The sequence below is a fragment of the Bombina bombina genome, chromosome 11, assembly GCF_027579735.1.
Source record: "Bombina bombina isolate aBomBom1 chromosome 11, aBomBom1.pri, whole genome shotgun sequence".
In the NCBI taxonomy this organism is placed as follows: domain Eukaryota; kingdom Metazoa; phylum Chordata; class Amphibia; order Anura; family Bombinatoridae; genus Bombina; species Bombina bombina.
In genome coordinates, this window is record NC_069509.1 from 38467853 (window position 1) to 38539941 (window position 72089).

General features: G+C 40.0%; 2 protein-coding genes across 6 annotated transcripts in view; both read left to right on the top strand.

The window, feature by feature from the left end:
- The first annotated feature begins 3860 nt into the window (after positions 1-3860).
- LOC128642535 (sulfotransferase 1C1) lies at positions 3861-50871 on the top strand. 5 transcript variants are annotated; one of them, XM_053695316.1, is made up of 9 exons: positions 3861-3918; positions 18349-18498; positions 32887-33067; positions 35276-35404; positions 35479-35576; positions 38269-38395; positions 48984-49078; positions 49155-49335; positions 50101-50871. In XM_053695316.1, the coding sequence occupies exons 3-9, from the start codon at positions 32887-32889 to the stop codon at positions 50211-50213; spliced, it is 924 nt and encodes a 307-aa protein (XP_053551291.1). In that variant the 5' UTR covers positions 3861-3918; positions 18349-18498; the 3' UTR covers positions 50214-50871. The 5 variants fall into 5 exon arrangements, with proteins under 5 accessions (XP_053551291.1, XP_053551294.1, XP_053551292.1 ...); XM_053695319.1 differs by lacking the exons at positions 3861-3918; positions 18349-18498 and adding exons at positions 9054-9175; positions 9303-9422; XM_053695317.1 differs by lacking the exon at positions 3861-3918 and adding an exon at positions 9081-9175 and having other exon boundaries at positions 18401-18498.
- A 17654-nt stretch (positions 50872-68525) lies between these two features.
- Positions 68526-72089, top strand: part of LOC128642206 (phosphatidylinositol transfer protein beta isoform) — an 18240-nt gene continuing 14676 nt past the window's right edge. The window contains exon 1 of the mRNA XM_053694901.1: positions 68526-68667. Coding sequence (XP_053550876.1) covers positions 68648-68667 — 20 coding nt within the window. The 5' untranslated portion in view covers positions 68526-68647. The remainder of the gene's footprint in view (positions 68668-72089) is intronic.

Sequence of the window (72089 nt, forward strand, 5' to 3'; positions counted from 1 at the left end):
CGACAGGATGAAGAGAGCGATTGGATGTGGGGTATGAAGGACAGATTGTAGTCCAGTGTAACTCCTAGGCAGCGGACTTGGGGTGATGGGGAGATAGTGGTGTCACCAACAGTGATAGTAAAGTTAGAAACCGGAGTAGAATTAGATGGGGGGATTAGAAGAAGCTCAGTCTTGGACATGTTGATTTTTAGGTGGTGAGAGGCCATCCAGGAAGAAATGCCAGATAAGCAGTCGCTGATGTGGGAAAGGACAGAAGGAGAGAGTGCAGGGGTGGATAGGTAGATCTGAGAATCATCAGCATAAAGGTGATAGTTGAAGCCATAGCTACTAATATGTTTACCCAGTAAGTATAAATAGAGAAGAGTAGAGGGCCTAGAACAGAGCCTTGAGGTACTCCAACAGAAGAGGAGTCGCCAGCAAATGAGACAGAAAAGGACCTATTAGAGAGATAAGAGTGGATCCAGGAGAGGGCAAGGGAATAAGTCAGGGAGGCCCTATGGTTGACTAGGTGGTTTGGGGACATAAGCAAGTATAAAGTGGCAGTGGCAGACATGGTGAATCCTCAACTTACTACTCCGCCCAACCAGGAAACAGAGGTGCAAAGCAAAAGTTTTTGTTGCTAACCTAAGAACAGCTGCTTATGAGACTGAGAGACGGATAGAATGTAAAAGCATTATGTAGGTAAGAGCTATCATGGGTAATAGATGTGGAAATATTACAGGGACTGTAAAGTCAAAATTTAAAGGGACAATAAACTGCTGTGCACAACAACAAAATAATAGTAACTACTCACTTTTGCATTTCATCCTTGTACCGCAGCTCTTTTCAAATCAGTTTCCCTGTTTTAAAAGCTTAAAGGTGCCAGATACTGAAGCTCCGCCTCTTCATATTGGACGCTGCCATCTTGGAGTTCAGGTACTCTCACTTCCTGTGACAGAAGCAGTGCACACTCAGATCAGTAATATTGTTTACTTTTTACAGCTGCATACTGTTCTTCAGGTTAGTGTGCATGATATATCATGTGAGCTTTACATCTTTGCATTTTTATTTACCCAGTTTTGCAGTTACACAAAATATAATTAAAAAAGTACTCAACAATAATTTATAGCAATGAATCAGCTACAAAATGTACAGCTCCTGTTTCGTATCATGCACTCTAACCTGAAGCACTTACAGTTGTCAAAACGTTGACAACCTCATTGATATGTAAATGAAAACTGCTTCTGTCACAGGTTATGACAATACCTGAGCTCCAAGATGGCGGCGCCCAGATTGAGGAGGCAGGGCTTCGGTATCTGGAACATTTAAAGGGACATTATACACTAGATTTTTCTTTGCATAAATGTTTTGTAGATGATCTATTTAAATAGCCCATCTGGGTGTGTTTTTGTAAAATGTATAAATGTATAGTTTTGTTTATTTTTAAATAACATTTTGCTGATTTTAAGACTCCTAACCAAGCCCCAAAGTTTTAGATGTATACTGATATATACATACTTCAGACTGCTTCTGTTTGTATAATGGGTCTATTCATATGCAGGAGAGGGGCCATTATCTGCTCTCAGTCCCTATCAGTGGGTGTCCCAGTCTAATATCACCAACAGTACTAAATTGGGAGCTTCTAAGTAAGTTTTTAAAAGGTTTTATACTGTATTTTTAGATCAGTATCTGTGCATATTATTCTTTATACTAGTAGTGTCTATTACATGCAGTTAAATAAGAATTGGTGTATACTGCCCCTTTAAGCTATTAAAACAGGAAAACTGATTTAAAAAGAGCTACAGAAAGGATGAAATGCAATAACTTAGTGAGTAGTTGTTTAAAATTGCACGCTCTATCTGAATGATGAGAGAACATTTTTGGGCTTCAAGTCCCTTTAAGAGAATTCATGTGGATGAAAGCAGAATAAGGAACAAAAGCTAATTTTACAGTGAGGTTTTACTGACATGCTGGTATAGTAAACATTGTAGGCGCAGTGTTACATTGTCATGTGTGTTTATTTTTCCTTTTAAATTCTCACACGTATTAGGTTACACACAAGATTTATTAAATTGCTATATTATGTGTATTCTTTTCTAAGTGGTTGATAGACACAGACTGAAGAAATCCTAAACTAAGCTGAATGACTTTGTACATTGCACCTGCACATCAAGATCTCAGTGTAGTAGGACCTTATATAATCAGGTCAGCCATTAAAGGTACACTAACATAAAAAAAAACATTCATGATTCAGAAAGATTATGAAGTTTAAACCCCCACCTAACAACTTCCAATTTACTTCCATTTTAAAAATGTGCACAATCTTTTTATGTGCACTTACTGAGTCACTAGCACATACTGGGCATGTGCAAGAGTTTACAATGTACACGTCAGTCTGTGATTGGTTGATGGCTGTCACATGATACAGTAAGGAAATTTTAAAATTTACAAGAAAACAAAGATCGACTGCTAATTTGAAATGATTACATTATCTTTTCATTTATCTTTTCTTTTTTTTTATGCAATTCCACTTTTAAACACTGGTGCCCCTAGGACCAGGTTAAATAGTTTTTTAAACCACATGCGCCCATCAATATCCCCATTTACCATTTCACTCACTATTGTTTTATCACATGACTTTCCAGGAAGGAGCCTCACTTACAGGAAGTGTCCCTGGGTAATTTCCTACAAATTATTTCAGACCACTGTCCTCGTTATCATTCACATATTTGTCAAAGCTTACCTTATCTTTTTAAAATCTTGATTATTGGAAGCATTTTGTTTGGGTTTTCAGCAGGGGTGGTACGAGACCTTAACATTTGGAGGGGCAAAAATAAATAAATATCAGGGTGCAAGGGGTACAGGTAAGGACCTCATTTTCTGCAACCTATTTCTATCTTTAAATGGACAGCCTACTCCAGAATTTTTATTGTTTATAAAGATAGATAATCCCTTTATTACCTATTGCCCAGTTTTGCATAACCAACACAGTTATATTAATACATTTTTTACTTCTGTGATTACCTTGAATCTAAGCTTCTGCAGACTGCCCCCTTATTTCAGTTCTTTTGTCAAACAGGCAGTTTAGCCAATCAGTGCTCACATAAATAACTCCACGGGAGTGAGCACAATTTTATCTATATGGCATACATAAACTACCACTGTCTAGCCGTCAAAAACTGTCAAAATGCAGATAAGAGGCGGCCTTCAAGGGCTTAGAAACGATCATATCACCTACCTAGGTTTAGCTTTCAACAACAAATACCAAGAGAACAAAGCACATTTGATGATAAAAGTAAATTGGAAAGTTGTATAAAATGACGTGCCCTATCTGAATCATGAAAGTCTCTCTCCCTTTCCCTCTCTCCTTGTTCTGCATAGAGCACTGGGCTTGTATGTAAGGCACTAGCTTTTAAATCCAGTGTAGCTGACACCTATGAGGTTTGGGGGTGCTACAATAATTAATGAAATGTGTAGCATCCTACAGACCCCCTTTCTAGAACCATCACTGTATCTCACCCATACAACTTGGTCATAGGATGACAAATATATGCCTAATCCTCCAGCATTAATAGTAAATAATAGTATTGGGGGGTGACACTCCCTAGGTGTCAGCAGTTTTTGGGAACACAATCATAGTTACAATATCACTAAGCCCTTGATGTTGCAGGCAGATATCTGATGTAGGCAAAAATCTTGTTTGCTCAGTGCAGGAATGTTGTGGATTTAAGGACTGGGGAATGGTTAGTGTTAACCTTATCATTGGAGACAAGTCGGTATCTGTGTTTAGGGAGCGCGCTTCTCACAGCTCAGTGACGATGACGCTTGAGGGGGTGGAGATCCCGGTTCTCAATGCCGGCTCAATGGAGAATGGGTGTACGATAGTTCAAACAGCTATCTTGCTATGCAGCCCAAGATAAGTCTGCCAACAAATCCTCAGTAAGTGCAAATTCCTCCAGGGTCTCTCTCCCCCCTCTCTTTTGCTCTCTCTCTCCCCCCTCTCTTTTGCTCTCTCTGTCTCCCCCCTCTCTTTTGCTCTCTCTCTCCCCCCTCACTTTTGCTCTCTCTCTCCCCCCTCTCTTTTGCTCTCTCTCCCCCTCTTTTGATGTCTCTCTCCCTCTCTTTTGCTCTCTCTCTCCCCCTTTTGATGTCTCTCTCCCTCTCGTTTGCTCTCTCTCTCTCCTCTCGTTTGCTCTCTCTCTCCTCTCGTTTGCGCTCTCTATCCTCTCTTTTGCTGTCTCTCTCCCTCTCTTTTGCTCTCTCTCCCCCTCTCTTTTGTGCTCTCTCTCCCTCTCTTTTGTGCACTCTCCCCCTCTCTTTTGCGCAATCTCCCCCCTCTCTTTTGCGCACTCTCCCCCCTCTCTTTTGCGCACTCTCCCCCCTCTCTTTTGCGCACTCTCCCCCCTCTCTTTTGCGCAATCTCCCCCCTCTCTTTTGCGCACTCTCCCCCCTCTCTTTTGCGCACTCTCCCCCCTCTCTTTTGCGCACTCTCCCCCTCTCTTTTGCTGTCTCTCCCCCCTCTTTTTTGCTATCTCTCTCCCACCTCTCTTTTGCCTTCTCTCTCCCACCTCTCTTTTGCCATCTCTCTCCCCCCTCTCTTTTGCCGTCTCTCTCCCACCTCTCTTTTGCCGTCTCTCTCCCAGCTCTATTCTATTTTATATGCATCACAGATTTTTTATTTATATGTATTGTCCCGTTAATTTAAAGTTACTATCAGTTGCCTCGTGCAATTAACACTATAATTATTTATAAAGTGCAACATTGTATACAGTGCTTCAGAAATAGCTACACATTTTATAAAATATAAAAATGTACCGGGAATATTATACAGAATGAAAATAAAATCAGTTGGTCCTTATGAGTGTTTCTATTTAATTATCCCTCTGTACCAGACCCATGAAGTGTGTGACTGTCTGTGTGTGCGTATTTATTATATGTGAGTTAAGTGTGCTAGAATGTGTGACTGTATAAGTGTGTGTGAGTATTTATTAGGTGTGAGCTAGTATGTGTGTACAAGTGTGTGACTATGTCTGTGTGTGCGTATTTATTATTTGTGAGTTATGTATGCTACAATGTGTGACTGTATAAGTGTGTGGGAGTATTAATCAGTTGTTAACTAGTATGTGTGTACAAGTGTGTGACAATGTCTGTGTGTATTTATCAGGTGTGAGTTAGTTTGTGTGTACAAGTGTGTGACTATGTCTGTGTGTGTGTATTTATTAGGTGTGAGCTAGTATGTGTGTAAAAGTGTGTGACTATGCCTGTGTGTGCGTATATTATTTGTGAGTTATGTATGCTACAATGTGTGACTGTATAAGTGTGTGGGAGTATTAATCAGGTGTGAGTTAGTATGTGTGTACAAGTGTGTGACAATGTCTGTGTGTGAGTATTTATCAGGTGTAAGTTAGTATGTGTGTACAAGTGTGTGACTATGTCTGTGTGTGTGTATTTATTATTAGTGAGCTTTGTGTGCTAGAATGTGTGACTGTATAAGTGTGTGGGTGTATTAATCAGGTGTGAGCTTGTATGTGTGTACAAGTGTGTGACAATGTCTGTGTGTGAGTATTTATCAGGTGTGAGTTAGTATGTGTGTACAAGTGTGTGTGAGTAGGTATTATGTTGTTCTTTAAAAGAAGATTCTGATGAGGAAATTGCATGCTCTTATATTTAAAGAGAGTGTAATTTTTGTGTTACTGATCCTAGATAATTATGTGATTAATCGCCATAGAGATATAAGGTGCAGTAAAAGCCCAGCTCAGCAGCTGCAAGCATTGTTTTTGTGTGTGAGAGAGTATTAAGTAAGATATACAAAGTCTTCACACCCTTACATCCCAGAAAGCCAATAAAGCTCATCATACAAGGAACACCATGCCGACTTTAGAGAATGGTGGTGGTAGCATGATGCTTTGGGGCTGTTTCTCTTCAGCTGGGTCAGGAGCTCTTGTCAAGATAGATGGGATAATGAATAGTTCCAAATATCAAGATATTTTGGCACAAAACCAGCTGACCTCTGTCAGAAAACTGAAGATGAAGAGGAGTTTCACATTCCAACATGACAATGACCCAAAGCTCACATCCAAGTCGACCAAGGCAAGATTCAGAAAAGGAAAATAAAGTCTTGGAATGGCCCAGTCAGAGCCCAGAAATCCCATTGAAACTAGGCATGGGCATTTGGATTATTCATTATTATCCAAATGCGGAAGGAGGCGACCACTTGCATCATTCAGCTTCTTTCAGATTACAAGTGGAGTGCTAAATATCACTTACATGAAAGGAATATTTGCGCTCCACTAAGTAACGCCAGCGCACACTAATGTGCAGTGGTATTACAAGTTGTCAGCAATGCAAACGCAAGCTCACGTTCATAATTCTAGGAAGCATTGCCCTCATGAGCGAGCTTCCATAGGCTTCAATGGGAGCCTCGTTCTGATGCGGTCATAGACGGCATCAGAACCTAAGCGCAGCAAATGGGGTAAGTCGTGCAGCGATAACAGCAAATATAAAAATATATGCTGATATACAGTATCTCACAAAATTAAGTACACTCCTCACATTTTTGTAAATATTTTATTATATCTTTTCATGTGACAACACTGAAGAAATGACACTTTGCTACAATGTAAAGTAGTGAGTGTACAGCCTGTATAACAGTGTAAATTTGCTGTCCCCTCAAAATAACTCAACACACAGCCATTAATGTCTAAACCATTGGCAACAAAAGTCAGTACACCCCTAAGTGGAAATGTCCAAATTGGGCCCAAAGTGTCAATATTTTGTGGCCACCATTATTTTCCAGCACTGCCTTAACCCTCTTGGGCATGGAGTTCACCAGAGCTTCACAAGTTGCCACTGGAGTCTTCTTCCACTCCTCCATGACGACATCACAGAGCTGGTGGATGTTAGAGACCTTGCGCTCCCTCACCTTCCGTTTGAGGATGCCCCACAGATGCTCAATAGAGTTCAGGTCTGGAGACATGCTTGGCCAGTCCATCACCTTTACACTCAGCTTCTTTAGTAAGGCAGTGGTCGTCTTGGAGGGGTGTTTGGGGTTGTTATCATGTTGGAATACTGCCCTGCAACCAAGTCTCCAAAGGGAGGGGATCATGCTATGCTTCAGTATGTCACGGTACATGTTGGCATTCATGGTTCCCTTAATGAACTGTACCTCCCCAGTGCTTTCAGCACTCATGCAGGCCCAGAGCATAACACTCCCACCACCATGCTTGACTGTAGGCAAGACAGACTTTTCTTTGTACTCCTCACCTGGTTGCTGTCAAACACGCTTGACACTATCTGAACCAAATAAGTTTATCTTGGTCTCATCGGATCACAGAACATGGTTCAAGTAATCCATGCCCTTAGTCTGCTTGTGTTCAGCAAACTGTTTGCAGGCTTTCTTGTGCATCATCTTTAGAAGAGGCTTCCTTCTGGGATGACAGTCATGCAGACCAATTTGATGCAGTGTGCGACGTATGGTCTGAGCACTGACAGGCTGACCCCCTCTCCCACCCCTTCAACCTCTGCAGCAATGCTGGCAGCACACATACGTCTATTTCCCAAAGACAACCTCTGGATATGACGCTGAGCATGTGCACTCAACTTTTTTGGTCGACCATGGCAAGGCCTGTTCTGAGTGGAACCTGTCCTGTGAAACCGCTGTTTGGTCTTGTCCACTGTGCTGCAGCTTAGTTTCAGGGTATTGGCAATCTTCTTATAGCTTAGGCCATCTTTATGTAGAGCAACGATTCTTTTTTTTCAGATCCTCAGAGAGTTCTTTGCCATGAGGTGCCATGTTGAACTTCCAGTGACCAGTATGAGAGAGTGTGAGAGCGATAACACAAAATTTAACACACCTGCTCCCCATTCACACCTGAGACCTTGTAACACTAACAAGTCACATCCCACTGGGGAGGGAAAATGGCTAATTGAGCCCAATTTGGGCATTAACACTTAGGGGTGTACTCACTTTTGTTGCCAACGGTTTAGACATTAATGGCTGTGTGTTGAGTTATTTTGAGGGGACAGCAAATTTACACTGTTATACAGGCTGTACACTCACTACTTTACATTGTAGCAAAGTGCCATTTCTTCAGTGTTGTCACATGAAAAGATATAATAAAATATTTGGAAAAATATGTGAGGGGTGTACTCACTTTTGTGAGATACTGTGCAGATATATTTAATGTGTTAGTATGTGTATTTACACATATTAACACATAAATATATATGTATATAAGCATATACATATATATATATATATATATACTGGGACCACACTTTTCAGTGCCGTTTAGTTTCCAACACCCCACACCTGCCAACTTTAGACCCCAAAATATTGCCTAGTGCAGTAATTTTATTAAAAAAATAAAATACACTACACTGTATTTTTGGAACATTTGGGACATATTTATAAAATTAACCAGAGATCTGATCTCTGGTTAATTTTATAAGCACTAATTGCTTCCGCTTGTAATGGCTGGTTATTTATCGTGCACCCGCTCCTGCATGCAATCATGGTGTTGTATTTTTTTTTTTAATTTAAAACGTTCCTAATAATTAACTTTTTGATGGTTTTTTTTTATGTTTCTGTTTTTTGTTTGTTAGAAGATCCATTTTCAGGTAGAACAAGTCTGATATTTACTTTTTGTTATTTTTATCTTTACATTTCAAAAAACAGCAATGTCATTAGGGTGTGTAGACTTTATATCCACTGTATGTCTGAGTTACTGTGTGTATGAGAGTTTGATAAAGAATAACACAGAGATGTAACTGCAGTAAGAATCGCACTAAACTTTAATATAACAGAAACAAATCACACTCACAATATGAACTCTCAAATAAATATGAGGTCTGCTAAGGCAACAAATACAGGTAACTGCAATCCATAAAGGGCAAGTCTTACTCCACAGTCCTGGTCCACTGTTCGTGTAATTGATTGTCACCTTCAGTCTCTAAGGGGTATAGTCCAGATTTACTGTTGTATCGGCTTACAATGGTCACGCCCATTATTCATGTGTAGTAAACTTGGTGATCCTTTTAGCCGGCATCAGGGAAGTCTTTATATCATATGTGTACTACAGAGTGATGTCATAAACTGTGTGGTGACACAGGCCGATACAGCAGTGAATCCGGAGTATTCTTTGTAGAGACTTAAGGCGACATCTGATCAACACGGACAGTGGACCAGGACTGTGGCGTAAGACTTGCATTTTATTTGGATTGCGATACCTGCGTGTGTTACCTTTTAACGTACCTCATACTTGTTTTAGAGATCAAATTGTGTTTCTTTTTTGTTAGATTAAAGTTTACTGTTTCTTTCCTAGTGAATTTGCTAGCAGTCTTGCAAGTAGCGTTGCCAGGTGTCCGGTATTCAATCAGACAAACCAGTGTTTTAGCAGGCTGTCCAGTAAAATCCTCACTTAAAGGGACATTAAAGGGCCACTGTAAGTAAATATTTTCTATGCCCAACTAACTACCCCAAATACGCTTTTTATCAATAGCATTTCATTAACATATCTCTACCGTATATCAGAAATCTTGTCTGCAAATTTAATTGTTTTCCAAACCCACTCCGTGGGTATCCTTTGCTCTGTACCAATCCGTTTACAATACCTAGGTTTCAAAATGGCGGTTTAAACACAAAGTTATTGGTTTAAGTATTTTGAACACTCAGTGCTGAAAATAGTGGGCCGGATAACGTGACATCATCGGCGAATAAAAGATATAACTTTTAGAACGTTATGAAACTTCGTTTTGGAGAAAATATAGGTCAGTAGGTTATAATTAATGTTTATTAACTTTAATATGTTAGTTGTTTAGCTTAAAAATTATAACAGGAAGTAATCCTTTAAGCCCAACATTTTTCTTTCACGATTCAAAAAAAATATGCAATTTTAAAAAAAACTTTCTGATTTACTTCTATTATTAATTTTTATTCCTTCTGTTGGTATCTTTTGTTGAAAAGCAGGGATGTCAGCTCAGGAGCGTGCACGTGTCTGGAGCACTATGTGGCAGCAGTTTTACAAGCATGTTATCCATTCATGAAAGCACTAGATGACAGCACTATTTCCTGCCATTTAGTGCTTCAGATACCTACATCGATATCCCTTCAACAAAGAATACCATGGGAACAAAGCCAATTTTGTATCAGAAGTAAATTGGATTTTTTTTTCTTAATTCTCTGTAAAATGCCTAAAAACATTACAAACATGGAGCAGAAAGAAGCGAGGGGCAGTCAAGAGTGTACAATCAATCATTTGTGTGTTACTGGCAGCTAAAGAGGTCAAATTATAGACTGCATGTTACTGGCAGCTAAAGAGGTCACATTATAGACTGCATGTTACTGGCAGCTAAAGAGGTCAAATTATAGACTGCATGTTACTGGCAGCTAAAGAGGTCACATTATAGACTGCATGTTACTGGCAGCTAAAGAGGTCAAATTATAGACTGCATGTTACTGGCAGCTAAAGAGGTCACATTATAGACTGCATGTTACTGGCAGCTAAAGAGGTCAAATTATAGACTGCATGTTACTGGCAGCTAAAGAGGTCACATTATAGACTGCATGTTACTGGCAGCTAAAGAGGTCACATTATAGACTGCATGTTACTGGCAGCTAAAGAGGTCACATTATAGACTGCATGTTACTGGCAGCTAAAGAGGTCACATTATAGACTGCATGTTACTGGCAGCTAAAGAGGTCAAATTATAGACTGCATGTTACTGGCAGCTAAAGAGGTCACATTATAGACTGCATGTTACTGGCAGCTAAAGAGGTCAAATTATAGACTGCATGTTACTGGCAGCTAAAGAGGTCACATTATAGACTGCATGTTACTGGCAGCTAAAGAGGTCACATTATAGACTGCATGTTACTGGCAGCTAAAGAGGTCAAATTATAGACTGCATGTTACTGGCAGCTAAAGAGGTCACATTATAGACTGAATGTTACTGGCAGCTAAAGAGGTCACATTATAGACTGCATGTTACTGGCAGCTAAAGAGGTCACATTATAGACTGCATGTTACTGGCAGCTAAAGAGGTCACATTATAGACTGCATGTTACTGGCAGCTAAAGAGGTCACATTATAGACTGCATGTTACTGGCAGCTAAAGAGGTCACATTATAGACTGAATGTTACTGGCAGCTAAAGAGGTCACATTATAGACTGCATGTTACTGGCAGCTAAAGAGGTCACATTATAGACTGAATGTTACTGGCAGCTAAAGAGGTCACATTATAGACTGCATGTTACTGGCAGCTAAAGAGGTCACATTATAGACTGCATGTTACTGGCAGCTAAAGAGGTCACATTATAGACTGCATGTTACTGGCAGCTAAAGAGGTCACATTATAGACTGCATGTTACTGGCAGCTAAAGAGGTCAAATTATAGACTGCATGTTACTGGCAGCTAAAGAGGTCACATTATAGACTGCATGTTACTGGCAGCTAAAGAGGTCAAATTATAGACTGCATGTTACTGGCAGCTAAAGAGGTCAAATTATAGACTGCATGTTACTGGCAGCTAAAGAGGTCACATTATAGACTGAATGTTACTGGCAGCTAAAGAGGTCACATTATAGACTGCATGTTACTGGCAGCTAAAGAGGTCACATTATAGACTGCATGTTACTGGCAGCTAAAGAGGTCACATTATAGACTGCATGTTACTGGCAGCTAAAGAGGTCACATTATAGACTGCATGTTACTGGCAGCTAAAGAGGTCAAATTATAGACTGCATGTTACTGGCAGCTAAAGAGGTCACATTATAGACTGCATGTTACTGGCAGCTAAAGAGGTCAAATTATAGACTGCATGTTACTGGCAGCTAAAGAGGTCACATTATAGACTGAATGTTACTGGCAGCTAAAGAGGTCACATTATAGACTGCATGTTACTGGCAGCTAAAGAGGTCAAATTATAGACTGCATGTTACTGGCAGCTAAAGAGGTCACATTATAGACTGCATGTTACTGGCAGCTAAAGAGGTCACATTATAGACTGCATGTTACTGGCAGCTAAAGAGGTCACATTATAGACTGCATGTTACTGGCAGCTAAAGAGGTCACATTATAGACTGAATGTTACTGGCAACTAAAGAGGTCACATTATAGACTGCATGTTACTGGCAGCTAAAGAGGTCACATTATAGACTGCATGTTACTGGCAGCTAAAGAGGTCACATTATAGACTGCATGTTACTGGCAGCTAAAGAGGTCACATTATAGACTGCATGTTACTGGCAGCTAAAGAGGTCAAATTATAGACTGCATGTTACTGGCAGCTAAAGAGGTCACATTATAGACTGCATGTTACTGGCAGCTAAAGAGGTCAAATTATAGACTGCATGTTACTGGCAGCTAAAGAGGTCAAATTATAGACTGCATGTTACTGGCAGCTAAAGAGGTCACATTATAGACTGCATGTTACTGGCAGCTAAAGAGGTCACATTATAGACTGCATGTTACTGGCAGCTAAAGAGGTCACATTATAGACTGCATGTTACTGGCAGCTAAAGAGGTCACATTATAGACTGCATGTTACTGGCAGCTAAAGAGGTCACATTATAGACTGCATGTTACTGGCAGCTAAAGAGGTCACATTATAGACTGCATGTTACTGGCAGCTAAAGAGGTCACATTATAGACTGCATGTTACTGGCAGCTAAAGAGGTCACATTATAGACTGCATGTTACTGGCAGCTAAAGAGGTCACATTATAGACTGAATGTTACTGGCAGCTAAAGAGGTCACATTATAGACTGCATGTTACTGGCAGATAAAGAGGTCACATTATAGACTGCATGTTACTGGCAGCTAAAGAGGTCACATTATAGACTGCATGTTACTGGCAGCTAAAGAGGTCACATTATAGACTGCATGTTACTGGCAGCTAAAGAGGTCACATTATAGACTGCATGTTACTGGCAGCTAAAGAGGTCACATTATAGACTGCATGTTACTGGCAGCTAAAGAGGTCACATTATAGACTGAATGTTACTGGCAGCTAAAGAGGTCACATTATAGACTGCATGTTACTGGCAGCTAAAGAGGTCACATTATAGACTGCATGTTACTGGCAGCTAAAGAGGTCAAATTATAGACTGCATGTTACTGGCAGCTAAAGAGGTCACATTATAGACTGCATGTTACTGGCAGCTAAAGAGGTCACATTATAGACTGCATGTTACTGGCAGCTAAAGAGGTCACATTATAGACTGCATGTTACTGGCAGCTAAAGAGGTCACATTATAGACTGCATGTTACTGGCAGCTAAAGAGGTCACATTATAGACTGCATGTTACTGGCAGCTAAAGAGGTCACATTATAGACTGCATGTTACTGGCAGCTAAAGAGGTCACATTATAGACTGCATGTTACTGGCAGCTAAAGAGGTCACATTATAGACTGCATGTTACTGGCAGCTAAAGAGGTCAAATTATAGACTGCATGTTACTGGCAGCTAAAGAGGTCAAATTATAGACTGCATGTTACTGGCAGCTAAAGAGGTCAAATTATAGACTGCATGTTACTGGCAGCTAAAGAGGTCACATTATAGACTGCATGTTACTGGCAGCTAAAGAGGTCACATTATAGACTGCATGTTACTGGCAGCTAAAGAGGTCACATTATAGACTGCATGTTACTGGCAGCTAAAGAGGTCACATTATAGACTGCATGTTACTGGCAGCTAAAGAGGTCACATTATAGACTGCATGTTACTGGCAGCTAAAGAGGTCACATTATAGACTGCATGTTACTGGCAGCTAAAGAGGTCAAATTATAGACTGCATGTTACTGGCAGCTAAAGAGGTCACATTATAGACTGCATGTTACTGGCAGCTAAAGAGGTCACATTATAGACTGCATGTTACTGGCAGCTAAAGAGGTCAAATTATAGACTGCATGTTACTGGCAGCTAAAGAGGTCACATTATAGACTGAATGTTACTGGCAGCTAAAGAGGTCACATTATAGACTGCATGTTACTGGCAGCTAAAGAGGTCAAATTATAGACTGCATGTTACTGGCAGCTAAAGAGGTCACATTATAGACTGCATGTTACTGGCAGCTAAAGAGGTCACATTATAGACTGCATGTTACTGGCAGCTAAAGAGGTCACATTATAGACTGCATGTTACTGGCAGCTAAAGAGGTCACATTATAGACTGAATGTTACTGGCAGCTAAAGAGGTCACATTATAGACTGCATGTTACTGGCAGCTAAAGAGGTCACATTATAGACTGCATGTTACTGGCAGCTAAAGAGGTCACATTATAGACTGCATGTTACTGGCAGCTAAAGAGGTCACATTATAGACTGCATGTTACTGGCAGCTAAAGAGGTCAAATTATAGACTGCATGTTACTGGCAGCTAAAGAGGTCACATTATAGACTGCATGTTACTGGCAGCTAAAGAGGTCAAATTATAGACTGCATGTTACTGGCAGCTAAAGAGGTCAAATTATAGACTGCATGTTACTGGCAGCTAAAGAGGTCACATTATAGACTGCATGTTACTGGCAGCTAAAGAGGTCACATTATAGACTGCATGTTACTGGCAGCTAAAGAGGTCACATTATAGACTGCATGTTACTGGCAGCTAAAGAGGTCACATTATAGACTGCATGTTACTGGCAGCTAAAGAGGTCACATTATAGACTGCATGTTACTGGCAGCTAAAGAGGTCAAATTATAGACTGCATGTTACTGGCAGCTAAAGAGGTCACATTATAGACTGCATGTTACTGGCAGCTAAAGAGGTCAAATTATAGACTGCATGTTACTGGCAGCTAAAGAGGTCACATTATAGACTGAATGTTACTGGCAGCTAAAGAGGTCACATTATAGACTGCATGTTACTGGCAGCTAAAGAGGTCAAATTATAGACTGCATGTTACTGGCAGCTAAAGAGGTCACATTATAGACTGCATGTTACTGGCAGCTAAAGAGGTCACATTATAGACTGCATGTTACTGGCAGCTAAAGAGGTCACATTATAGACTGCATGTTACTGGCAGCTAAAGAGGTCACATTATAGACTGAATGTTACTGGCAACTAAAGAGGTCACATTATAGACTGCATGTTACTGGCAGCTAAAGAGGTCACATTATAGACTGCATGTTACTGGCAGCTAAAGAGGTCACATTATAGACTGCATGTTACTGGCAGCTAAAGAGGTCACATTATAGACTGCATGTTACTGGCAGCTAAAGAGGTCAAATTATAGACTGCATGTTACTGGCAGCTAAAGAGGTCACATTATAGACTGCATGTTACTGGCAGCTAAAGAGGTCAAATTAGAGACTGCATGTTACTGGCAGCTAAAGAGGTCAAATTATAGACTGCATGTTACTGGCAGCTAAAGAGGTCACATTATAGACTGCATGTTACTGGCAGCTAAAGAGGTCACATTATAGACTGCATGTTACTGGCAGCTAAAGAGGTCACATTATAGACTGCATGTTACTGGCAGCTAAAGAGGTCACATTATAGACTGCATGTTACTGGCAGCTAAAGAGGTCACATTATAGACTGCATGTTACTGGCAGCTAAAGAGGTCACATTATAGACTGCATGTTACTGGCAGCTAAAGAGGTCACATTATAGACTGCATGTTACTGGCAGCTAAAGAGGTCAAATTATAGACTGCATGTTACTGGCAGCTAAAGAGGTCACATTATAGACTGAATGTTACTGGCAGCTAAAGAGGTCACATTATAGACTGCATGTTACTGGCAGCTAAAGAGGTCACATTATAGACTGCATGTTACTGGCAGCTAAAGAGGTCACATTATAGACTGCATGTTACTGGCAGCTAAAGAGGTCACATTATAGACTGCATGTTACTGGCAGCTAAAGAGGTCACATTATAGACTGCATGTTACTGGCAGCTAAAGAGGTCACATTATAGACTGCATGTTACTGGCAGCTAAAGAGGTCACATTATAGACTGCATGTTACTGGCAGCTAAAGAGGTCAAATTATAGACTGCATGTTACTGGCAGCTAAAGAGGTCACATTATAGACTGCATGTTACTGGCAGCTAAAGAGGTCACATTATAGACTGCATGTTACTGGCAGCTAAAGAGGTCAAATTATAGACTGCATGTTACTGGCAGCTAAAGAGGTCACATTATAGACTGCATGTTACTGGCAGCTAAAGAGGTCACATTATAGACTGCATGTTACTGGCAGCTAAAGAGGTCAAATTATAGACTGCATGTTACTGGCAGCTAAAGAGGTCACATTATAGACTGCATGTTACTGGCAGCTAAAGAGGTCACATTATAGACTGCATGTTACTGGCAGCTAAAGAGGTCACATTATAGACTGCATGTTACTGGCAGCTAAAGAGGTCACATTATAGACTGCATGTTACTGGCAGCTAAAGAGGTCACATTATAGACTGCATGTTACTGGCAGCTAAAGAGGTCACATTATAGACTGCATGTTACTGGCAGCTAAAGAGGTCACATTATAGACTGCATGTTACTGGCAGCTAAAGAGGACAAATTATAGACTGCATGTTACTGGCAGCTAAAGAAGACAAATTATAGACTGCATGTTACTGGCAGCTAAAGAGGTCACATTATAGACTGCATGTTACTGGCAGCTAAAGAGGTCATATTATAGACTGCATGTTACTGGCAGCTAAAGAGGTCACATTATAGACTGCATGTTACTGGCAGCTAAAGAGGTCAAATTATAGACTGCATGTTACTGGCAGCTAAAGAGGTCAAATTATAGACTGCATGTTACTGGCAGCTAAAGAGGTCAAATTATAGACTGCATGTTACTGGCAGCTAAAGAGGTCAAATTATAGACTGCATGTTACTGGCAGCTAAAGAGGTCACATTATAGACTGAATGTTACTGGCAGCTAAAGAGGTCACATTATAGACTGCATGTTACTGGCAGCTAAAGAGGTCACATTATAGACTGCATGTTACTGGCAGCTAAAGAGGTCACATTATAGACTGCATGTTACTGGCAGCTAAAGAGGTCACATTATAGACTGCATGTTACTGGCAGCTAAAGAGGTCAAATTATAGACTGCATGTTACTGGCAGCTAAAGAGGTCACATTATAGACTGCATGTTACTGGCAGCTAAAGAGGTCATATTATAGACTGCATGTTACTGACAGCTAAATAGGTCACATTATAGACTGCATGTTACTGGCAGCTAAAGAGGACAAATTATAGACTGCATGTTACTGGCAGCTAAAGAGGTCACATTATAGACTGCATGTTACTGGCAGCTAAAGAGGACAAATTATAGACTGCATGTTACTGGCAGCTAAAGAGGTCACATTAAAGACTGCATGTTACTGGCAGCTAAAGAGGACAATTATAGACTGCATGTTACTGGCAGCTAAAGAGGTCACATTATAGACTGCATGTTACTGGCAGCTAAAGAGGTCACATTATAGACTGCATGTTACTGGCAGCTAAAGAGGTCACATTATAGACTGCATGTTACTGGCAGCTAAAGAGGACAAATTATAGACTGCATGTTACCAGCAGCTAAAGAGGTCAAATTATAGACTGCATGTTATTGGCAGCTAAAGAGGTCACATGATAGACTGCATGTTACTGGCAGCTAAAGAGGTCAAATGATAGACTGCATGTTACTGGCAGCTAAAGAGGTCAAATTATAGACTGCATGTTACTGGCAGCTAAAGAGGTCAAATTATAGACTGCATGTTACTGGCAGCTAAAGAGGTCAAATTATAGACTGCATGTTACTGGCAGCTAAAGAGGTCAAATTATAGACTGCATGTTACTGGCAGCTAAAGAGGTCACATTATAGACTGCATGTTACTGGCAGCTAAAGAGGTCACATTATAGACTGCATGTTACTGGCAGCTAAAGAGGTCAAATTATAGACTGCATGTTACTGGCAGCTAAAGAGGTCACATTATAGACTGCATGTTACTGGCAGCTAAAGAGGTCACATTATAGACTGCATGTTACTGGCAGTCAAGGGGTAAAATAACGGCTTAGTTACATTGTGGGTTCAAGAGTAGGGCCTGACATTGAGCTTTAGGGGGCAGTGTGTGATCCCCATTGATCATACCCAGTAACTGACAAATTGTCTAGCATTTTTGTGGGACAGCCGGCAACCTTACTTGCAAGTTTTTGTCACAAAGCAGCAAAGACTTTAAGTTGCAGATGAAGTTTTCAGGAGCTTTTTACTAACATGGTTTTGTGTGTAAAATAAATGATTGTATGTTACATGTTCACAAATGATATTTATTGATATACCTATTACTGGCACTGCTGCATGTGGTGTTTGCTAGTATCTGCGTGTACTCTGTCTCTAGGTCTAATTTGACTCTGCCCTCTGTGTCTTTCTCCCATAGGGAACCCCTCCTCTGACGTATTTTATACCTTATTTATATTTAATTTGGACAGTCTCTTCCTTTCCAATCTCTGACTGGACATAAGGCGGAGTGGGAAGAGAGAACAAGGGAGACGGCAGGGGAAAAACCAGTTCTACAGTGGGAAACAATGTAAGTGCTTCTAACAATAAGGGTAAGAACGGTGTTTTGTAGAATATGTATTAGAGCTATGCACAGGGACCTTGCCTTGGGGACACAATTAGCAGAGCTAGATAGCAAGTTACTAGAGCAGTGGTAGCATTTTATGTACAAATCACTAACCTTTGTTAACTGTAGCACTGTGTGATTGCTGGCTGATGGGGTATAGAGCAGTGGTAGCATTGTATGCACACAACACTAACCTTTGTTAACTCTAGCACGGTGTGATTGCTGGCTGATGGGGTATAGAGCAGGGATAGCACCAGAGATTCTACTTAGAGCAGCACAATAGTGTATGTAGGTAGAAGGTGAGGTCTGGGTGTGGAGGAATGCGGTTGGTACAACTGGCATCTCAACACTTCTTGCAGAGAATCCAGTTAGAGTGGGACATGCAAGTCAAAATGAAACGTTCAGATGAAGCATGCAATATGAAATACTTTCACTTTGCTTCCTTTATCAAATTTGTTCTCTTGGTGTCCTCTGTTGAAAAGCAAACCTAGCTGGTGATTGGTGGCTACACACACACACATTTTTATATATATATATATATATATATTGATTTATTGTCATTGGTTCCCAATTGTGCATTGCTGCTTTGGGGATGACCCTTTGCAAGAGTTACACATATGTTGGCAAGATACCCCAAACCGTATGTCTCTGCACCCTCAACCTGTAGACTGTAAGCTCTCCGGAGCAGGGCCCTCTTCCTCCTGTCCCAGATTTGTTTAGTCTGTTATGTTTTTGTACCTTATCACAAATCCTTGACATTGTAAACCCTCTCTGTACCCAGCGCTGCAAAATTTTGTGGGACGCTATACAAATAAATGATAATAATATTTATTATAATAATATGCAAGCAATAGTGTAATAAATTATCCATTCTAATACAGTAGAGCCTTTTCTTTTTGCATGTCGCTTTAACAATTCTTGTATAGAATCCAGTTAGAGTGGAAGCTGTATTACAGGATACTGATCACAGGGAAATAAATCTGTGTTCCAGCATTTACCTTTGATAAGTTAAGCAAACATAAAAACAAAGACTAAATATATTCCTGAGGCTATGAATATCTAAAAGTGCACATGTGATCCAGTGAATGGAGATTATATGATTTTCATTTGTCTCTGGAAGACAAGGAGTTAATCCTATTAAAGGGAAATTTCTGCATGCAAGTAGGTGTGCTAGATAAGGTTGGAGAAATCATCAAAGCTGAAAGGCAGACCAGGTATTAACAAGATATGGGAAACCAGAGAGTAGTAAGATATACATGTAAGTTTAACAATCATTATGCTATATAATAATATGATTACAGGGAGTGCAGAATTATTAGGCAAATGAGTATTTTGACCACATCATCCTCTTTATGCATGTTGTCTTACTCCAAGCTGTATAGGCTCGAAAGCCTACTACCAATTAAGCATATTAGGTGATGTGCATCTCTGTAATGAGAAGGGGTGTGGTCTAATGACATCAACACTCTATATCAGGTGTGCATAATTATTAGGCAACTTCCTTTCCTTTGGCAAAATGGGTCAAAAGAAGGACTTGACAGGCTCAGAAAAGTCAAAAATAGTGAGATATCTTGCAGAGGGATGCAGCACTCTTAAAATTGCAAAGCTTCTGAAGCGTGATCATCGAACAATCAAGCGTTTCATTCAAAATAGTCAACAGGGTCGCAAGAAGCGTGTGGAAAAACCAAGGCGCAAAATAACTGCCCATGAACTGAGAAAAGTCAAGCGTGCAGCTGCCAAGATGCCACTTGCCACCAGTTTGGCCATATTTCAGAGCTGCAACATCACTGGAGTGCCCAAAAGCACAAGGTGTGCAATACTCAGAGACATGGCCAAGGTAAGAAAGGCTGAAAGACGACCACCACTGAACAAGACACACAAGCTGAAACGTCAAGACTGGGCCAAGAAATATCTCAAGACTGATTTTTCTAAGGTTTTATGGACTGATGAAATGAGAGTGAGTCTTGATGGGCCAGATGGATGGGCCCGTGGCTGGATTGGTAAAGGGCAGAGAGCTCCAGTCCGACTCAGACGCCAGCAAGGTGGAGGTGGAGTACTGGTTTGGGCTAGTATCATCAAAGATGAGCTTGTGGGGCCTTTTCGGGTTGAGGATGGAGTCAAGCTCAACTCCCAGTCCTACTGCCAGTTTCTGGAAGACACCTTCTTCAAGCAGTGGTACAGGAAGAAGTCTGCATCCTTCAAGAAAAACATGATTTTCATGCAGGACAATGCTCCATCACACGCGTCCAAGTACTCCACAGCGTGGCTGGCAAGAAAGGGTATAAAAGAAGAAAATCTAATGACATGGCCTCCTTGTTCACCTGATCTGAACCCCATTGAGAACCTGTGGTCCATCATCAAATGTGAGATTTACAAGGAGGGAAAACAGTACACCTCTCTGAACAGTGTCTGGGAGGCTGTGGTTGCTGCTGCACGCAATGTTGATGGTGAACAGATCAAAACACTGACAGAATCCATGGATGGCAGGCTTTTGAGTGTCCTTGCAAAGAAAGGTGGCTATATTGGTCACTGATTTGTTTTTGTTTTGTTTTTGAATGTCAGAAATGTATATTTGTGAATGTTGAGATGTTATATTGGTTTCACTGGTAAAAATAAATAATTGAAATGGGTATATATTTGTTTTTTGTTAAGTTGCCTAATAATTATGCACAGTAATAGTCACCTGCACACACAGATATCCCCCTAAAATAGCTATAACTAAAAACAAACTAAAAACTACTTCCAAAACTATTCAGCTTTGATATTGAGTTTTTTTGGGTTCATTGAGAACATGGTTGTTGTTCAATAATAAAATTAATCCTCAAAAATACAACTTGCCTAATAATTCTGCACTCCCTGTATGTATGCTGAGGGTATGGTGTAGGTGTGTAGAAAACCGGGGATATTTTTAGGTGACATTCATGAGATTGGGGAAAAGTTAAGAAAGACCTGCCAGTGTTGGGTCGTAGAGAGACACAGAAATATGGTATTTAGTGGCATGACTAAGTACACGGGCAGTTTTATGTAGGTCCTATACTCCCAATAATTATGGTAACACCCTTTATTCTCAAATATATCAGCAACCATAGATTTGCACATAATTTCTTTATTTACATATCTTTGTCAACTGTCCTGATTTTCCTGGGTAGCCCAGATTTTTGGCCTTTATGGCCAGACATGAGGTTTTTTGTTTATTAAAGGGACACTGAACCCAATTTTTTTCTTTTGTGATTCAGATAGAACATGCAATTTTAAGCAAATTTCTAATTTACTCCTATTATCAAATTTTCTTCATTCTCTTTATATCTTTAATTGAAAAGCAAGAATGTAAGTTTAGATGCCGGCCCATTGGGTTGTTCTTGCTGATTGGTGGATTGATTTAACCGACCAATAAACAAATGCTGAACCAAAACAATAACTTAGATGCACATAAAGATAGCAAGAGAATGAAGAAAAATTGATAATAACAGTAAATTAGAAAGTTGCTTAAAATGGCATACTCTATCTGAATCACAAAAGAAAAAAATTGGGTTCAGTTTCCCTTTAAGTCTCCTGCTCTTTAGAGCAGCAGATTACCAAAATAATATAGCTAATTTGGAGAACTGGGATGAGTGAATCCCTCACATTTTTACATCTTAGATTAAGTAATTTAATATTTTATGCACATTGTGTGCAATATGTATTGGTTGTTTTAGGGTGGAAATAGACAGTAATTGTGGTCTATATTACTGCTTACTCAATGGCTTACTTTATATAGGTTAAATGCTTAGTACATTTGTAGTAAAGTAAAATGCACTAGAATATCCCTTTAAGATGTACCAGATTATCTTAATGCTCAGTAGAACCCCAGCAATATATGTGGTAGGCGAATTAGCAAGGGTGAGTGTGTGATTACTTATAGAGTAGATCAGTTGTCACTTTCTTAAAACTCTATAGTTTTGGCTTCAGTTGGGACAGAAACATAGTGCAGCTGGTCAAACACAGTCAATAGGAATTCAGAGAATGCTCCATTGAGACAATTATTTCATTTCTTTGTTTATGCTTTGGAACTGATTTAATATAATTCAATTATTGAAATATTATTGTTTCTAATAATTTGCTTCAGCTCTTCTTTACAGAAAAAGTGGTTGATGTATAGAATGAATTCCCAGCAGAGGCGGTAGTGACACATAGAGCGAGGGGCATGAAGACTGATGCATTAGTGTTGTATGAGATATTACGGGTAGCAAGAAGAGACGGCTCCCTATGCAATACTGGGGACCCTTGTACTGCTACTGACAGACCAGCCCTATGGGTTCTGATGGGGCTCATATTACAGGAAAATATCTGCTACAGCAAAACATATTCTGTAACCTAAGTGACAATTGTTACTATGTAGATGTAAAATTGCCTTTTCACATGTAACATAGTAGATGAGGTTGAAAAAAGACCGAAGTCCATCGAGTTCAACCTATACAAATCTAAAATATATACAAAAAGCTCCAGTTAAGCTTAAATAATCCCACTAAAAGGTGACCCATTTAATACTAGCAATCATATCCATGAATTTTGTTTATAGACAGAAATGTATCCAAATAATTTTTAAATGTATCTAGGGTATTGGCATTCACTACCTCCTTTGGTAATGAGTTACACAATTTTATTGCTCTTACAGTGAAAAAAAGTTTCCGTTGCAGGAGATTAAATCTCCTTTCCTCCAACCTTAAATTGTGACCTCTGGTCACAAACAATTTTCTTGGAATAAACAGAGCTTCTGCCATCTCTGTATATGGGCCTTGAATATATTTATATAAAGTAATCATGTCACCTCTTAAGCGCCTTTTTTCTAAAGAAAATAGACCCAGTTTGGCTAGCCTCTCCTCATAGGTTAAATTCTCCAATCCCCTTATTAGCTTTGTGGCCCTTCTCTGAACTTTTTCTAGTTCTGCAATATCTTTTTTTGCGATTGGCCCCCAGAACTGCACTCCATACTCAAGGTGAGGTCTTACCAGGGCTTTATATAGTGACAGAATTATGCTTTCCTCCCTTGCGTCAATGCCTCTTTTAATACATGCTAGTATCTTATTAGCCTTTGAAGCTGCTGCCCTGCATTGTGCACCCATCTTTAGCTTGTTATCTATTACTACCCCCAAATCCCTTTCCTCCTGTGTTTGGCTAAGTCTTGTCCCATTTAAATAATACGTTGCCTGCTTATTTTTACTTCCAAAATGTAGAACCTTGCATTTTCCCGTATTAAATCTCATTTTCCATTTACCTGCCCATACTTCTAGTTTTTGCAGGTCCCTTTGTAACGAAAGTTCATCCTGCGCTGACCTAATGACCTTACTTAACTTAGTATCATCTGCAAAAATAGAGATGTCGCTATTTAATCCTAGCTCCAAGTCATTTATAAAAATATTAAAAAGAATAGGGCCCAGCCCTGATCCCACTGATGTGACATACTTAGAGACATATAACTGTCACCTTTCATATTTCTACTACCAGGGATTGTTTAGGGGTCAGAGCATCACTTTGCTCTGAACTATCCTGTAGGTAGGTGCTTCATTCTGCTGTTCTCTGTGTTCTATCAATGACTTTTAAACTCTGCCCTAAAACTGTCACTAAACAAACCAGCCATGCCTATATACCACCCCTACACTGCCCAGCTATGCTCACAGACTACCCATAAAATGCCCCGCTATGCTCACACACCACAGCTACACTGCCCAGACATGCCCACAGACCAGCCTTAAAATGCCCAGCTATGCCTACAGACCACACCTACACTGCCCAGACATGCCCACAGACCAGCCTTAAAATGCCAAGCTATGCCTACAGACCACACCTACACTGCCCAGACACGCCCACAGACCAGCCTTAAAATGCCCAGCTATGCTTACACACCACACCTACACTGCCCAGACATACCCACAGACCAGCCTTAAAATGCCCAGCTATGCCTACAGACCACACCTACACTGCCCAGACATGCACAGACTACCCATAAAATGCCCAGCTATGCCTACAGACCACACCTACACTGCACAGACATGCCCACAGACCAGCCTTAAAATGCCTAGCTATGCCTACAGACCACACCTACACTGCCCAGACATGCCCACAGACCAGCCTTAAAATGCCTAGCTATGCCTACAGACCACACCTACACTGCCCAGACATGCCCACAGACCAGCCTTAAAATGCACAGCTATGCCTACAGACCACACCTACACTGCCCAGACACGTCCACAGACCAGCCTTAAAATGCCTAGCTATGCTTACACACCACACCTACACTGCCCAGACATGCCCACAGACCAGCCTTAAAATGCCTAGCTATGCTTACACACCACACCTACACTGCCCAGACATGCCCACAGACCAGCCTTAAAATGCCTAGCTATGCCTACAGACCACACCTACACTGCCCAGACATGCCCACAGACCAGCCTTAAAATGCCTAGCTATGCTTACACACCACACCTACAATGCCCAGAAATGCCAACAGACCAGCCTTAAAATGCCCAGCTATGCCTACAGACCACACCTACACTGCCCAGACATGCCCACAGACCAGCCTTAAAATGCCTAGCTATGCTTACACACCACACCTACAATGCCCAGAAATGCCCACAGACCAGCCTTAAAATGCCCAGCTATGCCTACAGACCACACCTACACTGCCCAGACATGCCCACAGACCAGCCTTAAAATGCCAAGCTATGCCTACAGACCACACCTACACTGCCCAGACATGCCCACAGACCAGCCTTAAAATGCCAAGCTATGCCTACAGACCACACCTACACTGCCCAGACACGTCCACAGACCAGCCTTAAAATGCCCGGCTATGCCTACAGACCACACCTACACTGCCCAGACACGTCCACAGACCAGCCTTAAAATGCCTAGCTATGCTCACACACATACACTGCCCAGAAATGCCCACAGACCAGCCTTAAAATGCCTAGCTATGCTTACACACCTACACTGCCCAGAAATGCCCACAGACCAGCCTTAAAACGCCCGGCTATGCCTACAGACCACACCTACACTGCACAGACATGCCTGCAGATTAAACCTACAATGCCCAGACATGCCCACAGACCAGCCTTAAAACGCCCAGCTATGCCTACAGACCACACCTACACTGCCCAGACATGCCTGCAGACTAAACCTACACTGCCCAAACATGCCCACAGACCAGCCTTAAAATGCACAGCTATGCCTACAGACCACACGTACACTGCCCAGACACGTCCATCCACAGACCCCATCCACACTGCCCAGACATGCCCACAGACCACACGTACACTGCCCAGACACGTCCACAGACCCCATCCACACTGCCCAGACATGCCCACAGACCACACGTACACTGCCCAGACACGTCCACAGACCCCATACACACTACCCAGACATGCCCACAGACCACATCTACACTGCCCACACATGCCCATATATCACCCCTAAACTGCCAAGACATGTTCACAGACTACCCCTTAACTACCCAACTATGCCCTTAGACCATCACTGTACTACCGAGCCATGCCCATAGACCACCTTTAAGCCACTCAGCTACACCTACATATCACTCCTGAACTGCCCAGCTACATCCCCTGATACAACCCCCAGACGATCCAGTAACACTTCCATAGTGTGGAAATAATTTTTCAGATGCAAAGTAATTGGCCACAATACCGATATGATAATGTCACTTACACGTTAGCTACTTAGGTTGCATAACATGATTTCACCAACCAGAACATGACATTTTTGCATCAGAATATCCCATTAACGACAGTGAGCTCAGTGATAAGAAGTAAAGCCTGGGTCTGAGAGTTTCACGTCGGCTCTGTGAAACTGCAGGACACAGGAGTGGGAGGAAGTGGGTGTGACCCAGTCAGAGGCCCTTAGCGTATTGTTCTCATCTCATGTACAACTGCCCTTAGTAACCCTTGTGACCATTTAACTGTTAAAGGGACATTAAACACTTTTAGATGGTAATATAAAATGGTAAATCACACACACACATATATATATATATAAAAACTCTGCAATATATTTTCATTATTTATTTGATCCCCTTCACCTGTAATTATATTCTGAAATTGTGAGCTTTTCAGTTCCTGTTAGAAATGGAAGTGCAGAACACTGTTATATTCTACACAACCATTGGCTGCACACTCTAGTGACCTATTTATACCTGTCCCCGATTGGCCACAGCTGAGAAGGTAACCTAAGTTACAACATGGCAGCTCCCAATGTTTTATAGTCACTAGACACTTATTTTGTCAATATTTAACCAGTTAACGAAACTTAAAAAAAAAAAAAAAACATCTACATGATATTCTCAGACTGATATTTTCTTTGAATGCATCCTTCTATCTAGCATTTATTTAGTCTCTATTGTCCCTTTTATTATTATTATTATCGGTTATTTGTAGAGCGCCAACAGATTCCGCCGCGCTTTAATCTGCCAAGTGCCATATAATGCAACGTGTTAAATACATTTTCTAGTTTGTTAAACCAAGTTCTGCATTATTTGACCCTAACTTGCTATGGTCTAGTTCCCATTGCTGTTGTAAACTGTGCAAACTGTTAGTAACAAGTACCTCTATTAAAGGGACAGTAAACATCTTGTAATTACTAGACATTTCTGTTGTGTTGCTATAGAATAACATATCAGCCAAAATCCACCAGCCATTTGCCTTATTTGAAGGAGACAATCTGGGCTTTAGTCTGCAGACAACAAGGCTAGTCACTGTCATAAAGTTAGTATAAAATGCATTGTTTTTTCAGTTTTTAACTGATAAAGCAAGTTATGGACAGATATGTAGCGAAGTTAGGCTGCAGAAGTCAGCAGGTGCATTTCAAGTTCTGAGAATTACAAAACCCAAAATAAATAATGAAAATAAGTTTTTTTTATTGTACATAACTAAACATTGTGGGCCAGATTACAAGTGGAGCGCTATTTAACAGTCCCACTCGAAAGTTAACTGCAATAGACGTAAGCTATTTTGCATGCGTCGGGTTTTGCTCAATTTATGAGTTGAAAGTAAATTGTTTTTGTTGCGCGCAAATGTTAGCACTCCACTCGTAATCTGGCCCTGTGTGTGTGTGTGTGTATGTATGTATGTATATATATATATATATATATATATATATATATATATATATACATATAACAAATATAGCCCAGAAAGGAGTAAAACTATGCAAGTACTGCTCTTTATATTACTGGCAGCCAAGGAGGGGGTTAAACACTGCTCTGTAAAGCACCAAGGTAACATATGTGCTCTGTATTTTACAGTCAGCAAAGGGAATGTAAAAACACTGATCTGTGTGTGTTACTGGCAGTCAAGGGGGTGGGTCAAATCACTGTTGTGTTTGTTACTGGCAGTCAAGGGGGTGGGTCAAATCACTGCTGTGTGTGTTGCCGGCAGTTAAGGGGGTGGGTCAAATCACTGCTGTGTGTGCTACGGACAGTTAATGAGGTGTCAAATCACTGTTGTGTGTGTTACTGGTAGTTAAGGGGGTGGGTCAAATCACTGTTGTGTGTGTTACTGGCAGTTAAGGGGGTGGTTCAAATCACTGTTGTGTGTGTGCTACAGACAGTCAAGGGGTGTCAAATCACTGCTGTGTGTGCTACTGGCAACCAATTGGATACATTCGCTGCTGTGTGTGTGTGTTACTGGTAGTTAAAGCGGTAAAATTAATTATTTGTTGCTGGCATCAAAGGGGATACAATCACGGCTCAGTTGTGAAAAATTTACATAATTGTGACTGAAGGGAGGACTTTGGGCGTAATCATTTAGTTATATCACATCTATCACCTGTGTGACCAAAGGACAGTCTACTGACAATCCAAATGATTAGCCAAACAGCAGCAAATGTTAAACACATACACAGGATCAGTAATACAAAAATGATGTGCTGATAAATTAGCCCATGTTATTTTCACATAAGAATGATCCTTTTAATTGCCAAATCAAACTGATTTGTCATAAACCCATTCTTAACCAAAACAACCAGTTACATCAGGTTGTTAAACAGGCAATGCAAAATGTTTACCTGGGACAAAAGTGAATTTTTACATCAGCACTCAACAGAACCTCTTATAAAATATTAATGACATAATATGTATTTCAACATGCACTGCAGACATTATTTATTTTCCCTGTTTGTTCTTAAAGTGAAAGGCAACCATAGCGTTTTTGAAATGCTAGGGTTGACTCTTGAAACAAATAAAAGGGCACTTTCATTCATATAGTATAAGATACTTCATGCAGAAAGTGCCTTTATTCGTTTTAACCGTTCGCCGTTCTTAGCTGCTACGGCAGCCCACTGGCAAAAAAGTTTTTGCTAAGAGGTGACGTTTTCACCTCTTAGCCAATAGCCGTGAGGTATATCCGGTTTGGCGCCCAGTCTACCATAGCATTTCAAAAACGCTATGGTTGACTTTCACTTTAAAGGGATTGGAAACAGCTAAATTTTCTTTCATTGGTTTGGATAGAACATACGATTTTAAACAGCTTTCCAATTTACTTCTATTTTCACATTTGCTTCATTCTCTTGTTATCCTTTGATGAAGGAACAGCTTTGCACTGCTGGCAGTTAGCTGAACACATACCAGTAAGCTAATCACAAGAGACAAATGTGTGCAGGCACCAATCAGCAGCCAGCTCCCACTAGTGTAGGAAATGTGCGTATTATTTTTCAACAAGGGATGACAAGAGAACAAAGCAAGTTCGAAAATAGAATTGAATTTAAAGTGTCTTAAAATGACATGCTCTATCTGAATCATACACATTTAATTTTGAATTTCCTATCCCTTCAAATACTTCTGAAAATAATCTTTGTTTTACACCCCTAGAGGGGCTCACTTACACTGGGTATAGAACCTGCCACTGATCACATGGAAGGGTAAACTAGACTAGATCCACTGAGCCACATTGACAAAGTGACTCTTGAACTGGAGTTTGGACAGTAGGACTAATGAGACAGCGATTCTTTTCAGTAGCTATCTGAGTGATGTTTAGCAGATTATATTGTTATTAGACATGAATAAATTAGTTTACAAATTTTCGAATCCATTATTCCTATTCAGAATTTTTCATTGTTCCTAAACCGCAGTTCCCCGGCACCGACACTAACTCTAAAATAAAGGTATTAACCCCTAAACCACCGTTCCCCAACACTAACTAAACCTATTAACACCTAAACCGCCGTCCCGAAACATTGCCGACACAAACTCAACTTTGTAACCCCTTAACTGCATGCCCCCCACATCGCCGACATGAGCTAAACCTATTAACCCCTAAACCGCACCCCCCACATCGCCAACACTAACTAAACCTATTAACCCCTAAACCGCCGTCCCGAAACATCGCCGACGCGAACTAAACCTATTTACCCCTAAACCGTATTAAACTATATTAACCCCTAACTTTTAAACCTAACCCTAAACCTAACACCCCCTAACTTTAACATAATTTAAATAGACCTAAATTAAAGTTTAAATTATTAACTAAATAATATAATACCTATTTAAAACTAAACACATACTTTACTTACCTGTGAAATAAAACCTAAGCTAGCTACAATATAGGGGATATTAATATAGTTTAATTTAGCTTATTGCAATGTGGGGGCTGGCGGTTTAGGGGCTAATTAATAGGTTTAGCTAGTGGTGGGGATGTGGTTTAGGGGTTAATAGGTTTAGTTAGTGTCGGCGATGTTTGGGAACTGCGGTTTAGGGGTTAATAGGTTTAGTGTCGGCAATTTCGGGGTTAATAACTATTTTGTAATTTAGTTAGCGGCGGCGATGTGGGGGACAGCGGTTAAGGTGGTGTTAGTGATGTGGGGGGACGGAAATTTAGGGGTTAATAGCTTTATTTAGTGGCAGCGGCTTAACATAATTGCCGGAACATTAGTTAGAAATAACGATTCGGTCCGTAATAAATATTCGGTCCGACATTAATAATAATTCTGTAACGGTTTTGAATGCATCCGAATTTCAAAATTCGGAATGACACGAATAAATTTTGAAACCGAATTACCGACACATACCGAATTATTACGAATGTCTCAAACCGAATTTTTTTACGACCCAAATCGGAACGAAGCAAATCTAATTTTTTCGATTGAGCACAAGTCTAATTGTTATATTATATTGTTTTTATCCATTTTAATACATATTTTTAAGCCTAGATTTGTTCTTTAGTAGCAAACGTTTCCTTTCACTTCCCTTGTATCATGTGACAGCTGTTAACACACTCATATGTATACAGCAATACCTCGTTTTAGTGCACTTTGCTTTATTGCGCTTGCATATATTTACAAATTGAAGGTTTGTGGCACTGTGTCAAGCAGTCTGTCGGTGCTGAATAAAGATATATGCACATATAAAAACATACATTAACATATAAAACACATACACATGAATAAACATATATACACATAAACATATAAAAACACATATAAACACATACACATGAATAAACATATATACACATAAATAAACATATAAACACATACACATGAATAAACATATATACACATAAATAAACATATAAAAACACATATAAACACATACACATGAATAAACATATATACACATAAACATATAAAAACACATATAAACACATACACATGAATAAACATATATACACATAAACATATAAAAACACATAAACACATACACATGAATAAACATAAACATATAAAAACACATATAAACACATACACATGAATAAACATATATACACATAAACATATAAAAACACATATAAACACATACACATGAATAAACATATATACACATAAACATATAAAAACACATATAAACACATACACATGAATAAACATATATACACATAAATAAACATATAAAAACACATAAACACATACACATGAATAAACATATATACACATAAATACATATGAATAAACATATATACACATTAACCTTTTAAAGCCGTTATGCCGTTCCATTCCGTCATAATTAGACTGGGCTTTAAAGCCGTTATGACGGAATGGAACGTCATAACTAACGGCTGTCCTGAAGCCTTCTGTGCTTCAGGGATTTAATCGCGGTCTGGAGGGCGTTCCTAGGATTGTAGGGACGCCCCCCAGATGCGATCCAATAATTGAAATCTCGCGATCGTATGCACGATCGCGTAGTTTCAATTTGTCTACATCGGAACAGTTGTTCCGATGTAGGCACTTTAACCCTGTCACGAAAGGGTTAATGCACATGAATAAACATAAACACATAAACACACATGAATACACATGAATAAACACATTAATAAACATATATAAACACATAAATACACATGAATAAACATATAAACACATTAATAAACATACAGTATATACACATGAATAAACATATATACACATAAATACACATGTTTAAACATATACACACACCTATATACAGTCATGGCCAAAAATATTGGCACCCCTGCATTTCTGTCAGTTAATGCACCACTTCGCCCAGAAAATTGTTGCAATTACAAATGTTTAGGCATTCTCAAGTTTATTTATTTTGTTTGTATTTGTATGACACAAAAAAGTGGAGGAAAAAAAGCCAGACTTTTATCAGACTATGCGTTTCAGGGTCCCGCCCCTTCATTATTCTATCTGAACCTTGAAATTTAATTTTTTACATTAATGTAATTTTAACTCTGGATTGTGAATTGGAAAATCGTGGAACTAGTGGCATAAACATCTCTTCGCCTATTTTAAACTGCCTCTAAGCACAGACGTGCAGTCATAATTTACCTGTAAACTTAAAGGGACATGACACCCACATTTTTTCTTTCATGATTTAGAAAGAGAATGCAATTGTAAACATCTTTCTAATTTACTTATATTATCTAATTTGTTTTATTCTCTTGATATTCTTTGCTGAAAAGCATATCTAGATATGCTCAGCAGCTGGTGATTGGTTGCTGCACATAGAAGCCTCGTGTGATTGGCTCACCATGTGCATTGCTTTTTCTTCAACTAAAGATATCTAAAAAATGAAGCAAAATAAATAATAGAAGTAAATTGTAATGTCGTTTAAATTTCTATTCTCTATCTGAATCATGAAAGAAAAATGTGGGGTTTAGTGACCCTTTAATTTCTATACAATCCTTTATAAAATATTTGGAAAAGCCTGATCTGTTTAAAGTATGTTCTAAAATGGTCCCGTTTATTAACAAAAAAAATGTAAAAATGGGATAATCCATCTTCTAGCATTTATAAATTGTGTTTTTTGTATTTTGTCAACACAAAATGGTGTTTAATATGAGCGTTTATTCTAGTTTTACATCTTGTTTTTTCCATACTCCAAGTAACTTTATCTTCTTTGTGTCACAGATGGAAGAGGATGACTACAATAAGCTCTTGCTTGATGCACCACCTGGACTTTTCTACAGATTCCCGTTGCTGCCAGTACGTGGAGTCCCCCTCATGAAACCCATCGTAGAAAACTGGGAGAAGATTGAGGCTTTTCAAGCCAAACCAGATGACCTTCTAATAGCCACTTATCCCAAGGCAGGTAAGTCAGCCATATTCCCTTGACTCTCTGTCTTCACTGCCTTTTCTGTTGCATATTTTCTGTTAGTATCTTGGGACATTTTTATGACTTCTATAGAAAGTTTTAACGTTACTGTGACTGGAATGTCGTAGGCAGAGATCTTGTCTATACCAGTATCTTACCATGCCTAGAGCAAACTGTCATGCATATTGTGTGATTTCACGGTTTTGGGTGTAGTCTACACTTCTCTAGAAAAAGTCCTGGTTTCTAAAGTGAAACCAGAAACTTTCCCAACTCTGCCCACACTCCTAACATGCCCACACAATGACCCTGCCCATACTCCACCTGATCCTGCCTCCCAAACACTCATGATTCCACCCCTGCTTATAATGGTTTCACGTACAAATCAGAACTCCACCTACAAGCCTCCCTAAGTGTTACTGCACCGTTTGAGTGGTTAGACAGGCTGGAGCACATGGTGGAAAGAGAGTGGAATATAGACGTTGCATACAAGAGGCTACTGCAAAAGGCCAGGGAATTTAACTACCGAGAAGAAGTATAATATGTATTTGGCAAGATAGGTTCTAAGTGTCAGAGAGAAAGAGGGAGCTGGGGCAGGAGAGCTCAGTCCTTGGAATCACAAAGTCAGAGGGTGAAGCAGTTGATGTTCACCCACCCAGGTGTCGAACCCCAGGAGTTATGTAACAAGGGACTGCAAGTAACCAGCATTACACCCACTGCCTGAAGCTTTCAAGCACAACTGTTAGAAACTGTGCAAGATGTAAAAGACAAATTGCCCTTCACAGATGGTTTCAATGATGCTGCCCTGAGACTTCTTAGGGAGTCTAATGCTATTGTGCTATGTAAGGAAGTCCTCACAGAGGCTGCAACCTCTTTTTTTTAAATCAGATCCAGAATGTTAGTCATATTTTAGATGGCGTTTAATTAATCAGATGTAATGAAGATGCGCTATAACTTGCTTTTATGACATTTAAATACCCTGTGTTCTCCGCAGCCCACTTCAAAAGTCAATTTTTTGTGAGCTAAAGATTTGAATTGTTATCCAATCAGCGCTCTAGCTACAACAAAAGTGCCATATGAGGAGACTGCTGATTGGACAACTATTCAAACTTTTAGCTCACCGAAAAATGGACTTTTGAAGTGGGCAGAGGAGTGCAGGGTATTTGAATTTTTATATCTATATTAAAAGCAGATTATAGCGCAACTTCATTACATCTAATGAATTAAACTTCATCTAAAATATCACTAATATTGCTGAACTGATTTTAAAAAGGTGAGAGTTTATCATCACTAAAGTTATCCAGATCTTACGTAACAAAACAAAAGCACAAATGTAAGATGCTGCTATAGGAAAATGCTCTTTTGCTTGCCTATACCTATGTGTTTAAGCCATGTAAAGAGGTGAACCAATATAGTTAAAGTCATCTCTTGTTCAGCCACCACTAGCCTGGAGTTGAACACTCACTGAGCCAATCATTAGTGACACGGATAGCTGCTTATCACTGTACGTATTCATCTCAGATAGAATAGTGCATTGTCGCTGTGGAGTGGATGATCTAAAGATCTCTGCGCCGGTAAAGCAAAGTCTCGTTAGTACTGTGAGGTCTCAAAGAATTCTAGAAATGTTAGCCTGAGAGCGGATTATCTCGCTATGCAGGAATATACAAGAGAAACATATATGACAATTTAATGCTAAAATAAAATACATAAGATTTAGTGTGGTTTTTGATTATCAGGTCCTAGGTGTTTGATAGCGCCAATAACAGATCTATTACAAGAGCAGAGCACCAATAAATCTTTATTTATAAAGATGAGTTCAGTTGCACTTCTGTCCTAATATATCAGGAGGGTAATTTGCACGTTTCTAGTTGGATCTATGGGACCCATTGAAGGATGCCCAAACAGCAGCCGTGTCCAGCCCACTCTTAGATACCGTGAGACCCATTTTACACAATTCTAAGGCTTTACTAACCAAACCTAAATAACAACAACATAAAACCCGGATTTGATTCCTATATTATGCTGCATTTGTCTGTTCTACTTATCTAGTAATGTAGGGAAATCTACCCTACACACAACTCTCAGTGCAAGTTCATATAATTGTTCCATGAGAACCTGACACAAAGCTTAGTCAGATCTTGCAGAGAGCTTTAATGTATCTAGACCATCGTGTCTTCATTTTTATTCTCCTCTCCTCTTGCTATCTAGGTACCACATGGATGCAGGAGATAGTGGATTCCATCATGAACGATGGAGATATAGAAAAAGCCAAGCGTGCCCCAACTCATGTACGCAGCCCTTTCCTGGAGATCTCCTCTCCCCCTCCTGTCCCAAGTGGTGAGTAGGTTCCTTGACCTTTGGTCCCAGCATCACTCTGACCTGGATATTTATGCCATATCTTTGTCTTAAAGGGATTGAAGTGTTGGAAAAAACTCCTTCCCCACGACTTATAAAAACTCACCTGCCATATGAATTGATTCCAAAATCCTTCTGGGAACAAGACTGCAAGGTACAAGGAGGGAAGAGGTGTGAGAATGAGTCAGGGAAAATAAAATGGATGATGGTGAAATACAATAAACAAGACAGAGAAACTCAGGGGTCAAGTCGAGTGGGAACTCATGGGAACGGAATTTCTGCACTATTTTTGCAGATTTACTAAAGTGCAGACGGACACAATACGATGTAGCGTATGATGTCCACCACACATCAATAAATGCCGACAGCATACGCTGTCGGCATTTATCATTGCACAAGCAGTTTTAGTGAACTGCTTGTGCAATGTTGCCCCCTGCAGATTCGCTGCCAATCAACCGCTAGCAGGGGGTGTTAATCAGCCCGATCGTATAAGATCGGGCAGATTGAAGACCGCAGTCTCAGAGGCAGCAGGCAAACTCTAAAGACCGCTGCTTCATAACTGCTGTTTCCAGCTAAACTAAAGGCTTGCGCGAAAACAGGGGCATCAAGCTCCATTTAGAGCTTGATCATTCGGCCCCTATGGACAGAGAACAGTAACACTTCAATAAACACTGCTGCTGGTGGGAGGAGCTGGAGCACAGTCTGGTTAGAGGGATAGTGAGATCCTCTAGTAATGGGCAGTAACATTTCTGTGTGGCTTTCTCTGGGGTCAGCAGAAATAGGACTATTGCACCTTAAATGGGTGAGACTCTGTGACAGAGGAGGATTATCAGGCCCAAAGCAACCATTCAACCCTTCATTAGATTTAATTTGCTTTCATTAACCAAACTGTATAGATTATGTGTATATTACAGTGTGTAATATATATATATTTGTGAGGGGGTGGAAGTTTTGGTGAGTTCCCACACTTTATTTTTGTAGGACTTGACCCCTGCAGAAACTAAGTACATATTGAAGACAGAGAATGGAGAAAGACCAGAAACACTGTTGTATTAATAGTATGGGAGGATAAGGTCATGAGATATTCTGATTAAAGGGACATGAAACCCTACTACTACTACTGAGAATTAGAGATTTCAGAGCTAAAAATGGCAAAATAAATAATGTGCATTGCAAAGTTGCTTCATTGCACAAAACTAAACATTTTGTACAAAAATCTCAAGATGTTTATTGTCCCTTTAAAGGGACATTATACATTAGATTTTTCTTTGCATATGTGTTTTGTAGATCAATTTATATAGCCCATACAGATTTATTTTTTTTAATATATAGTTTTGCTTATTTTTTAAATAACATTGCTCTGATTTTCAGACTCCTAACCAAGCCCCAAAGTTTTAGGAGAATACTGACGTATACCTACTCCAGCTTGCTCCTGTTTGTGTGAAGGGTCTTTTCATATGCAAAGGAAGGGGGGGGGGAGTGTTTGATATTTCCCACTTGCAGTGGGTGTTCCAGTAACCTTTTAAACAGAGCTAAACTGGAAGCTTTTAAGTAAGTTTGTAAACTGTTTTATACTGGATTTTTAAATCAGTATCTGTGCATATTATTCTTTTTAGTAGTGTCTATTACATGCAGTTATATGAAAATTGGTGTATACTGTCCTTTTAAGGTATTAAAAAAACATGTAGGATAAAGGCGTAGAAATCAGGACAAGGGTTTGGTTTAAAAAGAGAATCAGAACAATAGAAACTAGGAGATAAACATATTGCAAGAGTGTGTGTTACAGTAATATGTTCAGGGAAAGAGAGTATATGTGATTCACAAATACAGAGTGGGTACAGATAAACACACATGTATATAAGGGTAGGGTATTTGTAATATAGACACACGCACACAGGAGTAGTGTAGTTGAAGTATAGATATACACACATGTAGGGTAGTGAATTTGGAGTATAGATATACACACATACTATAGTGCATTTGGAGTATATTCACAGATGTAGGTTAGTGTATTTGGGAGTATAGATATACACAAACAGTGCAGTGTATTTGGAGTTTAGATATACACACATGTAGGGTAGTGTATTTGGGAGTATATATATATATATATATATATATATACACACACACACACAAATAGTGTAGTGTATATACACAAACAGTGTAATGTATTTACACACACGTAGGATATATTGGAACATACATATACACACATGTAGGGTAGTGTATTTGGAGTTTAGATATACACACATGTAGGGTAATGTAGTTGGAGTATAGATACACACATGTAGGGTAGTGTATTTAGGAGCATAGATATACACAAACAGTGTAGTGTATTTACACACACATGTAGTGTAGTTGGAGTATAGATACACACACGTAGGGTAGTGTTGTTGGAGTATAGATAAATGTAGGGTAGTTGGAGTATAGATACATGTAGTTTAGGGTAGTTGGAGTATAGATACACACATGCATGGTAATGTAGTTGGAGTATAGATATACACACATGTAGTGACTGTAGTTGGAATATAGATATACACACATGTAGTGTAGTTGGAATATAAATATACACACACATGTAGGGTATTGTATTTGCAACATACAGGTGAAACTTGAAAAATTAGAATATTGTGCAAAAGATCATTTATTTCACTAATGCAACTTAAAAGGTGAAGCTAATATATGAGATAGACTCATTACATGCAAAGCAAGATAGTTCAAGCCGTGATTTGTCATAATAGTGATGATTATGGCTTACAGCATTTGTAATGATGTGTTATATGCAGATGGGGACAGTATGGGTGATAACTATGAAGACCTCAGACTTTTTTCTCTCCCCTCCACAGGTGATATATGTTGCCCGCAATGCAAAGGACAATGCTGTGTCATATTACTTTTTTGACAAGATGAATAAAACCCAGCCAGATCCTGGCACATGGGAGCAGTACACGGAATGCTTCCTGCAAGGAGAAAGTATGTTCCTGGATCAGACTAGCTGAGACTCCGGGAGTGATAAGCTGATAGACAGAAAATATACAGCATACAATTCATATTAGAAACACAAAGAACAACCGAGGCCCAGACCCTGGGAGTCACTATAACATAACAGCCGCAGTACCTTTGTTGCCGTTATCTATGGTAGCCTTTTATCATAGCTCTTTTTAAAAAAGTGACACCTCCAGCTTTTCAACACCCTACCACTTTAAATCACACCCCTGTCTAGCACAATTAACCTTAACTATCGGCTAACCTGCCCCTTAACACAATTACACATCTACATGATCACCACCACCTCCATTAGCATCATATGACACCCACCAACTAAATTCTGCCAACAGTAAATAAAAACACCTCTTTAAATAAACCCTAACCCCCTTTACAAGAAATCTAGTAAAGCAAAAAGTCTTTGTTCTGTGTATCTCCACTAGAAATCCGCCTTATCTTGATCCTTACTGTATTCAAGCACTACTTTGAGGAACCATCCCATATGTAAATTTATTTTTCCAGTGGTGATTGGTTAAGCTAATTAACCAATAAGGTATTAGGATATCGAACCTCTTTCAAAATTAAGCATGGCCACTATGAAGTGAAATCTGGATGTATTTAGTGTAACTTCTGATGCCACAGAATTTTCTTTTTATTTGAAGGACTTCAATATTTATAGCAATTTATTTCAGTGTGTTCCAAGACAAATAAAGAATGAGGTAAGTGGAAGGTTGGTGACCCATAGCATGTGTATGTATATATATATATACACACTGTACACTATATATGTCTGTGTGTATGGTTTAGGTTTACCATACTGTTCAATGTTAAACCCTGTTTCTTCTGTTATGTGTGATCAGTCCACGGGTCATCATTACTTCTGGGATATTATCTGCTCCCCTACAGGAAGTGCAAGAGGATTCACCCAGCAGAGTTGCTATATAGCTCCTCCCCTCTACGTCACCTCCAGTCATTCTCTTGCACCCAAAGACTAGATAGGAGGTGTGAGAGGACTATGGTGATTATACTTAGTTTTTATAACTTCAATCAAAAGTTTGTTATTTTACAATAGCACCGGAGCGTGTTATTACTTCTCTGGCAGAGTTTGAAGAAGAATCTACCAGAGTTTTTCTTATGATTTTAACCGGAGTAGTTAAGATCATATTGCTGTTTCTCGGCCATCTGAGGGAGGTAAAAGCTTCAGATCAGGGGACAGCGGGCAGTTGAATCTGCATTGAGGTATGTAGCAGTTTTTATTTTCTGAATGGAATTGATGAGAAAATCCTGCCATACCGTTATAATGACATGTATGTAAGTATTCTGGGGATGGTATTTCACCGGAATTACTCTGTAAAAGTACATTAAACCTTTTTATAGGTATTTAATTCATGTTAAACGTTTTTGCTGGAATGTAGAATCGTTTGCATTTCTGAGGTACTGAGTGAATAAATATTTGGGCATTATTTTTCCACTTGGCAGTTTGCTTGTTTTGATTATGACAGTTTCGTTTCTCTCTCACTGCTGTGTGTGAGGGGGAGGGGCCGTTTTTGGCGCTCTTTGCTACGCATCAAAAATTTCCAGTCAGTTACTCTTGTATTTTCTGCATGATCCGGTTCAGCTCTTTACCTAAGGTTGTCTCTAACAGGAATATCAATCAAGAGATTGTTGTTCCATCCTTGTGTCCAAATCCTTCTTCAAAGAAGGAACGTCTTCTACACAATCTGGATGTAGTTCGTGCCCTCAAGTTCTACTTGCAGGCAACTAAAGATTTTCGCCAAACTTCTTCCCTGTTTGTCGTTTATTCTGGACAGAGGAGAGGTCAAAAAGCTTCTGCTACCTCTCTCTCTTTTTGGCTTCGTAGCATAATACGTTTAGCCTATGAGACTGCTGGACAGCAGCCTCCTGAAAGAATTACAGCTCATTCCACTAGAGCTGTGGCTTCCACTTGGGCCTTTAAGAATGAGGCCTCTGTTGAACAGATTTGCAAGGCTGCAACTTGGTCTTCGCTTCATACTTTTTCCAAATTTTACAAATTTGACACTTTTGCTTCTTCGGAGGCTATTTTTGGGAGAAAGGTTCTTCAGGCAGTGGTTCCTTCTGTATAATGAGCCTGCCTATCCCTCCCGTCATCTGTGTACTTTTGCTTTGGTATTGGTATCCCAGAAGTAATGATGACCCGTGGACTGATCACACATAACAGAAGAAAACATAATTTATGCTTACCTGATAAATTCCTTTCTTCTGTTGTGTGATCAGTCCACGGCCCGCCCTGTTTTTTTAAGGCAGGTAAATATTTTTTAAATTATAATTCAGTCACCACTACACCCTTGGCTTCTCCTTTCTCGTTGGTCTTTGGTCGAATGACTGGAGGTGACGTAGAGGGGAGGAGCTATATAGCAACTCTGCTGGGTGAATCCTCTTGCACTTCCTGTAGGGGAGCAGATAATATCCCAGAAGTAATGATGACCCGTGGACTGATCACACAACAGAAGAAAGGAATTTATCAGGTAAGCATAAATTATGTTTTTTCCAGTGCTTGTAACTTTGGATTGTGAATATGAATTTCTTTGAAAACTGGCAGTTTTCTGGGCACCTTTAGTGACTGGAAACGCTGAAGAGTTTAAAGGGACATAAAACCCATTTTTTTTTCTTTCATGATTCAGATAGAGCACACAATTTTAAACAACTTTCCAATTTACTTCAGTAATCAAATTTTCTTCATTTCTTGTTATCCTTTGTTGAAAATGAGGGCTATAAGCTCAGGAGTCTGCACATGTCTGCAGCACTATATGGCAGCAGATTTGCAACAATGTTATACATTAGCAAGAGCACTAGATGGCAGCAGTTGTACAATGTTATACATTAGCAAGAGCACTAGATGACAGCAGTTGTACAATGTTATACATTAGCAAGAGCACTAGATGACAGCAGTTGTACAATGTTATACATTAGCAAGAGCACTAGATGACAGCAGTTGTACAATGTTATACATTAGCAAGAGCACTAGATGACAGCAGTTGTACAATGTTATACATTAGCAAGAGCACTAGATGGCAGCAGTTGTACAATGTTATACATTAGCAAGAGCACTAGATGACAGCAGTTGTACAATGTTATACATTAGCAAGAGCACTAGATGACAGCAGTTGTACAATGTTATACATTAGCAAGAGCACTAGATGGCAGCAGTTGTACAATGTTATACATTAGCAAGAGCACTAGATGGCAGCAGTTGTACAATGTTATACATTAGCAAGAGCACTAGATGACAGCAGTTGTACAATGTTATACATTAGCAAGAGCACTAGATGACAGCAGTTGTACAATGTTATACATTAGCAAGAGCACTAGATGGCAGCAGTTGTACAATGTTATACATTAGCAAGAGCACTAGATGGCAGCAGTTGTACAATGTTATACATTAGCAAGAGCACTAGATGACAGCAGTTGTACAATGTTATACATTAGCGGGAGTACTAGATGACAGCAGCTTTATAACAATGTTATACATTAGCAAGAGCACTAGATGACAGCAGTTGTACAATGTTATACATTAGCAAGAGCACTAGATGACAGCAGTTGTACAATGTTATACATTAGCAAGAGCACTAGATGACAGCAGTTGTACAATGTTATACATTAGCAAGAGCACTAGATGACAGCAGTTGTACAATGTTATACATTAGCAGGAGTACTAGATGACAGCAGCTTTATAACAATGTTATACATTAGCAAGAGAACTAGATGACAGCAGTTGTACAATGTTATACATTAGCAAGAGCACTAGATGACAGCAGTTGTACAATGTTATACATTAGCAAGAGCACTAGATGACAGCACTATTTCCTGTTATGTAGTACTAATGTTATACATTAGCAAGAGCACTAGATGGCAGCACTATTTCCTGTCATGCAGTACTGTTATACATTAGCAAGAGCACTAGATGGCAGCACTATTTCCTGTCATGTAGTACTAATGTTATACATTAGCAAGAGCACTAGATGGCAGCACTATTGCCTGTCATATAGTACTAATGTTATACATTAGCAAGAGCACTAGATGGCAGCACTATTGCCTGTCATGTAGTACTAATGTTATACATTAGCAAGAGCACTAGATGGCAGCACTATTGCCTGTCATGTAGTACTAATGTTATACATTAGCAAGAGCACTAGATGGCAACACTATTGCCTGTCATGTAGTACTAATGTTATACATTAGCAAGAGCACTAGATGGTAGCACTATTGCCTGTCATGTAGTACTAATGTTATACATTAGCAAGAGCACTAGATGGCAGCACTATTTCCTGTCATGTAGTACTAATGTTATACATTAGCAAGAGCACTAGATGGCAGCACTAATGCTATACATTAGCAAGAGCACTAGATGGCAGCACTATTTCCTGTCATGTAGTACTATTGTTATACATTAGCAAGAGCACTAGATGACAGCAGTTGTACAATGTTATACATTAGCAAGAGCACTAGATGGCAGCAGTTGTACAATGTTATACATTAGCAAGAGCACTAGATGACAGCAGTTGTACAATGTTATACATTAGCAAGAGCACTAGATGACAGCAGTTGTACAATGTTATACATTAGCAAGAGCACTAGATGGCAGCAGTTGTACAATGTTATACATTAGCAAGAGCACTAGATGGCAGCAGTTGTACAATGTTATACATTAGCAAGAGCACTAGATGACAGCAGTTGTACAATGTTATACATTAGCAAGAGCACTAGATGGCAGCAGTTGTACAATGTTATACATTAGCAAGAGCACTAGATGGCAGCAGTTGTACAATGTTATACATTAGCAAGAGCACTAGATGACAGCAGTTGTACAATGTTATACATTAGCAGGAGTACTAGATGACAGCAGCTTTATAACAATGTTATACATTAGCAAGAGCACTAGATGACAGCAGTTGTACAATGTTATACATTAGCAAGAGCACTAGATGACAGCAGTTGTACAATGTTATACATTAGCAAGAGCACTAGATGACAGCAGTTGTACAATGTTATACTGTTTATACATTAGCAGGAGTACTAGATGACAGCAGCTTTATAACAATGTTATACATTAGCAAGAGCACTAGATGACAGCAGTTGTACAATGTTATACATTAGCAAGAGCACTAGATGACAGCAGTTGTACAATGTTATACATTAGCAAGAGCACTAGATGACAGCAGTTGTACAATGTTATACATTAGCAAGAGCACTAGATGACAGCACTATTTCCTGTTATGTAGTACTAATGTTATACATTAGCAAGAGCACTAGATGGCAGCACTATTTCCTGTCATGCAGTACTGTTATACATTAGCAAGAGCACTAGATGGCAGCACTATTTCCTGTCATGTAGTACTAATGTTATACATTAGCAAGAGCACTAGATGGCAGCACTATTGCCTGTCATGTAGTACTAATGTTATACATTAGCAAGAGCACTAGATGGCAACACTATTGCCTGTCATGTAGTACTAATGTTATACATTAGCAAGAGCACTAGATGGCAGCACTATTGCCTGTCATGTAGTACTAATGTTATACATTAGCAAGAGCACTAGATGGCAACACTATTGCCTGTCATGTAGTACTAATGTTATACATTAGCAAGAGCACTAGATGGCAGCACTATTTCCTGTCATGTAGTACTAATGCTATACATTAGCAAGAGCACTAGATGGCAGCACTATTTCCTGTCATGTAGTACTATTGTTATACATTAGCAAGAGCACTAGATGGCAGCACTATTTCCGGTCATGTAGTACTAATGTTATACATTAGCAAGAGCACTAGATGGCAGCACTATTTCCGGTCATGTAGTACTAATGTTATACATTAGCAAGAGCACTAGATGGCAGCACTATTTCCGGTCATGTAGTACTAATGTTATACATTAGCAAGAGCACTAGATGGCAGCACTATTTCCTGTCATGTAGTACTAATGTTATACATTAGCAAGAGCACTAGATGGCAGCACTATTTCCTGTCATGTAGTACTGTTATACATTAGCAAGAGCACTAGATGACAGCACTATTTCTTGTCATGTAGTACTATTGTTATACATTAAAAAGAGCACTATATGACAGCAGTTGTACAATGTTATACATTAGCAAGAGCACCAGATGGCAGCAGTTTTATAATAATGTTATACATTAGCAAGAGCACTAGATGGCAGCACTATTTCTTGTCATGTAGTACTAATGTTATACATTAAAAAGAGCACTATATGACAGCAGTTGTACAATGTTATACATTAGCAAGAGCACTAGATGGCAGCAGTTGTACAATGTTATTCCTTAGCAAGAGCACTAGATGACAGCAGTTGTACAATGTTATACATTAGCAAGAGCACTAGATGACAGCAGTTGTACAATGTTATACATTAGCAGGAGTACTAGATGACAGCAGCTTTATAACAATGTTATACATTAGCAAGAGCACTAGATGACAGCAGTTGTACAATGTTATACATTAGCAAGAGCACTAGATGGCAGCAGTTTTATAACAATGTTATACATTAGCAAGAGCACTAGATGGCAGCAGTTTTATAACAATGTTATACATTAGCAAGAGCACTAGATGACAGCAGTTGTACAATGTTATACATTAGCAAGAGCACTAGATGACAGCAGTTGTACAATGTTATACATTAGCAAGAGAACTAGATGGCAGCACTATTTCTTGTCATGTAGTGCTTCAGGCATGTGCACGCTACCTACCTAGGTATCTCTGCAACTAAGAATAACATGATAAAGCAAATTTGATAATAGAATAGGGAACTTTTTTTAAATTGTATTCTCTATCTGAATAATGAAAGACATTTTTTGGGTTAAACGTCCCTTTAAGTAAATTGGTTCAGTATTTTTGGATTCATTAAGTGTTGAAACATTAAAAGTGACAAGCTACAGCTACAACGCATGCACTACTGCAGGGGTTGCTGAGATTAAGGTTTAACTCCTTAATGAACATGACATACCCTGTAGGTCGCTGGTTGTTTTCTTGGTTATAATTGCGTTAGTCCCATAGAGGGTACGTCACTGGTCCTTAAGGGGTTAAAGCCCCTTATTTTGATAAGGCTCATGTATCCGCAGTAGAAGTGCACAGCTTAAAAAAATAATGAAGACACGCTCAGTTACACCAGAGGATTGTAGGAATTCTCAGATATTGGTCTGTATGGTTCTGTAGCCTTGAAGACATTACCGGCATTACGCTGAAACAATACACACATCACATTGCACAGATGTTTTACAATAAAAACTAAACAGTTTCCAATCACATGTTAAAAAAAAAAAAAAACAAACCCCCAAAAAAACACAAAATTGGAAATTTTAAATTACAACTACCTATAAATATATTGGATTATATTAGCACATTTCAGAAATTCTATACTTTTTAATGTTTGATTATGACCTTTCCTAGTTTTTATGTTGTTGTTGTAAAAAAAATGTATGTGTGTGCACGTACTATAGTATCTGTGTGTAGTGTGCACGTACTATAGTATCTGTGTGTAGTGTGCACGTACTAATCTAATTAGATACTAAAAGGAAGTAAAAATATAGATAAAGGGGAATTAGTTGATGTGATATACTTGGATTTGGCAAAGGCGTTTGATACAATACACAAATTAAGGGACTGGAAATAGCTGAAAATGTTAGCTCATGGATAAAAGACTGGGAGCAATGAGTAGTAGTGAATGAATCATACTCAGATTGGACAAAGGCAATTAGTGAAGTACCCCAGGGATCAGTACTGGGCCCTGTTCTTTTTAATATTTTTATTAAAGTGAATTTAAATTTTAATGAACGAGTGCCCGGTTTTTAAAAATACTATTAAAAATAGGGGCACTTTTATTCATTAAAATTTACATTGAAGCGGAATATTTAAAAAAAAAAAAGAAACCCATACCGGCGATTCTCTGCCCGCTTCTTATGCTATACTTAGCATATCGATGACCAAACCGGCTTCCTCCAATTGTTGCATGGCTTCACAAGCTGTACGCTCCAGGATGCACGCCCTGATTGGAGGAAGCCGGTTTTGTCATTGCTGAGGTAGGTACAGAGGAGCTGCGGGCAGAGGTACGCCGGTCTGGGTTTCCTCAATAAAAAGGTAAGTATTAGAAAAAAAAACACAAAAAAAAACCCACTGCAATTGTTTAATTGAAAAGTTGGTAAAAATTGCGTGCTCTGAATCATGAAAGTTTAAAGGGACACTGAACCCAAATTTTTTCTTTCATTAATCAGAGCATGAAATTTTAAGCAACTTTCTAATTTACTCCTATTATCAAATTCTCTTCATTCTCTTGGTATCTTTATTGGAAATGCTAGAATGTAAGTTTAGATGTCGGCCCATTTTTGGTGAACAACCTGGGTTCTTGTTGATTGGTGGATGAATTCATCCACCAGTAAAAAAAAGTGCTGTCCAGAGTACTGAACCAAAAAAACAAAAAGCTTAGATGCCTTTTTCAAATAAAGATAGCAAGAGAACGAAGAAAATTTGATAATAGGAGTAAATTAGAAAGTTGCTTAAAATTGCTGCTATATCTGAATCCTGAAAGAAAACAATTGTGTTCAGTGTCCCTTTAATGAATGAAAGTGCCCCTGTTTTTAATAGTATTTTTACAAACCGGCACTCATTCATTCAACTTTCCATTCAATTTAATGACTTGGAGCAAGGATTAAATAGCAACATCTGTATTTTTGCAGATGATACAAAGTTGTGTAAAGCTAAAGATGGGTGCACAATGCAGGGCAGCGGCTTCTAAGGTTAATAAGATACTACCATGTATTAAAAGAGGCATTGATGCAAGGGAGGAAAGCATAGTTCTATCACTGTATAAATTCCTGGTAAGACCTCACCTGCAGTATGGAGTGCAGTTCTGGGGACCGATCTCAAAAAGACATTGCAGACTTAGAAAAAGTTCAGAGAAGGGCCACAAAGCTGATAAGGGGATTTTGATAAATGAAGTAAATTAAAAAGTTTTTGTTTTTTATTTTAAATTGCATCCTCTGAATCATGAAAAAGTGTAATTTTGACTTTCATAACTAAGTGAGCTGTGCTTTTGCTATGTCACCATACTGACCAATATCTGTAATTACCAATCCCACAAATTCCTAAATCCGTCACTGTCTTCACTTACATTTTCATGTTTGCTTCTACTAAGCATTCTCCAAATATATCAAAATAAAATAAACCACTGGTGTTTTTTCACAAAACAATCTGCAAGCCAAATGTCATAAAATTGGTACAATAGTTCTTGCTGTAAGTTAGACTAATTGTTTTCAGTCAAAAAACATTTGGCGTGGATCCACCAACAACACGGGGATGGGGGGGAGTTTGTGCTCTTGTGTCTCAGACCGTATGAAATAGACTGGTTTTGCAGAGTCGTCTTCCGCTTAAGTGCGTTTGGGCAGAGAGATTATAATAAATGCTCACTGGTCCCCCTAATTGGTAATGAACAATAGATCTACACATGAATGAGAAGAAGTGACTTTGGGTAACCACTCCAGGGCATCCACTGGAACTGGGTATGAATTATTTTCAGTGTTAAAGGGACATGAAACACAATTTTTTCCTCAATTATGATTCAAATAGAATATACATTTTGAAATAACTTTACAATGTACTTCTATTTTGAGTTGTGCTTCATTCTCTTTGTATCCTTTTTGGAAGGAGCAGCAATGCACTACTGGGAGCTAGCTAAACACATTGGTAATGACGACACAAATGTGCAGCTGCCAATAAGCAGCTAGTTCCTGGGCCTACCTAGATTTCCTTTTCAGCAAAGGATACCAAGAAAACTGAGCAAATTAATTAATAGAAGTAAAATGGAAAGCTGTCTAAAATTGTAAGTTCTATTTGAACCACGAAAGAAAAAGTTTGGGTTCATGCCCCCTCAATACATAGGGAAAAGTAAATTTAAAGGGGCAGTAAACCTAGAAAATAATGTTATATAATTCTGCACATAGTGGAGAATTATATAACATTATCTTAGCCAAACTTTATGCAACATAATATTGCCTCTGAAATTTGATTAAAAAGAGGGTTTTTCAGACCGCCGCTCTTGCTTTACTGAGCGGGTCTGGTTTTCCCCCTGAGCGCATCTGGGCAGCTGTCTAGTCACAGCTGCCCAGATGCGCTCAGGGGGAAAACCAGACCCGCTTAGTAGAGCAAGAGCGGCGGTTTGAAAACCCCATTTTTTTAAATCAAATTTCAGAGGCAATATTATGTTGCATAAAGTTTGGCTAAGATAATATTATCTATTATATCTATAATATTATCTAATTCTGCCCCGTGCATTTAAATTGACTAAAATACAAGTCTGCCAAAAGTACGGAAATAAGGGGCAGTCTGCAGAGGTTTAGATACAAGGTAATCAGAGAAGTAAAACGTGTATTAATATAACTGTGTTGGTTGTGCAAAACTGGGGAATGGGTAGTAAAGGGATTATCTATATTTTTATAGAATAACAATTCTGGTGTAGACTGTCCCTTTAAGTAGAAATCTTCAGTTACAAAACATGCAGCCTGTGGTTATAACACAGATCCTATCTTCTCACAGCAGCCTGGGGTAGCTGGTTTGACCATGTGATTGGTTGGTGGAAAGCCAAAGATAAACATAAAATCCTGTATGTGTTTTATGAAGACATGAAAGAGGTGAGATGGTTATTCCATGGTGGATGGGGGCATTTTGTTGTAGTGTTCCGGACAAACGTTTCTAATCTCTGGCCAGGATCCAAAACGTGAGATACGCAAGGTGATGACGTTTTTGGGGAAGAATATATCAGAGGCGGTATTAGAGAAGATCTATCAGCACACATCATTTCAGGCTATGAAACAGAATCCTATGGCCAACTATAGTAGCATGCCGTCCTCGGTACTTGACCAGTCATGCTACCCCTTCATGAGGAAAGGTAAGAAATGGTCTTCTTTGTGAAAGTAAAGACTACAGAATACTACTTGCTTGGCCATTATGCATATCCCAAACTACCCGCTTGCTCAGCCAATACGCACACCTGCAGAATATACGCTTGCTCAGCCAATACGCACACCTGCAGAATATACGCTTGCTCAGCCAATACGCACACCTGCAGAATATACGCTTGCTCAGCCAATACGCACACCTGCAGAATATACGCTTGCTCAACCAATACGCACACCTGCAGAATATACACTTGCTCAGCCAATACGCACAACTGAAATATTGTTTAGCTAATACCAACAACTGTAGTATAAATCTCTTGCTTGGTTAAATACTCACCCCCCCCAGTAAAACACACCCTAGCTTGGTCAATACGCACCCCCTCAAAACACACCCTAGCACTGGCAGAATACCTATTTGCTTGGCCATAATGTTCACCTGCAGAATACCTGCTTGTTGGGCAAATACGCACATCAGTTTGTTGGGCAAATACGCACATCAGTTTGTTGGGCAAATACGCACTTCAGCTTGCTGGGCAAATACGCACTTCAGCTTACTGGGCAAATACGCACTTCAGCTTGCTGGGCAAATACGCACATCATTTTTTTGCGCAAATACGCACATCAGCTTGCTGGGCAAATACGCACATCAGTTTGTTGGGCAAATACGCACTTCAGCTTGCTGGGCAAATACGCACCCCTGTTCTTTGAGCTTTAGACTTGTAACCCACGATCACTGTGTGTCACCTCTCTTTTAGGACAAGTTGCCGATTGGAAGAACTATTTCACAGAGAAGCAGAGTAAGGCATTTGATGCAGCATGCCAAAGCAGGATGAATGGGATGGATCTCAAGTTCCGTTACAACATCTAACTTCCGTCTTTACAGAGACTATACAAATCATGGATTCTAAAGAAATATTTACTGTCTGGAGATTCATGTGAACCAAATACTCCCTTCAACTCAGATACCTTGAACTGCAGATAAACCAAAAATAGCCCAGTCAAGAAGTTTACTGTACAGACCTACAAATTATCATTTATTTCTACACCCCCCACCACCTTGTAAAGTGAGGGGGGCCTGATCCAAAGAGCTTACAATTAATGTGCCCAATCCATAGAATATCCCTCTATTGACGGCTGTGCTGAAGTAATATGCAACCATTTACCCTACAATGGCCTCATTAAAAGGGATAGGAAAGTCAAAATTAAACTTGAACAATTCAGATAGAGCAGGTAATTTTAAGACACTTAAATTCCCTTCTATTTTCAAATGTGCTTCATTCTCTTTGTATCCCTTGTTGAAAAAGAATACACACATATCCTACACTAGTGGGAGCTAGTTGCTGATTGGTGCCTGCACACATTTGTCTCTTGTGATTGGTTGACTAGATGTATTAAGAGAATGAAGCAAATTTAATAGAAGTAAATTGGAGAGTTTAACTTTAAAAATTGTATTTACTATCCAAATCATGGAACAACATTTTGGGGTTTCTTGTCCCTTTAAAAATAAATATGACATTAATATCAAATTTAATTTTTTTTATTTATTGAGGTTTGAAATAAGGCATACAAACTTCTTGAGACCAAGATAAGCAATATTTACAATACAATATCAAGATATAGTATATAAAACATGCTGTACAATCTTTGAGCCTTTCAGTGAACACAAGGGGGCACTTTTGGACCTCAAATAAGACATAGAAAGGGCAGAAGGCTTTTTGGAATATAGGAGACCACTCATGGATCTCACCTGATAAACCTCAGTTTTATAGTAGAATATTTGAACAAATAGAATAAATTTATATTAGAATACTGGAACAAGCAAGGTAAAATAATGTTGCTATTATACATCATAATAAAAAAAAACTCTGTGCTGACCATCGTGGAAGAAAGAGATGATCTCAGGACATTTTGTGAAACATATTTAAAGCATAAGTGGCAACAGTATTACTCAACATTGATCTGTAGTGTCCAACTTAGAGCCTGCTAGGGAAGCATCATTTTTGTCTTTATAGTAATTAAACAAACTAGCATTAGCATATAATATACAATATGATCTCAGGAATTTTTTAAAAAACTGTACTTGGTTACGTAGCTTAGATACCTGTTAGAAAATTAAAGATAACTAAAAGGGTCTCATTTTGCTACAGTAGATCAGACTCAAAATAAAATCTGATAGTAGTTCCCAACTGGAGTAGAAGTATGGGGTTGCGGCCGCGTACTATGAGAAATCTATAGTTGCGCTCTCTCAAATCACCCGCTAACTGAACAATAGTTATATTATAGAGGCTGGATTAATCAGCACAGTAAAGGGGCATACTATGATAAAAGCCACCAAGTTATTTTTAGATACCTCAATTAGGGATGTAGATCTGCAAAAACAGTATCATTAAGTGCTTACATACTCAGCTTAAACTTAGACTAAGCATTGCTCCAAAGTCCCCTGCAAGATAAAGGCTAGTCATGTAGCTACGCACATAGTGCAATGCCCCGGCTGCAGACAGCGCAGTCAGTTAATAACAGTAGGATAAATATTGAGAAAACACATACCTTGAGGGTTGCTAAGCCTGCGGAAAACAACGTACAGTACCTACCCTGATAAACTTCAATATAATACTGCCATTTGCTATCAGGAAAAGATAAAAGCTAACTAAACAATAAGGGAGACCCCTATCAGGCTATTTTATGTAACTCGGCAAGGAGCAAGTATAATTGTGGCTTAAGGTAGCAAATTGCAACCAGTTAGCGTTTGGTGGAAAAGTCTATGTCGAGATAAGCATGCTATGTGGAACTTCATGCCCATACAGGCAAGAGTACAACTATGGAGAGAGATAAAAACCTATATGAACCTAGGAGTACGACAACAACAAAGACCGCTAAGAAATTTAAACTTTATCTCATATTAATAAATAGTTTAAAGCAGGGGTCGTCAACCTTTCGGACCTCAGGGACCACTAAACTCACAATTATGAAATCCTGTGGACCATTAACATGATTTTTTTTTTTTTAAAAAGGTCCAAACCTCTATAATGTGTGTGTATATATATACACATACACACACACATATACTGTACATAACTAGTATCACCATAGCCAAGTTTACATTATGTATATATTTACACTTTTTAATAATTATTATTTGGAATTAACCAACTGAATGACAGAACTGAGAGAAAACTTCCAGATGACAGATGAAGGGAGTGTCAACTTTTGAGCTGAAAACAGAAATGCAGAAAGTGGAAAAAAAGGACCACAAGACTTCAATATTACCTCCCCAGTTGGGAATTAGTCAAAACTACTTATGACCATGGACAGACATTGGAGTCATAAATTAAGTTTATATCAGAAAGCTCTCAATATGGATCTGAGCTAACCACGACTGATGTTACTGGCAATTACTAGACTACTGGTGGGATATGGCTGATCTGCTGGATGGCAATTACTGGAATGGCTTTGTGCGCAGGGAAATTAGAATGAAAATATTTAAAAAAAAAAAAAAAAAAAAAAGGTAGGAGGAAGATAGAGGGGAGGAAGACAAACAGTGATGTAAGTCCATCTGAAGGAATTAGGAAAACTACTACAAAGAGACAGGTAAAGAGAAGAAAAGAAATGAAATATAATAGAGAATTTTGTTTTAAGATTTTCTTTTTTATATACTTTAATTCCACTATTTCAAGCCAAGACTATACCAACCTCTGCTGGCTTTAGAATGGAAGCATCTTCCTCTGAGCAGTGCGCCGGGCAGGAGGAGTTTAAAAAAAACAAACAAACAATCTAGCTACACAAGTTGTGCAGTGCTACGCATCGTGCGTAGGGAGATTGAAATTTACTCCTCTGTCTGTTTTTCACTGATGTCCAGCCAGGCACTGTAGGGAGTTGCGGCACAATGTGGGTGACACCATCAGAGGAGATTAAATTCCTGCTTGATGGTGTCAAGGACCACCAACATCCTCTCGTGGACCACCTGTGGTCCACGTACCACTGGTTGGCGACCACTGGTTTAAAGGGTAGTAACAGAGGAAATCACAAATGGAACTGTAAATGAAAATAAAGTATTTAGCAAAGTTCTGTTTACTTGCGGCAAGTCACAAATCCCTGAGTCAATTTGACCAGTTAGCTGCAGGGTCGCCAAGAGTGTAAACCGTAAAAGTTGTGATAGCAGAAGGGCAGCGTCCCCGCTCCTGGATAGCCTCCCAATTGAACAGCAGCAGCAGATCTGTGCAATGAGGGATCCTTGAAAGCTGTAGTGTCACTAAAGAGCATGCTTTTTGTGGTCGTGTCTCCCCTTGGTCTTGGGGTACATTCCCAGTAGGGGCTCTCTTGTATTTGTTTTCCCAAGTCGGTAGAGAGGCTGATCAGGTCACTGCTGTGACATTTTTACGGATCCATACCTAAGCTGTTCTGTTGACTGTATCCCATTCAGTATTCACAGCTGCGATTGCCATGCCTCCTGTCGCGGGCCTCGTTATGGCAGATGCCTTATCCTTGTCCTAGTTGACCAGGGTAGTGATATAGCGCTGGGGCCCAAAAGCCCTATTGCTTAGATACACCGCTAAAACAGGCCTGGTTGGAGTTATTTGCTGGGATGCTTTTAGAACTTCAGGTTTAAATGCCATGTTCAGCGTTTCTTATAGGGCAGCATGGTGATCTGAGAGATTGCGCAGCGCTTCTAAAAAATGGTAGCAGCACACTCCATGTTTATATTGGTCGTCTATAGAAATCTTTTAGTCAGCAAATTGAATAGGATATTATGGATGCACTCACGGTGATAACGAGAGGAGTAGAAGAGCTTCCTGCCAGGGGGTGTCTCACGTGGCTGATGTTTGAGGCCACAACTTCAAAGTAGCTCAGGGCTCTGAAGCCAGCAGCGATCCCGGTGAAATTGGTCTAGATGGATAGGTTTTCTTTAGTATATATATTAAGTATGCCAATCTCTGTCTTGTGATTCGTTGACAAAGCATACCAGCGAAACGTACGTCGGAACTGAACTGTTCTATATTGAGTTTTATTGCGTCTCTACACTAGCCAGGAAACCTGGGGGCTTAGCGCTATTGTCTTGCTACTAAAAAGGTTTTGGTTTCAGCGGTCACACTCCTGCTGATCCATTTACCTCTTTGCAAGTTTGGCGATTTGAAGCATTTGTTACAGCATATCTGCTTTTGTACCCTTACATTGTGGTGTTATCAAGGCTTATGTGACGCTTTTATATATTTTAAAATAAATTTGTATCCAAGTTTTGCCTAGTGTACTGTTTTCCCATCAGTATAAAGTGGGAGTGCGCATATCCTTGAGCTTAGTGGAAAGCTCTAACAAATGTGAGTAGTCATTTGTTACAAAACAACTACTTCCTCAAAGTGCCATTACAGATTCACACTATGTTGCAATTTTCTGTTTCCTTTTTTATGGGATCTCACTGAGGAATGCTAACAAGCTGAAAAACTCATCCAGAGGACACAGACATATCCTTGATTCAGAACTTTATTTGGTTTTCCTTTTATGATTTTTGTTATCACATTTATTTCACATTTTTTTCTTTGTGATATTCGGTATATTTATTGTAATTATATCATACAGATTGTACAGAAAAGCTAGAGCAACTTGCAGAAGTGCGACCAATCATGGCCGCTGCCCAGAAGGTCCCCAAAATTTAAAAATTTGGACCAATGGGTTTAATAATTTGACAAGGTACAGTACAACCAACAATGTACAAAGCAAATAAATCACATGGTGCAAATGTCCTTTATTGACGATACGGCATCACTGAAGAAAAGTGACCATAAAACACAGAAATGACATTAGAAATGTGATACCCCAATTAAATTTGTAGCCATTTACTATCATTAAAGATAAAAAAAAAGCCAAAGGACATGAAAAGCTGTGAGATACCTGTAGATGAATACACCGTACAAGTCATTTACTGTGCGTCTCATGTGACTAGGGCTGTACCAGGTAAATCCTCGGTACTGTGTAATATATTCCATCCAATGATAAAATTAAATGGATTTTCCTACTCTAAAGAAAGATAAGAATATGCTCTTAACAGCTGCTATCCTGCCAGAGGGCACAGCAAGTGCAGTGGAAATTCAATTAAATGCATAGTACAAATTACAGGGAACTGCACAAAATTTTCATATCTAAAGTGCAAAAAAAAAAAAGTCTATATGTAATTCTACATTTATTACATAATTTAGAAATCGAATTAATTTTAATCATCAAAATTTACTTCGGTATCCTTGTTGACAAACATAACTAGATATGCTCAAAGCATGCACATGTCGAAAGCACTATATGGAAGCAGTTTGCAATGTTATACACTGTCACAAACCACTACTGACATATTGGGGTAGATTTAAATAGCAGCGAATGTTGCTTTCTACGCTCGCCTGAAACGAAAATTAAGTAGCACCTTTTAGGTGGCGGACTGAAATCATCCCGATCAGATACAATCAGGATGATTGACATCACCCCTGCTAGCAACCGATTGGCCGCAAATGTGCAGAGCGCGGCTTTGTACAAGCATTTCACAAGAAATGTTTGTGCAATGTTAAATGGTGATAGCGTATGCTGTCAGCGAATCGTGTCCGCCCGGTCCTTGTTAAATCTACCCCATAGTGTTAAAGGTCTGTAACACTCTTGATTGTTGCAAAGACTTGCCACGTGTACACTCCTGAGCATATCAAGGTATACTCTTCAACAACAGATACCAAGAAAACTACACAGATTTCATAATGGAAGTAACTTAGAAAATTGTTTAAAATATCATGCTCTTTCTAAGTCATGAAAATTTAAATTTACCTTCCGTGTCCCTTAAGATATTCATATTATTTTATGGACTATGAATGTTCAACATGTTTTAAACGTGGTTCACATTTTGTGATACTAGTTGTAAAAGACATTACTTCCCTTTACACTTAAAGGTTTCAGTAAATACAGAGGATTTGCATAATCAACAAATGCATGATAAAAAGACAATGCAATACCACCTAGTCAACTTAAAAAATAAGTAGTACATTTTTGTCTGACAAATTTTAAAGTTATTTCTATTCCCACTCCTCCCGTATCATGTGATAGCAATTAGCCAATCACAAATGTATATTCTGTGAGTTCTTGCACATGCTCGGTAGGAGCCGGTGACTCAAAGTGTAAATATAAAACGACATGTGCATTGTGTTAATGGAAGTAAATGGAAAAGTTGGTAAAAATTGCGTGCTCTGAATCATGAAAGTTTAAAAGGGACACTGGACCCACATTTTTTTCTTTCGTGATTCAGATTGAGCATGAAATTTTAAGCAACTTTCTAATTTACTCCTTTTATCAAATGTTCTTCATTCTCTTGGCATCTTTATTTAAAATGCAATTATGTAAGTTTAGATGCCGGCCCATTTTTGGTAAACAACCTATGCCGCCCAAATCAAGGGATAAAAAAGGACCTAGGAGTAGTTTAAGCTCCCAGGAGGAGACCCTGCCTATATCTGTAGAGAGTAAGCAACTTTTGCTAAATATGTCTGATCTATTCACCCCACAATTTGCAGAGATTAAATCAGAGTTATCTAGTCTTGTGACAGAAGTCAGACAGTTTTCTAATCGCCTTGATGAAGCAGAGCTTAGAATATCTAGTTTAGAGGATCAAGCAAACAGTCAAGATATAATGGTAACTGAGCATGAAAAGAAAATGTCTATACTACAAGCCAGGGATTGAAGACCTTGAAGATAGGTCTAGACGCAATAATGTTAAAGTAGTGGGCCTACCTGAAAGTACAGAATATAGTGACTTTATATTTTTTGCGTCAGTGCTTCTCCCACAGTCTCTGGGATTACCTAACCAACCGCCTATCCAAATAGAAAGGGCACACAGACTAGGACCAATCAAGGAAAATCTTAACGGACCGCCCAGAACAATTATCATAAAATTCCTTAACTTCCAAGACAAGATATCTATAATGCAAAGTTACCGTAAAATGCAGGAGTGTAAAATTAATCAACATAGGCTTTTATTATTTCAGGATTTCTCTGCTGAAACTTCAGCCAAAAGAAGAATAATGGCCCCATTCTGTACTAAACTTAATAATGCCAAATTCCAAACGAGGCTAGTTTATCCGGCAAAAATTATAATTAACGTGAATGGTATCACCCGAGTAATTACCAAAGCTGAGGCTGCACAATCATTATGCAAAGAGCTTAAACCAAGTTAGAAGGAATAGAATATTAGTATTCTTGGTCTATGCCGCCAAGAAATATGAATGGCGTCTGGAGTTTATGAATGGCACATGCTTGTGAGGTTTTTTTTTTTTCTCCTTTCTCCCCTCCTCTCTCTTGCCCACCACCACCTCGTTTCTCTCCCACCTAACTCTTGGCGAAGTTATGCTCTCAGGTCTTGCTCTTATTCTAGTTCTGTAAAATGAATATAAATAAACTTAATTTTTTATCCTGGAACGTGGGTGGGATAACATCACCTATTAAAAGAAAGTCAATAATTAAATATTTAAATACCCTTAACCCACAAATTGTCTTCCTGCAAGAGACGCATTTAAAACCTGAGGAAGCATTAAAATCCAAATGGGTGGGAAATATAATAAGTTCACCATACTGTGGGCGGAAAAGGGGAGTAGCGATCTTACTAAATAAAAGTTTGCAGTGCGATATTCTCTTCCAAGTTATAGATCAGAATGGGAGATCTTTTATTCTAGAGGTATTAATCCATGAAGTAAAAATGGTCCTATGCAATGTATATGGTCCTAATAAACCAGATAGATTATTTTGGGATAATTTGAAGTCTAAATTGATGTATTTTAGTAACCAGAAAATTATAATGAGCGGAGACTTCAATATAGCGCCCAGGCCCCGACTGGACAGGTTTAAGTGTACAAATAAATGCGAACAAGGGAAAAATAGGATTATTTCTAATTTTAGGACGGACTTAAGGCTAACAGACATATGGCGTGCACAATTTCCGGATGTTAGAGCATATACATGCAAATCGAAAACATTCAGTACACTTTCGCGTATAGATTTCTTCCTGGTTTCAGAATATGTATTAAACCAAGTTGTTAGGGCAGATATTAAGGATATCGTAATTACAGACCACGCTATTATTTCATTATTGATAAAGATTGGACCAGATTCTGGCCCTAATTTTTTTAGGCTTTCTTTTCCCTCCTATTTAATAAATAACTTACAGTTTACCAATTGGTTGACTAACAAATGGAACGAGTATAAGCATAATAACAATGCATATGTGGTTAAACCTGAAATTTTCTGGGAAGCATTTAAGGCCTTTATCAGGGGAGAAATAAAAGCATATTTATGTAGATGGAGAAGGAAAATTAAGGCCAGAGAAACTCAGCTAACGAACCAAGTCAGAAACACCTATGAGTTTTATATAAAAAATCCTGTTAAATTAGCTTGGGACAAATACTCTGGAAAAAAAAGGAAAGGGATTTATTTATTAAACATAGGACTATACAAGAAGATTTAAAATCAAGAGCAAAATACTGTGGGAACTATGGAAGATCGGCCAGATATCTCTCAACCCTGATTAAAAATCGACAAAGCAGCAATAGAATTCATAAAATCAGATTACTAGGTAAAAGTGTCACTAATCCTATGGAAATAAGAGAAGCTTTTTATGAATTTTATAAGAAGATATATAAGGGGGAAGAAATTAATATACATAATAAACAAAGTTTTTGGAATAACCTTAAGGTCCCAAAGATCTCTGAACAAGACTTAGAGTTATTAAACCACCCAATTACACCAGAAGAAGTGATAAAGCAGATTAAAATAGCTAAAACTTATAAAGCCCCCGGTCCGGATCAACTTCCGATTGAACTATACAAAATTCTACAAGAGCACATCCCAGATACTTTAGTGAATCTTTTTAATTTATACTACATCCAAAATAAAAAGCCTTCTAGATACTTCTCGGCGTCAACTATTACGTTGATCTATAAAAAGAATAAAGATCCAGAAAACTTGTCCGCATACAGACCAATATCTTTATTAAATTGCAATTATAATTTTTTTATGTCTATTATAGCAAATAGATTGAAAACTTATATAGGGAATTTAATCCACCCAGATCAAGTGGGGTTTATGCCAGGTAGAAATGTATCAAATTATTCGCCGGGTGTTGACAGTGTTAGAAGTTTCTGGTCTGAAAATAAGGGTAAAGAACATCAAAAGAGATCTAATTTGGCGCTACTAGCGATTGATGCCGAAAAGGCATTTGATCTCATCAATTGGGATCATCTATTTTTTTCGTTAGCGAGCTTTGGTTTTAATGGGAACTTTTTAAAATATGATTTATGCAATTTACCAAAACCCTATCTCTAATCTGTTAAATAATTCTTAACTCTCCCAAGACATTATGCTAGAAAAGGGCACACGCCAGGGCTGCCCTCTTTCATCCCTTCTGTTCAACTTGGCGTTAGAGCCTTTTGCAATTAAACTGAGACAGGAATTATCAGGGATAATGGTTGGTAAGGTGAAAATAGTTCTCACTTTATATGCGGATGATCTTTTATTCTTGAACAAATCCGATCAATCAATTCAGCAGTTTCTGACCCTGGCAAAACAATTTGGGTCCTTTTCAGGCTATAAAATTAATCCAGAAAAATCCGAAATTTTATGGATCGTGCAAAATGAGCCCCCAAGTGCTAGATATCCATTTAAATCAGCGGATTCAATAAATTATCTAGGGATTAAAATACACAAGGATCACGCGGCCTGGTATTACCTAAATTTTACATCCTACTTTTGCAAGTATAAAAGTGAAGTAGAAAAGTGGATGCTACTTCCAATCTCCCTTTCGGCTCGGGTTGTTCTGGTCAAGACTATTTTCTTCCCACAACTATTACATTTACTGCAAAATCTCCCGCTCTTGATCAAGAGTAAAGATATACTATCGTTTAATGGTATTACAGCAGGGTTTTTCTGGAAGCTAAAGCGTAGATGAATATCCACAAATAATCTTTCTCTGCAGACGTCCGTAGGTGGACTGGCATTGCCAAACCTTAGATACTATAATTTAGTCACGCAAAGTAAATTCATCCTAGACTGGATTACAGAAAGAGAGTATTCAACTAATCTGCATCTAGAGACGGGAATTGTGGCCCCATATGCACTGAAGGCTTTGATTCATTTAGACAAGAAGGATTTACCTTAATGTTTGGTATGGATAGGGACGTTGCTGAATCCTATCATGGCATGGCATAAACTATGTGATGAATTAGATATTAAGTGGAAATCCTCTAAATATCTCTCAATTTGTGGTAACCCAAACTTCCCAAGTGGAATCTCCTCTGGCACTTTTAATGATTGGTCCAATAAAGGTCTGCAGGATGTGATTCAAATTAGGGATGACACGCTAGATATGCCAAGTCATTTGTGGACCTACAGAAAGAGTATGGGATCCATAAACATAGTTTCTTTGCATACTTACAGCTGAGACACATGTATGGGAAATTATGGGAGGACAATAATTCAGATTGGAAGCTGGGAGATATCAATTCAGCAATTAATATTTACAAGCAAGGTAATATGTCCATCTCTTTTATGTATAATTTGTTGCTTATTAAGGCTGGTCAGATACGTCTAGAAGTGTTATTAAAGAAATGGAATATACATTTTCCCCTTATTACCTCTGAAGAGATTGAGGAGAGTTTTAGATTAGTGCAAAAAGCAACTAGTATAATTTCATGGAGAGAATCGCACTGCAAACTTCTTAATATGGTATACATCACCCCAGCACAGCTTAAAAAAATGGTACCTAACTGATAATTATATTTGTTTGAAATGTGGTAATTCAAACGCAGATATTATGCACTGTTTTTGGAGATGCCCGAAAATAAAACAATTCCGGAATAAGGTGAACTTCTGGCTATCCTTAAGTTTAGATGACCAATATACGATAAGTCCCCAAGAGATTTTCTTTATGTGTAATTATGCAAAAAATAAACAATACAAGACAATTAACACACTGATCTTAGCCGGCCGTAATTTAATCTTGTTAAACTGGAAATCTGGCAGGTCTCTGTCCTTTCAAACCTACAAAGCTTCAATTGCAGACATAATTATTATGGAACAATATTCCACTGACATCTTCTTAGAGGGGAAACTGGAGAAGTATCTTCAAAAATGGCTGGGCATAATGAAAACTTACTCCATGCCATTGCAACAACAATTTATATCCATTATAAAAAAAAAAAAAAAAAACTACTTTTTTTGATATTTGGATACAGTCAGGTAGATTGCCCTCTGAATGGGCATAAGCGTGTTACAGTAAACGGTTAATACTCTTGTTAATAGTAGGGTTTCCTTGAAGGGGAAAGAGGATTGGTGGGGAGAGGGAGGAGAGTGTTTTCCTTTTTTTTATTTTTTTATTTATTTAGTGGAGTGTAAGATTGCATGGATGTCCTGTTTTGTTCATTTTTTTTTTCCCTTTTTATTTTTCTTTTCGAGTGGGTTCAGGGAATAAAATAAAAACTACTATGAATATGAAGTAAAGTTATTAGAAAAGTTGACGCTTCTCCCAGGTGCCTGGGGTCAGGACTAACTTTCGTTTCTGTTTCAATTAGCATAACGTAGGTTTTCTATAGGATGTAAAGTTTAAGTTAATATCTGGGAGGAGAAGTAATTATGTTTCCTCATTTATGTAATTGTTATTACGCAAATATTGTTTCTTTTTGTCTTGTACCAATTACCCTGCGTGGTAAAAATAAGTAGGTAAATTAATACTTATGTCATAAAATGTAGCGGTAACGCTGTTGTTCTATAAATAAATAAAAATTGCTACTCTGATCACAAAAGAAAAAAAAATTGGGTTCAGTGTCCCTTTAATATTGGCTTAAGTGTCCATTTAAAAAACGGACATGAAACCCATTTTTTTTTCCTTTTGAAAATTCAGACAGAACATACAATTTGAAACAACTTTCCAATTTACTTCTATTATCAAATTTGCTTAAAGGGATAGTAAAGTACAAATTAAACTTTCATGATTTAGATAGGGCATGCCGCCATTTGAAACAACTTTCTAATTTACTTTTATCATCAAATTTGCTTTGTTCTCTTGTTATTCTTAGTTGAATAATACTAGGTAGGCTCATATGCTAATTTCTAACCCCTTGAAGGCCGCCTCTAATTTGAATGCATTTGACAGTTTTTCACAGCTAGAGGGCGTTAGTTCATGCGTTTCATATAGATAACACTGTGCTCATGCACGTCAAGTTATTTAAGAGTCAGCACTAATTGCCTGAAATGCAAGTCTGTCAACAGATCTGAGATAAGGAGGGAGTCAGCAGTAGCTTAGATACAAGGTAATCCCAGAGGTAAAAAGTATATTAATATAACAGTGCTGGTTATGAAAAACTGGGGAATGGTAAATAAAAGGATTATCTTTTTAAACCATAACATTTTTGGGGTTTATTATCCCTTTAATTATCTTGGCATCTTTTGTTGAAGTATGCACTACTGGGAACCAGCTGAACACATTGGGTGAGTCAATAAGAAGGGGCCGAATTATCAAGCTCCGAATGGAGTTTCATGCCCCTGTTTCTGCATGAGCCTTCAGGCTAGCCGGAAACAGTAGTTATGAAGCAGCGGTCTAAAGATCTCTGCTCCATGACTTGTCCGTCTGGTCTGAGTCCGCGGACATCAATCCGCCCGATCCTATACAATCAGGTCGAATGACACCCCCTTGCTAGCAGCCGAATCTGCAGGGGGCGGTATTGCACAAGCAGTTCACAAGAACTGCTTGTGCAATGATAAAAGCCGCCAGCATATGCTGTCAGCATTTATCGATGTGCAGCAGACATGATCCACTATATCGGATCATGTCCGCTCGCACCTTAATAAATAGGCCCCGAAGAGTCTTATATGCGCAGTCACAAATCAGAAGTTAGCTCCCAGTAGGGACAATGATTAGTGGATTGCAGGTTCGTCATCCGTCAATCAATTGACGACTATGGTGGGCGGAGGAACTTATCGTAGCATTAAAAGCTAAAAATCTCAGAAGATCCGGATATAGTACCAAATTTGATGAATGAAAGTATTACTCATTTTTAAAATTCTATCCTATGACTTGAGCAAGTACGCTAAAGTCTACATTTACTTTACGGTCATGTGATCTGAACAAAGATTTATGTTTAATGACTTCTGTTGACTAACGCCTAAAGCAACTCTCAGCTACTGTAATATGGTTCATGAAAATGCAACACTGTTGTGAACAGATGTAAGGTGTAATCTTGTTTACAAATAAATCCGCTGCTTTACACTTCTCCTGTGAATCACGCTGAAGGGGGAAAGGGATTACAAATCCCATGCTGCTGTGTAGTGCGAGCTGTAATGGCAGAATTAGCCTCAAATCAAATAGTACAAAATACAAGTGCATTAAAAGGGACAGTCAAGTAAAAAAAAAAATAATAATTCATGATTCAGATAGGGCATGTAATTTTAAACAACTTTCCAATCTACCTATTATCACTAATTTTGCTTTGTTCTTTTAGTATTCTTAGTTGAAAGATAAACCTAGGAGGTTCATATGCTAAATATCTTAGACCTTGAAGGCCGCCTCTAAGATGAATGCATTTTGACCACTAGATTGCGTTAGTTCATGTGTTTCATAAAGATAACATCGAGCTCATGCACGTGAATTTACCGAGGAGTGTGCACTGATTGGCTAGAATGCAAATATGTTAAAATAAATGAAATAAGGGGGCAATCTGCAGAGGCATAGATACAAGGTATTTAAAGAGGTAAAAAAAGTGTACTATTATAACTGTTGTTTATGCAAAACTAGGGAATGGGTAATAAAGGGATGATTACCAGCAATGTAAACCAATCAGGATAGACTGCAACTATGACCACCAATCAAAGAAAATCAATGAAGTTAAACACCTGCCCTAGTGACACATTGCCTATAAGATCTGGCACCATTAGCGCTTGTCTCTAGTTGATGTGACAGGGCTCGTGTTGATTAGTTGCTTTGTATACCGTTATCATATCTGTATTTTTAAGGGCAGATAGCTGTCAGAGTGCAATATGATAAAAGGTCAGCGGAGGTGACGATTTAACCTTTGTGCTTCCAGCATAGATGCCAGTAAACTGTCAACAAAATAAACCTAAAGAGTAGGTGGATATTTTAAAGAGACATTCCAATGCAAAAACAAGGTGCACTCAGAGAAAGAACTATTTGCATTACTGAACCTAGATGATTGTGTGTTTAACCTCTGCAAAGGGTAAAGTCGCACTAGGGAGCAATAAATATGGCAGCTTCAGCACAGAACAGTGCTGGCGAGTCAATCAGGAGCGCCAGTCGCACAGATCTGCAACGAACTGGCAGGTAAAGGCCTAGATTCCATTGCGGTTGTAAACTGGTGGTATAACAACAAGTGGGATCTGCATTAAAGTCTATGGAGATGTTTTATGTTCCCACCAATTTACAACAGCGATGGCAACTAGGCTATAAGCAAGGGACAGCAATGCAAAAACCCTTTGTTCTTTTTCCCCATGACAGAATACCTAGATAGGCTCAGGAGCATGCACGTGTCTCGAGTACTATATACTAGTGATATATGCAACAATATACAAGTGTTACAAACATTGTTGGAAACACTGTAGCCATAATACTCAAGACACACTTTGCTTTATGCCGATTTGTTACAAAATATCACACGACCAATTGCAAAAGAACAAGGTTAGTGTTAATAATTGCTAAATGCAACCCAGAATTAGTCTTCATGACATTGACTATATATATCCGTTCACACTAAACTTCACTGCTTTCCAAGATTGCATACTAAGGTAGGCTCAGAACCGTGCATACCAAGAACAAGAATTACATTTGATTATTTAAATGTCAACTCTAGACTTAAATAATGAAACTTGACTCATGTTCCTTTGAGATCCTCAGTAGTGACAATGTCACTCTTATGTTATTGATATAGAACTCTGTATATTATTATCAGTTATTTGTAAAGTGCCCACAGATGTCCACCCTTAGTATGCTGGCTGCAAGGCAGCTGTGGGCAATCTTGAGGCTTCAGAAATATAGTAAAGTACATCTTCTCACATCCCCTCCATGCTGCCTTTATATGGACCATGATCTCAACATACACATTTACTTTTCATCTCCTTGTGGTTTCAGATAAACATACTGAGGGTACCAGTTGGACTAAACATTGGGGGGGGGGGGCTCAGCTACCTTCTCTTTTTAAAGTGAAGGTCCATTTTGAAGAATTAGTGCCCGGTTTTTAATAAGCCTATTAAAAACAAGGGCACTTTAATTCATAAAAGTTGACATTTCACCGTTTTCTTCAAAAACTTACCTTTTAATCCTGGCAGCCACTCCAGCACTTTCTCCACCCATCGTAAGCCGTCTTCGCGGGTCCAAAATCACAGCGTTGCATCAGGCCAAGATTCCCCCGGGGGGAAGCTATGATTGGAGGAAGCCTGATTCGTCATTTCCGACATCTGCAGAGGCTTCCGACGGCGGGGGGGAAATCGCTGGAGCGGCATTCAGGATTAAAAGGTAAGGTTTTTGAAGAAAAGTGAAATGTCAATTTTGATGAATTAAAGTGCCCTTGTTTTTAATCTGTTTATTAAAAAACCATGCACTGATTCATCAAAATGGACCTTCACTTTAAAACACAAATACTCTACTTGGCCGTCTCCCCCTAGGGGTGCAATTTCAGCATCAGCATAATAAATGTAACAAATGTGTGCCATTTATATTCTGTTGTATAATCATATACACAGTAATGAAGACGTATACCTGGCAGCCTGCTCTATTTTCACTCAGTCCTGAGCTTGCCTTGCATGACAACAAAATAAGTACAAATGAAATATATAGCCCTGTCAATCAGAATCATACTTGCAACCGTACATACACTTCCTAACAACCATACATTGAACATAATACTGGTAAACACAACTAGCCTGAGCAGTTCTCATACTAAGTGGACTAATACCCACATAAGGCAAACACCCCATATTTCTACAACCCTTGCAGTGTTAATAAGTGTACCAGCATTAGCAATTATTGCTCTTTAAAGTGCTCAGCATGATAACACTAATATTACTGTCCCTAACGTGTATTTAGTAACAACAGCTGTCCTATAAACCAGAAGTGCCCAGGTAACCCCTGCTGTCTGCATAAACCATCCCACAAAAGCACCAGTACCTCTTGTAACTAGGATTGCCACCTTGGCCTTGTTTTCCTGGACACTTATGAGTTACACATGCTGCAGGGTGTTCAGAGGGAAACATGCATTGTGCTGCTGAACAGAACAAAAATAGTGATCCTGGACAGCATTATTCATGTTCCTCCCTGCAGCATGTGCAACTCATAAGTGTCCAGGGAAACATGGCCGAGGTGGCAACCCTACTTGTAACCATCCCAACCAAGTGTTCCCATCGCAGCCCCTGGAAAAAAAATAAAAATAAAATAATAATCACACCTAGATACCCGTCCCTAGCCCTGGTAAAAATCACTCCAGGTATCCGTCACTGGCCCTGGTAAAAATCACCCCAGCTAATCATCACTGCCCATGGTATCCGTCACTGGCCCTGGTAAAAATCCCCCCCCCCCCTCAGGTACCAGTTACTGGTCCTGGTAAAACCCCTCAGTTATCCATCACTGCCCCTGGTGAAAATCACCCCCGGGGTGGAATCCATCACTGTCCCTGGTGAAAATCACACCCAGTATCCACCACCACCCCTGGTGAAATCACCCCTCCCCAGGTATCCACCACCGCCCCTGGTGAAATACCCCCTCCCGGTATCCACCACCGCCCCTGGTGAAATCACCCCCCCCCAGGTATCCACCACCGCCCCTGGTGAAATCACCCCCCCCCAGGTATCCACCACCGCCCCTGGTGAAATCACCCCCCCCCCAGGTATCCACCACCGCCCCTGGTGAAATCACCCCCCCCCCCAGGTATCCACCACCGCCCCTGGTGAAATCACCCCCCCTGGTGAAATCACCCCCCCTGGTGAAATCACCCCCCCAGGTATCCACCACTGCCCCTGGTGAAATCACCCCCAGGTATCCACCACTGCCCCTGGTGAAATCACCCCCCCCCCAGGTATCCACCACCGCCCCTGGTGAAATCACCCCCCCCCCCAGGTATCCACCACCGCCCCTGGTGAAATCACCCCCCCTGGTGAAATCACCCCCCCTGGTGAAATCACCCCCCCTGGTGAAATCACCCCCCCTGGTGAAATCACCCCCCCAGGTATCCACCACTGCCCCTGGTGAAATCACCCCCAGGTATCCACCACTGCCCCTGGTAATCACCCCCAGGTATCCACCACTGCCCCTGGTAATCACCCCCAGGTATCCACCACTGCCCCTGGTAATCACCCCCAGGTATCCACCACTGCCCCTGGTAATCACCCCCAGGTATCCACCACTGCCCCTGGTAATCACCCCCAGGTATCCACCACTGCCCCTGGTAATCACCCCCAGGTATCCATCACTGCCCCTGGTGAAATCATTCCCCCCCGTATCCACCACCGCCCCTGGTGAAATCACCCCCCCCCCCTCTCCGGTATCCATCACTGCCTCTGGTGAAATCAACCCCCCACCACCACTGCCCCTGATGAAATCACCCCCGGTATCCATCACTGCCCCTGGTGAAACCACCCCCGGTATCCATCACTGCCCCTGGTGAAACCACCCCCGGTATCCATCACTGCCCCTGGTGAAACCACCCCCGGTATCCATCACTGCCCCTGGTGAAACCACCCCCGGTATCCATCACTGCCCCTGGTGAAACCACCCCCGGTATCCATCACTGCCCCTGATGGTATCCATCACTGCCCCTGGTGAAACCACCCCGGTATCCATCACTGCCCCTGGTGAAACCACCCCCGGTATCCATCACTGCCCCTGGTGAAACCACCCCCGGTATCCATCACTGCCCCTGATGGTATCCATCACTGCCCCTGGTGAAACCACCCCGGTATCCATCACTGCCCCTGGTGAAACCACCCCCGGTATCCATCACTGCCCCTGGTGAAACAACCACCACCCCCCGGTATCCATCACTGCCCCTGGTGAAACAACCACCACCCCCCGGTATCCATAACCCCCGACACATGAGGTAAAGCGTCTCCCAATAACTTCACTACATCTCCTAGTTGGCAGCTGACACGCCTTTATCCTCCCACACGTTGTCGCCTCATGCTGACGTCACACCCCGGCCTCTCCAGTCTGGAGACCTCCCCGCCTGCTTCTCTTTCTCGCTCCCTGCCGCGGCCTGGCTTCCGGTTTCCGGCCTCTGTGTATCTGGGGTAGTGCTGCGGATCATGGTGCTCATCAAGGAGTTGTAAGTGAGCCCCGGGGCACTGACAGGGCGGGGGGTGAGATGTGTGAGTGTCCAGGGTCGGTGACCGGGAGGGGTAGATAGCGGCAGGGGGAGGAGGTAATGCTGACAGCTGGAGAGAGGCCTGTGGGGCTGGGTAGTAATGACTCATGGGGCACAGTATACAGGGAGTCAGTGCGATATAGGGCACTACGTTGGAAAGGGGTATTATGTATGGGGATGGGTGGGGTAGTAGGCTGGGGGCAATAAGTTGGGTGGGGCAATAGGCTTGGGAAAATGGGTGGAGGGCAAGATGCAGGATGAAGGCAGTTTGCTTGGGCAGTAAGGTGGGAACAGCAGTAGAGAGGGGTATGATGCTGTGTATTGGCAGTAAAAAGGGAAAAGAGGAAGCTGTGTGGTGGCTGTAGGCAAGAAGCTGTAGGCTGGGGGCAAGAAGCTGTGTGGTGGCTGTAGGCTGGGGACAAGAAGCTGTGTGGTGGCTGTAGGCTGGGGGCAAGAAGCTGTGTGGTGGCTGTAGGCTGGGGGCAAGAAGCTGTGTGGTGGCTGTAGGCTGGGGGCAAGAAGCTGTGTGGTGGCTGTAGGCTGGGGGCAAGAAGCTGTGTGGTGGCTGTAGGCTGGGGGCAAGAAGCTGTGTGGTGGCTGTAGGCTGGGGGCAAGAAGCTGTGTGGTGGCTGTAGGCTGGGGGCAAGAAGCTGTGTGGTGGCTGTAGGCTGAGGGCAAGAAGCTGTGTGGTGGCTGTAGGCTGGGGACAAGAAGCTGTGTGGTGGCTGTAGGCTGGGGACAAGAAGCTGTGTGGTGGCTGTAGGCTGGGGACAAGAAGCTGTGTGGTGGCTGTAGGCTGGGGACAAGAAGCTGTGTGGTGGCTGTAGGCTGGGGACAAGAAGCTGTGTGGTGGCTGTAGGCTGGGGACAAGAAGCTGTGTGGTGGCTGTAGGCTGGGGACAAGAAGCTGTGTGGTGGCTGTAGGCTGGGGACAAGAAGCTGTGTGGTGGCTGTAGGCTGGGGACAAGAAGCTGTGTGGTGGCTGTAGGCTGGGGGCAAGAAGCTGTGTAGTGGCTGTAGGCTGGGGGCAAGAAGCTGTGTAGTGGCTGTAGGCTGGGGGCAAGAAGCTGTGTGGTGGCTGTAGGCTGGGGGCAAGAAGCTGTGTGGTGGCTGTAGGCTGGGGGCAAGAAGCTGTGTGGTGGCTGTAGGCTGGGAGCAAGAAGCTGTGTGGTGGCTGTAGGCTGGGGGCAAGAAGCTGTGTAGTGGCTGTAGGCTGGGGGCAAGAAGCTGTGTGGTGGCTGTAGGCTGGGGGCAAGAAGCTGTGTGGTGGCTATAGGCTGGGGGCAAGAAGCTGTGTGGTGGCTTTAGGCTGGGAGCAAGAAGCTGTGTGGTGGCTGTAGGCTGGGGGCAAGAAGCTGTGTGGTGGCTGTAGGCTGGGGGCAAGAAGCTGTGTGGTGGCTGTAGGCTGGGGGCAAGAAGCTGTGTGGTGGCTGTAGGCTGGGGGCAAGAAGCTGTGTGGTGGCTGTAGGCTGGGGACAAGAAGCTGTGTGGTGGCTGTAGGCTGGGGACAAGAAGCTGTGTGGTGGCTGTAGGCTGGGGACAAGAAGCTGTGTGGTGGCTGTAGGCTGGGGGCAAGAAGCTGTGTGGTGGCTGTAGGCTGGGGACAAGAAGCTGTGTGGTGGCTGTAGGCTGGGGACAAGAAGCTGTGTGGTGGCTGTAGGCTGGGGACAAGAAGCTGTGTGGTGGCTGTAGGCTGGGGGCAAGAAGCTGTGTGGTGGCTGTAGGCTGGGGGCAAGAAGCTGTGTAGTGGGTGTAGGCTGGGGGCAAGAAGCTGTGTAGTGGGTGTAGGCTGGGGGCAAGAAGCTGTGTAGTGGGTGTAGGCTGGGGGCAAGAAGCTGAGTGGTGGCTGTAGGCTGGGGGCAAGAAGCTGGTTGTCGGTACAAAAACTGAGTTGTACAGAAAGTTTGAGGACAAAAAGCTGTATAGGACACTAACATTATATTTACTCTGGGTGATCAGGCAGGGGAAAGTAATCTGATTATGACCTGTTTGGCAGGTTGGATGAGTGGAGGGCAAAATTGGAGACTGTGGGAGTGCAACAAGTTGTATAGAAACAATTGGATGACACTGACTTGGGCAGCAAGTTGGATAAGACAGACTGGATGACAATGAATCAAGGACAGTTTACTGCTTTGGGTCAACAAATTGGAAATAACAAATTGGATGACACTGACTTTGACAGTTTGCAAGTTGCCTGAAGTCTTTATCTGCCTATTATTAGCAAGTGCATTGATGTACAGCAATCACATGGTAAACAATGAAGAAAACCTATTAAACTGCATGTGCAGCTTTTGAGACTATTGCCTGCAACCTCACACTTAAAGGGACATTATACATTAGATTTTTCTTTGCATAAATGTTTTGTAGATGATCCATTTATATAGCCTATACACTTTTTTTTTTCAAATGTATAGTTTTGCTTATTTTTAAATAACATTGCGCTGATTTTCAGACTCCTAACCAAGCCCCAAAGTTTTAGGAAAATACTGTTGTATACCTACCCCCCAGCTTGCTCCTGTTTGTGTAGTGGTCTTTTCATATGCAGGGGCGGTCTGCTTTTTTTGCTACAGAACCACTGTCAGTGAGTGTTCTAGCTAACCTTTTTTAACAGTGCTAAACTGGTAGCTTCAAAGTAATTTTTTTAACTGTTTTATAATGGATTTTTATATCATTATCTTTGCATATTATTCTTTATAGTAGTTTCTATTACATGCAGTTAAATGAAAATTGGTGTTTACTGCCCCTTTTAAGAAGCAGAAACTGCTTTTGCCTCCCTGCCACCTCCAGATGTAGTGAAATAACTCACCCTGACATCGCTTGTTTTTGGTGATTGGCAATGTTAAAGTGAATGTAAATTTTGATGCTAAAGTGCCCGGTTTTTAAAAATTTGATTAAAAACAGGGGCACTTGAATTCATCAAAATTTTACATTTCACTCGTGCTGTGAATTTTTTTTTTTTACCTTTTTAATTTTGACAGCAGCTCCAGCTTCCTCCACCCGTCGCAAAGCCTCTTCCTTGGTCTAAAATGATTAAATCAGGCTTCCTCCAATCACGGCGTTGAATCAGACACTGATTCCCCTGGGGGGGAAGCTGTGATTGGAGGATGACCGATCCATCATTTCTGAAGTCAGAAATGGCTTGCAACAACCGGAGGAAGCTGGAGCTGCTGTGAAGAATAAAAAGGTTTTTTTTCCCAACAGGAGTGAAATGTAAATTTTAATGAATTAAAGTGCCCCTGTTTTTGATTCAATTTTTAAAAACCGGGCACTTTAGCATCAAAATTTACATTCACTTTAATATCACAATTGGCGATTGCAGGTTCTCCACTGGCCGGCAATCTTGCTACATTTTCCCCAGTGTATGTGGTGCTGGATAGAATGCAG

Bases quoted from the DNA above. Each gene is read 5' to 3' on its own strand.
- LOC128642535 (XM_053695316.1), top strand. From the start codon at position 32,887: ATGGAAGAGGATGACTACAATAAGCTCTTGCTTGATGCACCACCTGGA. The intron at 35,405-35,478 runs GTGAGTAGGTTC...TTTGTCTTAAAG, and splicing joins TCCCCCTCCTGTCCCAAGTG to GGATTGAAGTGTTGGAAAAA. The intron at 49,079-49,154 runs GTGAGATGGTTA...ATCTCTGGCCAG, and splicing joins TTTATGAAGACATGAAAGAG to GATCCAAAACGTGAGATACG.